This window comes from Pseudophryne corroboree, chromosome 7 (genome assembly GCF_028390025.1).
Source record: "Pseudophryne corroboree isolate aPseCor3 chromosome 7, aPseCor3.hap2, whole genome shotgun sequence".
In the NCBI taxonomy this organism is placed as follows: Eukaryota; Metazoa; Chordata; class Amphibia; order Anura; family Myobatrachidae; genus Pseudophryne; species Pseudophryne corroboree.
This window is the reverse complement of record NC_086450.1, coordinates 385,129,996-385,202,084: the sequence shown is the minus strand read 5'-3', so window position 1 is coordinate 385,202,084 and position 72,089 is coordinate 385,129,996. Positions and strand designations below refer to the sequence as shown.

At 44.4% G+C, this 72,089-nt stretch overlaps 1 long non-coding RNA gene across 1 annotated transcript; it reads right to left on the bottom strand.

Annotated features, from left to right (window-relative positions):
* Window positions 1-29,498: 29,498 nt before the first annotated feature.
* LOC134943758 (uncharacterized) lies at window positions 29,499-51,656 on the bottom strand. The gene is made up of 3 exons (XR_010181728.1): window positions 51,519-51,656; window positions 29,991-30,076; window positions 29,499-29,791 (listed from the first exon to the last, which is right to left on the bottom strand). It is a non-coding gene; the product is annotated as an uncharacterized LOC134943758 (long non-coding RNA).
* Between the last annotated feature and the right edge of the window lie 20,433 nt (window positions 51,657-72,089).

Sequence of the window (72,089 nt, the reverse complement as noted above, 5' to 3'; positions counted from 1 at the left end):
TCTCAGCTCTATAAACCGAATCCTGCGTGTTTTGGATTGCATGTACAGTAAGTCCTTCCCTTTCAGATGCCATTTCACATTGCAAATGATTGGAAATTCATGTTACTAATGTTATTAATACTGAAGGGATAACAGCAGGTCTAAATTACACAATTTTAGCTGTTTTTAGCAAGTGTTAAGAAATCCAGAACCAAAACCAAAATACTTGAGGGTGGTTTTGCACAAAATCAAAACAAGCGATTATTTAGAACTAAAACCATAACAAGGAGGTCTGCGCACATCTCTAATTATCATAAAACAAAACCTGTTTTTTAAAAAAAGATTAGAAAACACAGAGCTCTATGTACTAAGCCTTGGAGAGAGCTAAAGTGAACAGAGATAAAGGGGTCTACTTACTAAACCTTGGAGATTAATAAAGTGGATAAAGTACCAACCAACCAGCTTCTAATTACGCTATGGCTACACTCCTCTAGCCAACTTCATTCTAGATAGGGCGATATCCAATTAGCCACGGTAAATTACCCTAGCTGATTGATCCCCTGGGGACTATCAAATTAGTCTGTAAACCAGCAGTTATCTCCCCGATAAATGATCCATTTTCGCAATCGCAGACGCAAAAACACATGGGTACAAGAACTTATCCCACATCGTATGTGTTTTTGCCCAAAAACTGGAAATTTTTCGGAAGAAAAAAAAAGGGATACAATTGGATTGCCCATTAATGACCATTGGGCAATAATCGCGGTAATTGTCCATTTTTTTCTTCCAGAATTTTTTTGTGGGTAATTGGATACCCCCATTAGTCTACAGACCAGATGTGCACAACTTGTACGGGCCCAACCCTGGTTATGATATGCAAGACATTATATAGGGAGCCACCATTTTATCAGGGTATTATTTGAGGATCCCGACCACTGGCACAATGGAACACTGAAACATGATGGGCTGATTCAGATCAGACGTTTTGTTAAAGGGGAAATCATTTACAAGGCATAACCATACCTTGTAAATGATTTCCCCTTAAAAAAAAGTCTGAGTTCTGCCAGCATCCTGCACGTTGGGCGATCTCTAACTCCATTACATCCCACCCGATCACTGTCACACTGACATCTGGGGTCTCATCTAAATAATGGTTGAGTAAATGCTGTCTTATCTGCAAATGCAAAACCATACAAAACACTTGCTGGCCAAAGTGGTTTTGTAAAAATAATTTTGTCACCAGTTCTTGAAAGAAGTCACCAAACCGACGCTGGGATCCTGGCTGTTAGATGGCTGGTGGGGGGGAGGGGGGCAGGTGAGCACAACAAAGCCCCTTGCAGGCTTATATTCCCACTCTATGGGTGCCGTGGACACTCACGAGTGGGAATAGTCCCTGTTGGCAGGCTATTCAGGCATCGGGATCCTGTCGTCGGTATTGTGACCGACGGTCTCCTGATCGCTGATCACATAACTCTATCCCCTTTGGAAATGTCAGAAACTGGTGTTGTTAGGGTTGCACTGAACATTACGGCAAGAATGCAGTTGTCATTAGCCTACACTTTTAACTTTAATGTCCAAATCGCTTTGCGTTGAGGGAACATTGACTCAACTAAATGTTCAGCTGTTATTTTGTATACTTTGGTGTGTTAATAACCTAATATGAATGTATAGATTGAGGAGTTGTGCCCATGGTAACATTGCAAGTTAGCTGTTAACAGACCTTTAAGCATCAATCACAGCCATAAGTATGGACATGCTCTAAGAGTCAACTGTACCCCTATCCATGATAAGTAACACTGAACACAGCACCAGCATTAGTCAAAGTAATAATCTATGTCTCACTATGACTGGTGCTGCCCATAGAAGAATGTACTAACATTGGACATGTCACAACCCCTTGTTAGATCAATGACCCACCATGCATCTAAAGACATCACTCATCTTGTGAGCACAGCACAGCATAATATACTGGGAGTATACATATACAAAACGGAGATGAGCTGGTAGCCCCTGATCATTGAGTACTGAAGTCCATGACTGGCTGATCATGCAGTAAGATATCCCATCTGTGTCATTTTATCGACCTTGTGCACTACTTTGAAGAGCGACATGAGTAAAACTTGAACGTTGATGGTGTTCAAAGCTGTGCATACTTAGTATTGTACTAGGAGGTCATTGCTATTATCTAAGCCATTACCCAAGCAGATACTGGGGCCCAGGTAAGACAAAATGTCTTCAATAAGATGCTACTCACATCTTACTCCAGAAATGTTGAACCTTGGGACACATTCACCAAATAAGTTATGCATTACCCAATGTGTTGCATTCCTGGAAAACCATCTGGGGGTAGAAAAGTTCTATCTCTGGTGGGGTTGGGGAAGGGGGGGGGGTTTGGTTTTAGCACAAGAGGCAACTTCTTCATTAGAGATAATAATTAGAACTGCAAATATAGAAGGCGATGATATTGTAATATTCCACCTACTTGGTTTTTGGTCCAGTATACAACATGGCAAAGACTAGGATAGTGTTTCTCAATTTTATTGCAGAGACACAAGCATTATTTTGCCATAATTAAGTCTATGGAGATCTTAGAGACGACAGGCTACTTTGTGGGGTTGGTGACCCACTGAGGTCCAAAGTGCCAGCAAGTTGGTGGGTATACAGGATTTCATCTTGATCTAGCTCCTGACCGCCGGTCACATAACTACACCCCCCCCCCCCCCCCCCCCTGTATAACACATTATATTTACTATAGGACAATTTACCAATTTACCAGCATGAGGACTACCTGAAAGTGGTACAGGATTTTCAGGAGGAACAGCATCTTGCCTTTAAAATACCCGGGAACTCTGACTCCATAAGCTCTGTTACCTATATTAGGCTTAGTTAGTAATTCTAATTAAACTCTGAGCATTTTTCCATCTTTAATTATTTTATTGCTTTTTTTACATTCATACTGGTAATTATATTAAAACACATCTGAAAAAAATATAATAAAAAAACCCAAAAAACAGTACAGTGAAGAACTGTTAGCAAAGGATACGTTATGAAACATCCATAAAGCTCCAGTCTAGAGTATATGTTGAAGTGGGCACCTATTTAGAAAATAATTCGGTTGTAGTTATTTGACGTGGCCCTAAACTGTGTGGCCCCTGATACATATCAAACAACGCCATATAAGGGCTCTGATCAATCCATATACATCAAAGACCTAACATTTTCCATTGTCTTTTCGAGAGGCGATGCTTGCACTACACTGATAATACAACAGAAACAAGAAAATCTAAAATCAAAAGATTTTCATCATCATCATGCTGTGGATTATAAATGTTGCAGAACACAAGTCCGACAGATTTGCCATTAACACCCATAAAACACTTCCCAGCTGCTATCAGATGAATGTCACACACCTCGATGGAGAAACAGGGATTTCTTCTATTCTTCACCAAGTCCAAACGCTTGAACAACACCATAATAATCAATGAACACATCATCACTTCAACCGAAGTATCAAAATAATGCCCAGATATAAAACAACATAATAGACTAAAAACCTCAGCAGTCTCCCAGCTTCTGCGGAGTTATAAGCAACTATTAATGTTTCACAGCTTGCAGAACTTTGTTAAGGGAGTGGAAAAAATGTACTCTTACACATTACGTGGACTTTAATTTAATTTTTGCTTTTGCACAGTGGGGGCAAAAGAGATGACAGCAAGCACAGAAAGTCAGCAATTTGTCGAGAGGTCGCAAATGTTTTTTTTTTTTTTTTTGCATTCTGACAGAAGTAGGCTTTAATTATTCAACAGCAATCAGTATTAGTCGTAATGAGTGCATGTAGAAATTGTGCTTTGTAATGGAGTGCATTCATAAACAAGTAATGCAGTTAACATGTAGACAAGCATCAATCCACTGTGTGCCTCCATTAGACATTCAGGCTGGAGTATAAACTTCTAAATCTCTTTTCCCAACGCAATACTAGATCACCATAGCAACTGCCAATGAGGATTCCTAATAGGGACGGCCATCTTCAAACTTTAAAATCACTTCAACTCTAAAGTGCAATTCTACAAAAGGTGCAAATGGTCAAAGTAAAAAAACATAAAAATGAAAACAAACTAGCAACTGCTATGAAGCAAAAGGAAAAGGGGTAATAAACAGCAATAAAGCTGGTGCTATTAAATGATTATTTTGTTTTATAGTCCAGGGGCCACTGGATGATGCAGTGTTAATGGGGCAGGTCAGCTTGAATTTCTGGTCATATTTTAGCTCACCGGTAAGAAAGGATTTTGTTTGGAAAGAAAGGAAATACGTCTGGCTCAATGTGCACCAATGACCCCGGGGCATTTGGTAGTACCGGTTAGACTCTGGCACTTTAAAGCTTTCTATGCTTCTGTGTTGACTTGCTGTATGCTGACCCATTTGTGCTGCAGTATTAGAATTGTAGAGTAATAAATGAACAGTGGAGGGTTTTTGTAATGATGATTAGGGACTGAAATTGGCTCAGATTTACAGTGTCACTCAGGAATGGAAGGAGAGGGGGGAAAAGCATTCTGAGCGGCCTAATGGATCCATCAACTCGTTTCGGCTGTTCAGTCGGCCGAGCAGGGTCACCAGGCTTTCCGCTGGCAGCACAAAGCACTTCAATTTTGTTAGGAAATGTATCAATTTAACTGACTTGAGCAGCACACTGAAAAACCTAATGAATCTGGACTCAATTTTCCGCCACAGTGCCTCTGCGAACTGTCGGAAACAATGTCTATGGTCGGGGGTGAAGGCTGCCTGTGATAGGCCACCGAGCCTCTCCTTGCCTCTGTCGGGGTTAGTGGAGAGAGACAAGCTTGCCTTCTGCAAACCAATGACAGCCAACAACCAGCCGCTGCCACTCTCCTAACAATGATGTCATTAAAGGTAAATTGGCCTCTATTTCAGCAGGATGATAGTGCTAATTGAGTGGCAAAATATAATATAGGGAGCTGTTGTCTGCAGTTAAAGGGAGGAGGGGGACAGATTAAAAGGCCTACAATAGTGGGTGTCAGGAATGGCAGATGTTGCTTTCTGCTGATAACTGCACTGACATATCTCTAGCTTGTCAAGGCTGAGGTTTTTTCGAAGAGACTTACAGCAAAGGGAAGCAGATGGCCCTTGCTGAATGGGAATGAAGTGCTTAAACAGGCTGGCTGCTGAAGGCAGCTAGTTTGTAAATAGAGGCAGTTGGAGGTGTCTTATTGATTTCGTTCACTGACCACAAGTACGCCTAAATGGCAGGCCATGAATAGGTCCCAAAGAAGCTGCGGTAGAGTTTCTCTCAGTGTCCAATGCTGCTGCCGTGGCCAATCTTCTGCCCAGGGTTAGAAGATATAAAATAACAGCACAAGACATTAAGTCGTACTTCCCCCTTTGCTGTTCTGTTTGATTTAATAAACTTACCAACAGTAAATGCATGCAAGGAGCTTTCACCTTTTATTATGGGACGGTTTCTAAATTGTGAAAGTGTGGTTACACTGCAGCCTGACATGGAAATACACAGAATCCTTACTGGTGTTCTGATTTAGCGTTGACTTGTGCTGAAAGCAGTTGTTTGCTGTCCCGAGTGACAGCATTATGAATCTGAGCTCAGCTGGCTTATGTGCATACTGGATTTTGGCTATTTGCAATAATGAACGAGTTAAAGCACATGACGACTCTCCTTTACTGGCCTATTTATCAAACGGAGAAAAGCCCTATCTAGTGTTTTCACTCAATATAGAATTGTTCCCTATTGATCAAATGGTCACTGCTCTATCGCTGGTGATAAAAGATTTGCTGATTTGCAAAGCACGGGAAAAACTATTTAACAAGATATTCGACAGTGTTTATAAAATGGTGACACCAGGAGAAAAATAATAAAAAAATAAAAATAATAATTAAGAAATAGCTCTATTATATCAATGAATCATTTATTTTAAATAGTTGGTTGAATCACAGTATTTTTTTTTAAATTGCATATATTTTTAAAATGTATTTTTTTTTTTTAAATAACAGTAGTAGCACATGAGCGGACTAGCTAGCCAAGACTTGCTCAGTGAAGCTGTACGTTAAGCCTCACAGCTCCTTGCCAGTATCACGGACAGTTGTCCCAGTTACATTTTATTAATACATTGTGGTGAAAATTGATTTTCAGTTGCAGCGATGAATAGCTATAAAAAATTAGCCTTATTGCTGCAGATTGCTAGACAAAGCTATGAGACCCAGTGCTCAGCTCACCTGTGTCACACCCTGGGCTGGGCCAGGGCGCATGGTGCCATCTGCCTCCCGCACCTGTACAGTTTTAGCATTCCAGGGCCGCTTGGTTGTGGTAGGCAAGCCGTAGATGCTCTTGCTCCCTGGTCATTGCTCTGAGCATCAGGGACTAACAGAAAATGGCTGCTCCCATAGCAGGCTACAAAACGATGGCTGCTGATACACAATATGAAGCCAGGCTTCCTTTCCCAGGAACCCAAATAGCTGGAGAGTGAAAAAAGAGTGTGGGGTTTATTGGTCGGGCAGTATGTCAGTGTGGCACCCTGGAACCCTGTGGTGTCCCTTTAAGAATGTTTGCTGCAGCTCCGCAGCAGTAGGCGAAATGCTGGGGCAAGAGGAGTTAACTGCAACCCTGAGTTCGGTCACGTGGCCTCAGGAGAGGGAGTTGATTGGACAGAGGCTGCTAGGAGAAGGAGAGCCTGCTAGGAAGAAGAAGGTGGGAGAGCATGGTGATTGCTTGCATAAAGAGGAACGCGGTTCACAGCAGGAGCTGTAAGTTGGAGACAGCCACAGGACGCTGGGCGGAAGTGTTGCCAGAGAGCAGGTGTTGAGATGCTGCAACCGGAGGACTGGACACCGGAAGACCTGGTGAGAGGCGTTGATGCCTCACTCATCTTGAGAGATAGTGAAGAGCCATTACAGCATGAGCAGCCAGCTTGAAACTCCATTCCTTGGGTCTGAGTGCGTACTGTTTGAAATTGACAGCAAGCCACAGGCAAGTGTGCCTTCAGCCTCCGCCATCTGTGTTACAGACCAACAGTGTTTAAAAAGGGGTGCAGCCAGCAGCACCATATTGTGCCAGTTAAAACCCATAGAAAGAGAGCTAAACAAAGACTGAGTTTATTACAAGTTCAAGGGAAATATATGTGCTCAAGGGCTGAGTTTAATACAAGGATAAGATACATATTTGTGCTAAACGACTGAGTTTTGTGCAAAAGCAGACAGATAGTTATTGCTGGCAGGACTGAGCTAATTATGCAAATGTTGATGAAGCCCTGCAATTGAAAGAGACTGAGTTTGTTTTACACAAAAGCCCCTTATTGTGACATAAGTGCCATTGTCAGGAGACCCTGTTATTCCTTTGCTAGTTACATCCTTTTTGAACTAAAGAACTGAGTAACGTGGACATTTTTCTTCCCAGGAGCACCAGTAACTGTGTGTCTATTCCCCCATTGATACACTGTGGCACAGCAGACATTAACCAGAGCTCCAATGATATTTGCTGGTGAAGATATTGTTACCTTGGGTAGGGAGAGCTAGAAAGTTGCTATTAAGGATTACTGAATATATTGCTATTATTCCTCCTATCATCACATCGTAGAATGGAATTCACAGAGTCTGATATTATTTCATGATTCCAATGATTTTATGTTAATTTGTGATTCCAATTGTTTTTCATCCTGATTCTAATTCATCTTCTTCTGTGATTTAAATTGCTTGTCTTTTGTATATTAGATGATCTTTTGTGGTGTGAACTGTAGTGAATTGTATATTACTGCTTTTCTTGTATGTCAAAATATTTTTTGTGATTTATAACCAAAGCAACGTCCCCTAATCAACCAATTACCCCAAATCCAGAGTTCATTGTAGATAAATAAAAAGACTTCCTGTTGGAATTGCTGACTCACTTCTGATTCGTATTGCTCTATCCTTCCTCTATGAGCACGGAACTATGGGGTAAGGTACGGGGAACAACATTTCAGGGGAAAAGTCTGTCATATAGCCACCCAACACCTGTGATACCTCTCTCAACCACTTAGACATACCCTGCCAACCCCAGGGGTGTTACAGCATGGGATAGAGGAGCTGAAAGAAAGATTTTATGGCTCTAAGGAAGGAGAGAGAGATAGAAAGGACAGAGGCGATGAGTGTTCCAGATAGTGGAGGAGAGCATTTGCAGCTCCACCAGTGTTGTTGCAGGTAAAGTGTGTCAGTAAGTAAGCCTGTGCGGAAGGGAGAGAGAGTAAGAAGCTTCTGCTTGTAGAACAACAGGTCCCAGGTAGCCCTAAGAGTGTATTCTGCTGATCTGCCTGTGTTGTACTAACAGTGCCAGCCAGCTAGTCACATACTGACTGCCCTGAGAGAAGCTGTCCTCCAGATCCCAGTGTGTCCCATGGGAGAGATTGATGATCCTGTAGAAGGACTTCAGGCAAGAAAGGGACATCTGGGTGCACCTGGCTGACTGTCTAAAGCTACCTGCGCTGACCAGATATGTTACCATGTGTCTGTTATACACATCATTCTCAAAACTGTTATTTACTCTCCTTAGTTTATATTATTTTTATTATTCAACTTTACTTATGTGGTCCACAGCACCGTAGGTACGTTATACAATAAGACAGTGGACATGATGTACTAAAGGGAAAATGCAGTAAAAACCGCATCGGAATCATCTTATCGGATGACAGCACTAAGTGTCTCAAAACTTGTTGCTATTGTTTGAAAATTTGGAGATGTGCTGTTCCTCTAGCTTAGGCCCAAGGTGCAGTCATTAGTTGGAGCACATGTTGTGGATTATAATCCATTGACCAAACCATTTCTACTGATCACTGGCACAGTACAATTCCCACTAGTCTGTGCCACTTTCAGTATCTCCTTATTTTATAGGCACAGTAACAACAGATCAGAGTTAACCAGAGGTTGGCATACGAATAAGATTTGTGACAAAACAGAGACCTTCCAGTCAGGAGGGCACGAAGTCAGACAGAATAGGATAGAGAAATGAGAAGGATAAACAAAGGTACCGCAGCACCAGTGCCAGTGATTGTCAGGCCACTTAAGAGGACAACTTCAGGAATCAGCTCATCATCCACATGAAAGGGAAGACTAAGGTCAACTCTACACTGATCAGACTCCAAGCCAGCCGGCGCATGCCACCAATACAGTTTGAACTGAAACAGATAAGTGGTACTGCAGTCAACAATTACAAATAGAACACACCTCTTGTATTCGACATTACAAGTAAGTTGTGGTCAGGTAACCATTTAATCAGACAGAGGAGTGAAAATACAGATACATTCTGGAGTATAAAGAACCTATGGTATGTATTGATGAGAATATATGACTGTATAGTGGTGTAAAAAAATGTGAAGAAATGTAGTATAAGATTAGCATGATTAAAAGTTATCTAATCAGTCGCACAGGAAGTAGCATATCTTGTGGAAAAGAATATAGATCGTTCTCCTAAATTGTAAATTGAGGGTTTACAGTGGTAATCCATGTCACATTTGTTATAATACCCCCACCCCCACACCACCTTTAGTTTATCCCTATAATCAAGTCTACTTGTTACTTTAAAAGTAGCTAGTTTCTTGTGGGTCTTTTTGGCATTACAGACATTGTGCATATTGCTGAGATAAAGACTATGAAATTAGATGGCCTAGAACATAGATGACATCTCCATTAAGTAATTATGAAATCCAGTAGATTCTTCTGTTTCTTCTAGGAATTATATGTATCACAGATGTAAACACTGAAGAAGAAGCTAGAAAATTATCCAAAGAAATTACACATGGAAAAGGTACTGGAAACTAATTGAAAAGAACCAAGAAGTAACCCCAGAAGGCTGATGCCCAAAATGGTGAAACTGTTGAGAGGGGATGCATTCAGCCTCCCGGCTGTTCGGCTGTTGGAACGCCAGAATCCCGACACCACTCAGGAGACTAGCGCCGCATCACCGACAACCAACATCCTAAGGTGAGTTTAGGGTTAGGGCCCAGGGGGAGGGTTAGGCATTAGGGGGGCGAGTAGTGTTAGGCAATAGGGGAGGTTAGCCCTAGCAGCCACCTTGAGGGTTAGCCCTAGCCACCACCTCTCAAGGGTTAGGTTAGGGGACAGGAGATGGTAGAAATACTTACCCCCTCCGATGTTGGCGTCTACAGTGTCAGGATGCCATGGTAGGTCATGTGACCGCTGGCATCTTGACCGTCAGCAAATTGTATGAATTCCGTTTAGTCAGTGGGACAAAATAATCTTTGAAAAACAGTTAGGCTGGGTGCAGATTAGATGATGTGTACCCTAGTCAATGACATGGCTGATATAATGATATATCGGTGGTGCCATACACTGAATTATATATTGCACGACTGCATGATATATCGTTCACAGCCACATTCACATGCCGATACCGTCTTTGCCAGGATCGTCCCATTTGGCTTGCATTACCCAGCAAACCATCCGTGGGAGCCCGGTTGCGGGTAAACACTAGATGATATGGCCGATATATCATTTCGATCTGCGTCGGAACGATTTATAATCTAATGTGTACCCAGCCTTAATGTTCCAAAAGAGTGTGCAACTAGATAAACACAAAGAGAAAAAAAGGATTACTGTTCCAATGGAATAAGGAACGTAAATCCCTAAGGCATACTATTGCCTATCAAGACATCTTGGTATCAGGGAAATAGATGACCATCCAAGCCAGGTTTTATTGGACAGCAATAAAAGGAGATTTATGGTAGACGTACCATAGTTAAATCTCTTTCTGCGAGGTACACTGGATTCCACAGGGAATACGTTGGGTTGTAGAGTTGGATCTCGATCCGAGGCACCAACAGGCTTAAGATTTGACTGTTCCCAGGATGCACTGCACCGCCTCCAGGCACTGGAGCTCAGTTTTGTTAACTAGTCCAATGCAGTAGCAGGTAAAAGAGACAGCAGATGTTAGGCACATAGAACCACATTCTCACGACAGGAGAAGGGACCCGCGGCTAATGTCATACAAACCCAAAGAAGCTAAGTGCGTCAGGGTGGGCGCCCTGTGGAATCCAGTGTACCTCGCAGAAAGAGATTTAACTATGGTAAGTCTACCATAAATCTCCTTTTCTGCAGTGGGGTACACTGAGATTCCACAGGGAATACATCGGGGATGTCCTAAAGCAGTTCCTCATGGGAGGGAATGCACCGTAGCGGGCACAAGAACCCGGCGTCCAAAGGAAGCATCCTGGGAGGCGGAAGTACCAAAGGCATAGAACCTAATGAACGTGTTCACTGAGGACTACGTAGCCGCCTTGCACAACTGTTCAGCGGACACGCCTCGATGGTCTGCCCAAGAAGGTTCAACAGACCGAGTAGAATGGTCCTTGATAGCAGCAGGAGCTGGGAGGCCAGCCACGTTTGTGAAAACCAAAAAGTACAAACATGGTATCTGATCTCCTTATAGAGGCAGTCCTCTCCACGTAGATACGGTGAGCCCGTACCACATCCAAAGACCGTTCTTTGGAAAACAAACCAGAAGAGATAAAAGCCGGAACCACAATCTCTTGGTTAAGATGGAAAGAAGATACCACTTTAGGTAGATAACCAGGGCAGAACTGCCCGGTCACGGTAAAAAATCAAAAAGGGTGGACGACAGGACAAAGCGCCTAAGTCCGACACCCTCCTAGCAGGGCCAATAGCCAGCAGGAATACGACCTTAAGTGTAAGGCATTTAAGGTCCACAGACTCAACAGGTTCAAATGGAGCGTGAAAGTATTAACATCAGGAATAGGTGAGATTTTTCTCTGAAACCACTCCAACAAGACAGATATATGAACCTTGAGGGAGGCCAGACGAAGGCCTAATTCTAGGCCTTGTTGCAGAAAATCCAAAAGCCTGGAAGTTCTGAACAAATAGGCATCATAATTCTTAGCAGCACACCAGGTGAAGTAAGAGTTCCAGACCCTGTAATATATTCGTGCAGAAGCCGGTTTGCGGGCCTTCAACATAGTTTGAATAACCGCCTCAGAGAATCCCTTGGCCCTCAGGAGTGAAGCTTCAAGAGCCACGCCGTCAAAGCTAGTCTGGCCAGGTCCGGATAGACACAAGGGCCCTGAACGAGGAGGTCTGGGTGTTGAGGAAGTAGAAGAGGATGCTCTATCGATAGACCCTGCAGGTCTGAGAACCAATGCCGTCTGGGCTATGCTGGAGCGACTAGACGTAGTATTCCTCTTTCTTTGCTGAACTTCCGTAATACCCTGGGCAGGAGTGACACTGGAGGGAACACGTATGACAGCTGAAAGTTCCATGGAATTGCCAGTGCGTCCATGAATGCTGCCTGAGTATCTCTTGTCCTTGATCCGAAGACCGGAACCTTGTGATTGTGATGAGATGCTATCAGATCTACATCTGGTAGGCCACACTTGTCCACTAGGAGTTGATAGACTTCCGGATGAAGACTCCACTCCCCGATGTGTACTTCCTGACAACTGAGGAAATCTGCTTCCCAGTTGAGGACTCCGGGAATGAACACTGCCGATATTGCTGGCAGATGGCGTTCCGCCCAATGGAGGATTTTTGATACTTCCAGCATTGCCATGTGGCTTCGAGTGCCACCTTGATGATTTATGTACGCCACAGTGGTGTCGTTGTCTGATTGTACTTGAACAGGCATGTTCTGTACCAGAGGCAGGGCAAGCTCCAACGCATTGAACACTGCCCGCAATTCCAGAATGTTTATTGGGAGGAGAGATTCCTCCCTGGTCCACCGACCCTGGAGAGAGTGTTGCTCCAACACCGCACCCCAACGTCGCAGACTGGCGTCCGTTGTCAGGAGGACCCAGTGGGAGATCCAGAAGGGACAGCCCCTGCTCAACTGTTGGTCCTGTAGCCACCAGTTCAGTGACAGATGAACCTCCAGAGTCAAGGAGATCATTTGAGACCTGATACGATGAGGCAGGCCATCCCACTTGGAAAGGATTAACCTCTGCAGAGGGCGGGAATGAAATTGAGCGTATACTCTACCATGTCGAAAGCCGACACCATGAGGCCTAGTACTTGCATCGCCAAGTGTATCGACACTCTTGGGCGAGAGAGGAAGTATCTGATCTTGTCCTGAAGTTTCAGGACTTTCTCTGGAGACAGAAACATTCTCTGGTTGTGTGTGTCCAGCAGTGCCCCCAGGTGCACCATGCTCCGAGCAGGGACCAGTTAGAACTTCTTTCAGTTGATGAGCCACCCGTGGGCTTGTAGGAATTGGACCATCAGTTCCAGATGACTGAGGAGAACATTTTCGGAGTTCGCCAGGATCAGCAAGTCGTCCAGATACGGCAGGATCCTGATTCCCTGATGGCGTAGAAGGGCCGTCATCACGGCCATGACCTCGGTGAAGATCCGAGGGGCCATGGCCAGTCCAAATGGCAGAACCTGGAATTTATAATGTAGGTTGCCATTAGCAAACCGCAGATATTGCTGATGCGATAAAGAAATAGGTATATGCAGGTAAGTATCCTGTATGTCCAGGGATACCATATAGTCTTCGGGTTCCATGGCCAGTACAATAGAGCGCAGAGTTTTCATACGGAATTTGGACACTCTCACAAATTTGTTCAATGATTTAAGGTTGAGTATAGGCCAGAAGGACCCATTTGGCTTCGGAACTAGAAACAGGGTTGAATAGTATCTCCTGTCTCTCTGGGACAGAGGTACCGGCACTACCACTCCTGTGTCCAGGAGGGATTGCATAACCAACTGTAGAGCTTGCGCTTTCAATGGATCTGAAGGGATAACCATGGAGCAGAACTGGCGAGGGGGATGTTTCTTGAAAGAGATTGCCTACCCATGAGAGACACCTTCCCACAACCAGGCATCCGAAGTGGTCTGTAACCAGGCCTGGGCGAACTGCAGAAGTCAGCCTCCCACCCTGGGGTTTCCCAGGGGGAGGCCCGCCCTGTCCTGCAGCAGGCTTGTCTTGTCTGGAAGCAGGCCGACGGGTGGCCCAGGATTGTTTAGGTTTGGGCTTAGTGATTTTGGAAGCACGAGATTGTCTCGGGTACGCCTGTCCTTTTGCTTTCCCTGGAGGTCGAAAGGAATGAAAAGTGGTACTCTTAGCCTTCGGAGCAGAAGGATTAGTACTTGGGAGAAACGCAGTCTTAGCAGTCTCCAAGTCAGTCACAATCTTGTTCAGATCCTCCCCAAAAAGGATGTCTCCATTAAAAGGGAGCACCTCCAAGGTCTTTTTGGAGTCCAGGTCCACCTTCCAGGACCTTAACCACAGAATTTGGCGAGCCAGGATAGACGGTGTAGACGACTTGGCTGCCATAACACCTGCCTCAGAGGCCGCCTCCTGAAGATAGTGGGAGGCTGTGGTAATATAAGACAGATATTGTCTGGCAGTGTCAGACAACTCCTGAGGCAGCTCATTCTCAATTGCCTGAACCCATGCTTCAATTCCTTTCGCAGCCCAGGAGGTTGCCATAGTAGGTCTATGTACAGCACCTGCAGGGGAGTAAATAGACTTCAGGCAACCCTCCACATGCTTATCTGTTGGTTCCTTCAGTGAGGTGACAGTGGTGACAGGCAGAGTAGATGACACAACAAGAGGGGTGACATGAGAGTCCACCGGCGGTGGAGTTTCCCACTCCGCAGGGATAGGATAACGAGCTAGCATCTTTTTAGACAGGGAAAATTTCTTTCCTGGAGACGCCCAGGATTCCTGACGTATGTCAATTAAATGGTCAGAATGTGGTAAGACTACTTTAGTAACCTTCTTAGACACAGAAGTCATCATCTATTTGGAGAATCAGCTTAATAGCCTCCACTAGGCCAGGAATATCAACCTGGGTTGTAGATTCCTCATCAGAAGCAACTGTATTAGTGTCTGATGGATCAGTATATCCTCATCAGAAGAATTATCCCAAAAACTAGTGGATTGAAAGGAAAAAATAGCCCGCTTGGATGACTCCTTGGCCCCAGAGGGGCATGGGGTAGACTTTTGTCTAACCAAAGATTGATTTAGTTATTATAACTGGGTAGACAGAGTGTACGCCCAAGGCGGATTAACTACAGGGACAATATGTGGCTGTAATGGCACAGTAGGTCCCACAGGGGGCATAAGACGTGTCACAAGAGTATTCAGCATACTTGAGAATGCTGCCCAAGGTGGGTCCTGATTGGCCACCGGTGCTGTGGGTGACTGGGAGGTGTATGGCATCCAGTGCCTGAACCATCAGTTAAAACTTTCCCATCAGGTAAATCCATGGTGACAGCACTGCATGATGCAGAAGCGGCCGCGGATTTCCCGCCCTGTGTGGCAGATATTATAGGAATGTAGCCTTAGAGCATAACAGCACAATATTGCCAGACAAACACAATACCTGCAAATAACCCCCTGTGTTATGTGACAGTAAATACAGGACACAAACAGAGGATTTAAGCGGTATGAGATGACTGAAATACACAGTAATAAATACCAAACAGTATATACTGTGTAGCACTATATATATAAATGAGACCTTGATGCACCTAGCCCACCAGGGTACAGAGTATAGTGATAGCAAGTAGTGTGATACACAAGAATGAAATCCACACAGCAGCTACAGGCACACTCATTCACAGGTACAATGAAGAAATTATTATAAATAAACAATAAAACTGCACTGGACTAGTAAAACTACATATAGATATGTATGGATATAGATATAACAATGCACAGTAAATACTGGATGTATATCACAGAATACTTGTACTAAATATTCAGGTAGCAGTACACTTCTTCTTAACTAACACTGTCTAAAATGACATGTAGAATACTTAAGTGTCTGTAAATGCACAGCGCTGTGAGACAGGCGGCTTTACAGAGGAGACAGAGGAGACAGTGCCCTGCAGTCCCGGAGATCAGCTCAGCTATGTGAAGATGGCGCCAAAATCTCTGTCAGGGAGTGAGGGAGAGTGAAATGCAGCTCGAGGGCGGGAACACCAGCAGTAGATGGCGCCCAGAGCTGGGGGAGGGGCTACAGGTCAGCGCCTTATCCCCTATGCTGGTCCTCACCACCGGGTACTGTGGAGCCTATGTAATACTGATTTTTAGTAAATCTGACCTGTGCTCCCTGCCCTGGTGTATATAGTGGGGTCCCTGTGCAGTACACTGTCCACGCCAGCGGAGCGGCCCATCTCCTGGGACCGCGATTTACCGGCGGGTCCCACCTGGGGGACCCTCTTACCTCCTCCCCGACATGCAGCTACGCGATCCTGGAGAGCGCTAGCGGTGGTGTGCCTGATGACCGGTGCGCCTCCACTGCAAGTACCCTACCCGGGAACCCAGCCGCCGGAGTATGCAGCGTTGCTGGGGAGGTGATGGAGCCGCAGCATAGTATGTCACAATGACATATAAAGTGCTGCAACCATTGAAGTCTTCTTAAAAAGCTCTTTTCAGGGCTGCCTAGCGCAGCCCCACCTGTTAGTGACCTGCTCTGCCGGCACCAACTTACAAACTGAGCTCCAGTGCCTGGAGGCAGGGTTATAGAGGAGGTGGTGCAGTGCATCCTGGGAACAGTCAAAGCTTTAGCCTGTTGGTGCCTCTGATCAAGATCCAACTCTACACCCGGATATATTCCCTGTGGAACCCCAGTGTACCCCGCTGCAGAAATAAAGATACAGCCCGATGGTGTGAGAAGTGTATACTTTGTGAAGCACAAGTAAGAAGGAGAATGTGCTACTGTGCACAATCAGGGCCATCTTAATGTATAGGCAAACTGGGCAGCTGCCTGGGACCCCACAATTATAGGGGCCTTCGAGCAGGGATGGGTGGTGGACATACAATCAGAGCAGTGAGGCAGCATTCTCTACTTGCCTCCCAGCCAGCAGCCAGACGTAAATGGCTGTCAGCATGCTGATTGGTGGATGGTTGGAGCTATCCACCAATCAGAGTTCTGACAGCCATTTACTGTATGGCAGCATTTGGAGAGATGGCGCAGGACCACAGGAGGGGCATGTTATAATTTATTTTTTATTGGTTCCCATGAATGGGTGTGTAGTGACCCCAGCGCACTGCTTTATCCACATCCTACTATGCTGTTAAGTAAGCTCTGTGTACAGTCCATACCCGTTTAACTCTAAAACTAGCCACTAGTGACCATCTCAAATTGGATTAAGGATTTGGCAATTATTCCTATGTCCTAATGATCGTTGTTCACTACATTTATTTCCCCCACTCCAATTACACGAACGTTCTAAAATGAATGCTATTAAATGTTTTTGCTTTTTTTTTTTAAACACCAATTATTAAATTAAGCGGAGGTTTCTGAAACTGGAAAACAGGGAAAGGTGCAGGATATTGAGAACCAGATAAAATTTGTTATGCTGGAAGGCATGATGTTAGTGCATTAAGAAGATGGGTAAATATAATAACAGGTAGAAGTGTTGACATGTAACTATTACCCAGAAGCCCACGCTCTCTTCCTGATGCCTAATGACTGACTTTAGGTCTCTGTGCTATTGCCACATTTTGCTGTGTAATGCACTGCCATAAAGAGGAAGCTTTTCATTTCATCTTCAGATTGTCTGTAGGGTGAAGAGGGCAGTCTATTCTCTTGACCTTTCATGTGAATCTGCCAGCCAGGGAGGAATGGATCTATAACAAAATCACTTAGTAATGCACAAATCTCTTATATGTCCACAGCCCAGCTCGCTTATTGCAGCCTCTCCGCTGCAAAGTCAGTTTCCTAATCATCAGCAAATACAATTATTTTGACTTTTCAGCAGATTGTGGCAAAGGAGGATCTTCAGCAGCCATTTTTTTTTAATAATGTTATTATGATTCAATCTGTCACTTTCTTCCCGTTAAACAATAACCTCATAATGACTCCTGGAAAGTCCATTTTAATAAGCAAATGATGCCTCCTTATTAAGATACTCTACAACAATGACATTTAAAGTAGTAAACAAAGTGTCTGAAGCTCAGAATAACAGCTTTTATATGTTATTTCCAACCAGGGGAAATGTTTGTATATTATTGATTAGAGATGAAAAATATAACTGTTTCTATTATATCAAACCTTCAAGAGCGATAAATTGGAGAAGTTGCCAATAGCAACCAAATCAGCTTCTTTCTGTGATGTCATAGACTGTGCTATGACAGATATTGATTAGGTGCTGTGTGCAACCCCTCCACTTTATCTCTCTCTTTTAACGGTTTTATACATCTGCCCTTAATCAACGTAAAAGAATACATACATAGCCACATTTCATTTCCTTGTGTGAATTGCACTAGATCAGTGGTTCTCAAACTCGGTCCTCAGGACCCCACACAGTGCATGTTTTGCAGTTCACTCAGCAGGTGCACACTGCACAGGTGTATTAATTACTCACAAACACATTTTAAAAGGTTCACAGGTGGAGCTAATTATGTCACTCGTTATTCTGTGAGGAGACCTGCAAAACATGCACTGTGTGGGGTCCTGAGGGCCGAGTTTGAGAACCTGTGCACTAGATCAATCAGAGATGATCACTGAGGAGATTATGTTGAGCTGGATGCAACTGTAAATGTATTGCCCCAAACTGCGCATTTCACTAGTGCACATGCGAACTAAACATTGTTATGCTTCCATCCGTATGTACGTTCTGTCAAAGTATGACTCCTTACGCTCTCAGTGGTGGAACGGGGAAGAGAGAGAGGACGTGGAAGTGTCGGTTGAATACAGAAAGGCGGCTCATGCTGACCACCAGTAGCAGATCCTGCTACGGGCACGCAGGATTTTTGCCCAGGGTGCCGCCTTCCAGAGGGCGCCATTGCCCTCCCGAGGGCGACGCCGCCGTGGCAAGAACCGCTACTGGTGGTGCCCCCCGGTGCTGTGCGGTGCTGACTGTGCGGTGCGCGATTAAGTCATTGTGCCCCCTCACTGCATTGTGGGAGCGGCACATAGACACTAGAGGTCATGATTGACCTCTAGTGTCTATGCGGTGCTATGGGAGAGACGCCATGACATCTCTCCCATACATCAGAGGAGCGGCGTCGGCGGCTGGACACGGAGGGCAGCAGCGGTCGGGAATCAGCAGCGGGGATGGTATTAATTTTTTTTTTGTAAGCGGCACAAACTAGGGTGCACAACTCTACTGGGGGCGATACTACTGGGGGCACAAACTAGGGGGCACAACTCTACTGGGGGCAATACTACTGGTGGCATAACTGACCATGCCCCTTCATGAAGCCACGCCCCTATTTTTTCCGCCCGGGGCGCCACAAGGGCTAGATCCGGCCCTGCTGACCACACAAAGACACAAAAGTGCCTGTAAGGAGGCGTATCACTAGTGGATGTTTGACCCCCGTTGCTCCTGATGATGGTGATAATTAGGGAAAGACGGCGGCTGTTTCACAGCCCTGGCACGTCAGTACGTGTGTGCACTGCAGGCACATGCATGACAAGGGGGCGTGGCTGCGGCTCATGGGAGAGTCAGGGGGGCCTGGTCTTGCAGGATGTCCCTATCTATCAGTATGCTGACCACGGACGAGAGGGAGGGTGAACAGAGAACCGGGAGGCTGCGCTACTCAGCCGTGTGGACAAACTGGCCCAACAGGCCATTGACCCTTCTGGCATTTGCCAGATGTGTCAGATGGCCAGTCTGATGAAGTAGCAGCCGATACTGATTGGAAGACTTTGTCTTGACTCTTCACACTAATACTAATGCTGTAATTAAAGTGGCTGCTGCAGTATAGTCACGTGATGTGCACCGGACATTTTTCGGGTTTTGTGTTTTGATTTTGGATTCGGTTCCGCGGCCGTGTTTTGGATTCGGACGCGTTTTGGCAAAACCTCACCGAAAAATTTTTGTCGGATTCGGGTGTGTTTTGGATTCGGGTGTTTTTTACAAAAAACCCTAAAATACAGCTTAAATCATAGAATTTGGGGGTAATTTTGATCCCATAGTATTAACCTCAATAACCATAATTTCCACTCATTTCCAGTCTATTCTGAACACCTCACAATATTATTTTTAGTCCCAAAATTTACACCGAGGTCGCTGGATGGCTAAGCTAAGCGACACAAGTGGCCGACACAAACACCTGGCCCATCTAGTAGTGGCACTGCAGTGTCAGGCAGGATGGCACTTCAAAAAAATAGTCCCCAAACAGCACATGATGCAAAGAAAAAAGAGGCGCACCAAGGTCGCTGTGTGACTAAGCTAAGCGACACAAGTGGCCGACACAAACACCTGGCCCATCTAGGAGTGGCACTGCAGTGTCAGGCAGGATGGCACTTCAAAAAAATTGTCCCCAAACAGCACATGATGCAAAGAAAAAAAGAGGCGCACCAAGGTCGCTGTGTGACTAAGCTAAGCGACACAAGTGGCCGACACAAACACCTGGCCCATCTAGGAGTGGCACTGCAGTGTCAGACAGGATGGCACTTCAAAAAAATAGTCCCCAAACAGCACATGATGCAAAGAAAAATTAAAGAAAAAAGAGGTGCAAGATGGAATTGTCCTTGGGCCCTCCCACCCACCCTTATGTTGTATAAACAGGACATGCACACTTTAACGAACCCATCATTTCAGCGACAGGGTCTGCCACACGACTGTGACTGAAATGACTGGTTGGTTTGGGCCCCCACCCAAAAAAGAAGCAATCAATCTCTCCTTGCAAAAACTGGCTCTACAGAGGCAAGATGTCCACCTCATCATCATCCTCCGATTCCTCACCCCTTTCACTGTGTACATCCCCCTCCTCACAGATTATTAATTCGTCCCCACTGGAATCCACCATCTCAGGTCCCTGTGTACTTTGTGGAGGCAATTGCTGCTGGTGAATGTCTCCACGGAGGAATTGATTATAATTCATTTTGATGAACATCATCTTCTCCACATTTTCTGGAAGTAACCTCGTACGCCGATTGCTGACAAGGTGAGCCGCTGCACTAAACACTCTTTCGGAGTACACACTGGAGGGAGGGCAACTTAGGTAGAATAAAGCCAGTTTGTGCAAGGGCCTCCAAATTGCCTCTTTTTCCTGCCAGTATACGTACGGACTGTCTGACGTGCCTACTTGGATGCGGTCACTCATATAATCCTCCACCATTTTTTCAATGGTGAGAGAATCATATGAAGTGACAGTAGACGACATGTCAGTAATCGTTGGCAGGTCCTTCAGTCCGGACCAGATGTCAGCACTCGCTCCAGACTGCCCTGCATCACCGCCAGCGGGTGGGCTCGGAATTCTTAGCCTTTTCCTCGCACCCCCAGTTGCGGGAGAATGTGAAGGAGGAGATGTTGACGGGTCACGTTCCGCTTGACTTGACAATTTTCTCACCAGCAGGTCTTTGAACTTCTGCAGACTTGTGTCTGCCGGAAAGAGAGATACAACGTAGGTTTTAAATCTAGGATCGAGCACGGTGGCCAAAATGTAGTGCTCTGATTTCAACAGATTGACCACCCGTGAATCCTGGTTAAGCGAATTAAGGGCTCCATCCACAAGTCCCACATGCCTAGCGGAATCGCTCTGTTTTAGCTCCTCCTTCAATGTCTCCAGCTTCTTCTGCAAAAGCCTGATGAGGGGAATGACCTGACTCAGGCTGGCAGTGTCTGAACTGACTTCACGTGTGGCAAGTTCAAAGGGTTGCAGAACCTTGCACAACGTTGAAATCATTCTCCACTGCGCTTGAGTCAGGTGCATTCCCCCTCCTTTGCCTATATCATGGGCAAATGTATAGGCTTGAATGGCCTTTTGCTGCTCCTCCATCCTCTGAAGCATATAGAGTGTTGTATTCCACCTCGTTACCACCTCTTGCTTCAGATGATGGCAGGGCAGGTTCAGGACTGTTTGGTGGTGCTCCAGTCTTCTGTACGCGGTGGCTGAATGCCGAAAGTGGCCCGCAATTCTTCGGGCCACCGACAGCATCTCTTGCACGCCCCTGTCATTTTTTAAATAATTCTGCACCACCAAATTCAATGTATGTGCAAAACATGGGACGTGCTGGAATTTGCCCAGATGTAATGCACGCACAATATTGCTGGCGTTGTCCGATGTCACAAATCCCCAGGAGAGTCCAATTGGGGTAAGCCATTCTGCGATGATCTTCCTCAGTTTCCGTAAGAGGTTGTCAGCTGTGTGCCTCTTCTGGAAAGCGGTGATACAAAGCGTAGCCTGCCTAGGAACGAGTTGGCGTTTGCGAGATGCTGCTACTGGTGCCGCCGCTGCTGTTCTTGCTGCGGGAGGCAATACATCTACCCAGTGGGCTATCACAGTCATATATTCCTGAGTCTGCCCTGCTCCACTTGTCCACATGTCCGTGGTTAAGTGGACATTGGGTACAACTGCATTTTTTAGGACACTGGTGAGTCTTTTTCTGAGGTCTGTGTACATTTTCGGTATCACCTGCCTAGAGAAATGGAACCTAGATGGTATTTGGTATCGGGGACACAGTACCTCAATCAAGTCTCTAGTTGCCTCTGAATTAACGGTGGATACCGGAACCACGTTTCTCACCGCCCAGGCTGCCAAGGCCTGAGTTATCTGCTTTGCAGCAGGATGACTGCTGTGATATTTCATCTTCCTCGCAAAGGACTGTTGGACAGTCAATTGCTTACTGGAAGTAGTACAAGTGGTCTTCCGACTTCCCCTCTGGGATGACGATTGACTCCCAGCAGCTACAACAGCAGAGCCAGCAGCAGTAGGCGTTACACTCAAGGATGCATCAGAGGAATCCCAGGCAGGAGAGGACTCGTCAGACTTGCCAGTGACATGGCCTGCAGGACTATTGGCTTTCCTGGGTAAGGAGGAAATTGACACTGAGGGAGTTGGTGGTGTGGTTTGTAGGAGCTTGGTTACAAGAGGAAGGGATTTAGTGGTCAGTGGACTGCTTCCGCTGTCACCCAAAGTTTTTGAACTTGTCACTGACTTATGATGAATGCGCTGCAGGTGACGTATAAGGGAGGATGTTCCGAGGTGGTTAACGTCCTTACCCCTACTTATTACAGCTTGACACCTGTTGTCCGCATTTGTGTTGAAATAATTCCACACCGAAGAGCTGATTTTTTTTGTATTTTGACCAGGCATGTCAATGGCCATATTCGTCCCACGGACAACAGGTGTCTCCCCGGGTGCCTGACTTAAACAAACCACCTCACCATCAGAATCCTCCTTGTCAATTTCCTCCCCAGCGCCAGCAACACCCATATCCTCATCCTGGTGTACTTCAACAGTGACATCTTCAATTTGACTATCAGGAACTGGACTGCGGGTGCTCCTTCCAGCACTTGCAGGGGGCGTGCAAATGGTGGAAGGCGTAAGCTCTTCCCGTCCAGTGTAGGGAAGGTCAGGCATCGCAACCGACACAATTGGACTCTCCTTGGGTATTTGTGATTTAGAAGAACGCACAGTTCTTTGCTGTGCTTTTGCCAGCTTAAGTCTTTTCATTTTTCTAGCGAGAGGATGAGTGCTTCCATCCTCATGTGAAGCTGAACCACTAGCCATGAACATAGGCCAGGGCCTCAGCCGTTCCTTGCCACTCCGTGTCGTAAATGGCATATTGGCAAGTTTACGCTTCTCCTCAGACGCTTTTAATTTTGATTTTTGGGTCATTTTACTGAACTTTTGTTTTTTGGATTTTACATGCTCTCTACTATGACTTTGGGCATCGGCCTTGGCAGACGACGTTGATTGCATTTCATCGTCTCAGCCATGACTAGTGGCAGCAGCTTCAGCACGAGGTGGAAGTGGATCTTGATCTTTCCCTATTTTAACCTCCACATTTTTGTTCTCCATTTTTTAATGTGTGGAATTATATGCCAGTAACTATCAATAGCAATGGCCTACAACTATATATACTGCGCACAACTGAAATGCACCACAGGTATGGATGGATAGTATACTTGACGACACAGAGGTAGGTAGAGCAGTGGCCTTCCGTACCGTACTGCTATATATACTGGTGGTCACTGTCAGCAAACTGCAAAACTAAAATGCACCACAGGTATAGAATGTAGATGGATAGTATACTTAATGACGACACAGAGGTAGGTACAGCAGTGGCCTTCCGTACCGTACTGCTATATATAGTATACTGGTGGTCACTGTGTCAGCAAACTGCAAAACTAAAATGCACCACAGGTATAGAATGTAGATGGATAGTATACTTAATGACGACACAGAGGTAGGTACAGCAGTGGCCTTCCGTACCGTACTGCTATATATAGTATACTGGTGGTCACTGTGTCAGCAAACTGCAAAACTAAAATGCACCACAGGTATAGAATGTAGATGGATAGTATACTTAATGACGACACAGAGGTAGGTACAGCAGTGGCCTTCCGTACCGTACTGCTATATATAGTATACTGGTGGTCACTGTGTCAGCAAACTGCAAAACTAAAATGCACCACAGGTATAGAATGTAGATGGATAGTATACTTAATGACGACACAGAGGTAGGTACAGCAGTGGCCTTCCATACCGTACTGCTATATATAGTATACTGGTGGTCACTGTGTCAGCAAACTGCAAAACTAAAATGCACCACAGGTATAGAATGTAGATGGATAGTATACTTAATGACGACACAGAGGTAGGTACAGCAGTGGCCTTCCGTACCGTACTGCTATATATAGTATACTGGTGGTCACTGTGTCAGCAAACTGCAAAACTAAAATGCACCACAGGTATAGAATGTAGATGGATAGTATACTTAATGACGACACAGAGGTAGTTACAGCAGTGGCCTTCCGTACCGTACTGCTATATATAGTATACTGGTGGTCACTGTGTCAGCAAACTGCAAAACTAAAATGCACCACAGGTATAGAATGTAGATGGATAGTATACTTAATGACGACACAGAGGTAGGTACAGCAGTGGCCTTCCACGTACTGCTATATATAGTATACTGGTGGTCACTGTGTCAGCAAACTGCAAAACTAAAATGCACCACAGGTATAGAATGTAGATGGATAGTATACTTAATGACGACACAGCGGTAGGTACAGCAGTGGCCTTCCATACCATACTGCTATATATAGTATACTGGTGGTCACTGTGTCAGCAAACTGCAAAACTAAAATGCACCACAGGTATAGAATGTAGATGGATAGTATACTTAATGACGACACAGAGGTAGGTACAGCAGTGGCCTTCCGTACCGTACTGCTATATATAGTATACTGGTGGTCACTGTGTCAGCAAACTGCACAACTGAAATGTACCACAGGTATAGAATCTAGATGGATAGTATACTTAATGACGACACAGAGGTAGGTACAGCAGTGGCCTACTGTACCGTAATGCTATATATTATATACTGGTGGTCACTGGTCAGCAAAACTCTGCACTGTACTCCTGCTATATAATACAGCTGCTCCCCAGTCCCCACAATTAAGCAGTGTGAGCACAGATATATGCAGCACACTGAGCACAGATATGGAGCGTTTTTTTCAGGCAGAGAACGGATAACTGGTGGTCACTGATCAGCAAAACTCTGCACTGTACTCCTCCTATATTATACAGCTGCTCCCCAGCCCTCCCCACAATTAAGCAATAGTGCACAATCAAGTTCAACAATAACGGAGAGGACGCCAGCCACGTCCTCTCCCTAACATTTCCAATGCACGAGTGAAAATGGCGGTGACGCGCGGCTGCTTATATAGAATCCGAATCTCGCGAGAATCCGACAGCGGGATGATGACGTCCGGGTGCGCTCGGGTTACCCGAGCCATACGGGAGAATCCGAGTATGGCTCGGACCCGTGTAAAAAGGGTGAAGTTCGGGGGGGTTCGGTTTCCGAGAAACCGAACCCGCTCATCACTAATTTTTATATTTGATATTGCATACATACCAATATTTGGGAGGAGAAAGGAGAGACATTGGTGGTCATTCCGAGTTGTTCGCTCGGTAATTTTCTTCGCATCGCAGCGATTTTCCGCTAATTGCGCATGCGCAATGTTCGCACTGCGACTGCGCCAAGTAAATTTGCTATGCAGTTAGGTATTTTACTCACGGCATTATGAGGTTTTTTCTTCGTTCTGGTGATCGTAATGTGATTGACAGGAAGTGGGTGTTTCTGGGCGGAAACTGGCCGTTTTATGGGTGTGTGTGAAAAAACGCTACCGTTTCTGGGAAAAACGCGGGAGTTTTCCGGAGAAACGGAGGAGTGTCTGGGCGAACGCTGCGTGTGTTTGTGACGTCAAACCAGGAACGACAAGCACTGAACTGATCGCACTGGCAGAGTAAGTCTCGAGCTACTCAGAAACTGCACAGATAAGTCTTTTCGTAATATTGCGAATCTTTTGTTTGCAATTTTGATAAGCTAAGATTCACTCCCAGTAGGCGGCGGCTTAGCGTGTGCAATGCTGCTAAAAGCAGCTTGCGAGCGAACAACTCGGAATGAGGGCCCTTGTGCGTGTAGTGAATGTCTGTGCACAAGAAGCGAGCATGGCAGCGTGTCAAGCCATCGGTTCTAGTCATGCTGGGGTCATGCCCAGCACATCCCTACCTTTCTTCCCACGAGACACAAAAGTGGGATAGTGCATGAAAAGCAGCAGTGCTATTTTTGTAGGAAAATAGGTTCAGGAACTGTGGACGGGGCAAAGGTGGGTGGTAATGTGGGTGGAGCTACCAAATGGGTGTGGCATCAATTGGTCTATCTATTTTTTTAACACATAATGCCCAGAGTAGTGCCATATATATACACATAATGCCCTCAGTAGTGCCAGATACACATAATACCTCCATTAGTGCCTGTTACACAATGCCCCAGTAGTGCCAGTTACTCAATGCCCGCAGTAGTGCCAGTTACACAATGCCCTCAGCAGTGCCATTTACACAATTCTCCCAGCAGTGCCAGTTACACAATGTCCTCAGCAGTACCAGCTACACAATTCCCCCAGTAGTGCCAGATACACAATGCCTCCAGTAGTGCCAGTTACACAATGCCCCCAGGAGTGCCAGATACACAATGCCCCTAGTAGTTTCAGATACACAATGCCCCCAGCAGTGCCAGTTACACAATCCCCCTAGCAGTGCCAGTTACACAATGCCCTCAGTAGTGCCAGTTACACAATGCCCCCAGTAGTGCCAGATACACAATATCTTCTTCAGTGCCATTTACACAATGCCCCCAGCAGTGCCAGATACACAGTTCTCCTGGCAGTGCCAGTTTCACAATGCCCCCAGCAGTGCCAGTTACACAATGCCCCCAGCAGTGCCAGTTACACAATGCCCTCAGCAGCGCCAGTTTCACAATGCCCCCAGTTGTGCCAGATACACAATGCCCCCAGTAGTGCCAGATACACAGTGCTCCAAGTATAGTGCTCTCCTTCACTGCTGCTTCCGCCGACTCTCATGTCTGAGGAGGAGGGGAAGGAAGGAGACCACAGTCAGAGCCGGCCGTAGGCATAGGCAAACTAGGCAAATGCCTAGGGCATTTGGTATGCTTAGGGCACCAGCCGCTTCTGCTGATTAAAATGATATGCGGCATGCCTATATTCTGTGTGTGACTGCGGCTGTAGCTGCATATGAAATGCTACATTGCAGTGTATTCCTGGAAATCACTGTAATGTAGCATTTCGTATGCAGATTCAAACGCAGTCGCACACAGAATATAGGCATACTGCATATCATTTTAATCAGAAGAAGCTGCTTGTGCATTCTAGCCACATAGTAATGCAAATAAGATGCATTTTCATAAACAAAAGGCGCCCGACGTTAGCAGAGCTGCCAGCTGACTCATGCCAGGCATCTCCTGCAGAACTAGCGGCGGTGCTAGGGGGCACCAGCCAAAATTTTGCCTAGAGCATCATATTGGTTAGGGCCGGCTCTGACCACAGTGTATGTCTCTCCTGCCCCTCACTGTGTACCTTCTCCGGCGGCCTTTAAAATATGGCCCCGGCATGTGAGCCAATCAATGCTCGCCAATCCACCGGTCCATGAGCTCTGACGGCAAAGCTAAATTTTAAATGGCCAGAGAGACGATAACAAGAATATCACTCATTGATAAAACTGCCCCTAAGTGATTTATTAATAACACTGTCCAACTGTCTTATATATATATAATACGTCATTAAAGTGCTAAATTGTGTTCATATTGTATACTATAACTTTAGCATTCACTGATCACACTTTTTTATTATTATTATTATTATTATTATTATTATTATTATTATCCTTTATTTATATGGCGCCACAAGGGATCCGCAGCTCCCATTACATAGTACATCATCAAATGAGCAAACAAGAAAACAGCAACTTACAGTTCCAGACAATATAGGACAGGTATAGAAAACCCCGGGGTTAGGTGCCATTAAAGGGAGTATGGAGTATAAGATAGTGTAAGTAAGAAGAGGAAAGGCACATGAGGAAAGAAGTCCCTGCTCTTGCGAGCTTACAGGCCACATCTCATATACTACTGTTTTATCCTGGTCTAACGCTGGCGCATATGCTAAGCTGGATGCATGCTCAAAATGTGACTTATTTATTCCAGCCAGGCATATTTTACTCCTACATTTTTGGTACACGATGCATCCAAGTTCCTTCTCAACATCAGCCCGAGTAGTTCTGTGGATACATTGGCCTTGTATGAGTTTTTATTAAAAATTCTGATCGTTTTGTACCATCGCCCTTTGTACTAGCCTCCCATCTATTCAATCATCCACAAGATAAATGGTGTCATATGCACATTTTGACATGAGTACATCCATGTGATATGCATAAACTGACATCATTGCTTTATACGTGGATATGGGCCCACGGAAACACCTTTAAGTCTAAAGCTAGGTACACATCTATACAAGTGTCGGCCCGTCCTCCCGATATCAGTTGAACGGCTGTTAACTGTCTAGGTGTGTATGCAGTGCCGATACAGGAGCTTTAGCCGAAAAATGGCTTATTATGCCCCCACAATGATCGGGACCAGGAGGTCGAATCTCATGTGCTGCACAGCCGACCTCCCGATCCCCACTGAGGAGCCGCTTACTCCGCCCTACCGCTGCCACCACCTCACAGCGGTCCCAATGGGTCAAAGCTTGATACACAACACTCGGCTGATCAGCCGGGGATCGAACAGGTGTGTACCCAGCTTAATTATTGGGTTGTATTATCCAAATCCTTACAATATTTTCTGCGCCGTTCGTACGCCTTACTATCTATCAGCATGAGCCTAAACGAAATAATTCTTGTCTGGAAAAGCCCTTTAAAAATGTCTTTGCCTCAATATGCAAGCAACATAGAATACTCTGCTGCATTTCATATTATAAGTTCTGCCTACCAATATAAACATTTCAGGTACAGCTTATTTCCAAACATACTATACTAGCACACAGAATACAAATGATAGATTCCGCCCTGTTCACTTCCTAAAGTTACCTAGGTAAGTAAACGGTATTACAGTATGTTCAAGATCAGTTTAACAAGTATCTGTAACGCATCCACAAACTGCTCTCTTATTCAAACATCTACTCTCCCACATAATGAAATGCTTAAACACATATACAACAAGCAGAAAGCAAACATGTTTAATAATGAACAGAGGCACTAGTGAATAAGAATGAACTTAAACACAGTTGTCACGCAAAGGTTCATTTACTAAGTGCAGTGCGAAGGCATTAGTAGGGATTGCAGTCATTGTGAATGAATGAGGTCACTGATGCTGTTTGCACATTAACAGAGCGCAACGCTGCAATGACATCATTTGTTTGCCATTAGCATCATAATTATATGCCCTAAATAAGGCTGGAAAACACTTCTAGATCACAAAGAGCAGCCAATCTTCCACAGTCCCGTTCCTTTAATTATTCCTAATACTTAACGGTCTCGACCAATATTTTCCAGCAAATTGATTTTCAGATCTTTTATTCCTGTCTTTTAAAAAAAAAGTAAATTAGAGAGTTGTTTCAAAAGTAAAAATATAATTTGAAATGTACTCAACTTGCTTTTGCTTTTTTATACAATCTGTTATATATTTTTATTAAGTTAGTCTGAAATATTCAATATTAATATTCTCGAGGAGACACTTCCTCAACTGTCCATGACTTGTTTCACTCTTTAGTTCTATAGTTACCTCCATGCAAAGCTCTCATATAATGAGATCACACTCCCATCCAGGGCCGCCATCAGGGGGGGACTGCCGGAACTGGAGTCCTGGGCCTAGATAGAGAGGGACAAATAAAGTGCAATAAAGTTTTTGTTTTTTAAATCTGGCGCGTGTGATGTAATGACGTCACACCACACCGCTGAGAGAGGATGAGAAGGTAAGTGTCCTGCGGGGGCTGGCTGGGGTTGAAAAGACAAAGCGGGGCCCTTGGTTGGATGGGCCAGAAGGGGGTTGGCTGAGGCTAGAAAGACACATTACAGGCCTGATGAGACAGAAAGGGGCTGGCTGGGGCTAAAGAGGGTGTCTGGTGCTAGATAGACATGCCACAAGGCTGGAGAGACAGAATGGGGCTGGCTGGGGCTAGAGAAACATGCCAGAGGGCTAGAGAGACAGAAGGGGCTGGCTGGGGCTAGAGAAACACACCCCAGGGCTGGAGAGACAGAAGGGGGCTGGCAGGGGCTAGAGATACATACCCCAGGGCTGGAGAGGCAGTGGGGGCTGGCTGGGGATAGAGAGACGTGCAGGGATAAAGTACTGTGTGTGTGTGGAGGGGTGAGGCCTATTTTGCCAGTCCCGGTCCCCACAATTTCTGGTGGCAGCTTGGCTCACATCCAATCCTTGGATACCATTATCATCTTAGTATAAATCACTGCAGCTTCAATTTTGTATGTGGTTTCCATCCCGTTTTATATGCATTGATCTAGGATCAGAACGCCATTTTGTTATCCGCTTATCCATGTGTCAGAGACAGCATAAGCTACCCTTGCTAAAACAAAACAAAAAAAAACTATCATAGAAATCCTTACAAAAATAGCACAAGATTACCATGGTAAAAACTAAAATAAATTAATAATTTGTTCTGTGATAAAAAATAAAAAAAAGTCTGATTTCTATTGCAAATACTGATCAACCACTAGGTGACTAGCATGACTAAGGGAGTAGTTCCACAACAGCTAGAAAGCCACAGGTTGCCCACCTCTGTTCTATGTGCTACATGCTATCCATACATGACTATACAACGGCTGTCTTCTCACATCTCACAATCTGAAATAAATGCACATCAGGAGGATGAAACCCGATGCTAATCTTGGATAACATTAGGTGACAGAGCAAACAATGAGTGTGGTTCTTAGGTGTAACCGTCACTTGGAAAATGGATCCATCCACTGAGACAATGAAGATTGCAAAAGAACAGGTGGTGCTTTACAACGTTAATTACCGGTTGCAAAGAGACAACTCAGCGGCCACTTAAACTGGTCTACACTGAAATCGGTCCAGGCTTTACTGACATTCACATGGCTTTTGTTTGGAAACTTTTACAAATGTCAATTTAAAGAAAGCAGAGATGTAATGATTTTTTTTCTGACATATTAGATATATTAAATATTTCTAGTCTACATAACAGCCAGCACTCCTATCCCATTTCTCCTGAAGTCCATTTCTTCCTCCCAGTTTGGCCCCTGATTGTAAAATAATTATAACCTTGACTGAATTCAAGACGCTGCTTATAAACCATACATTTGACATAGTGTTCATAGCGCCATAAAGGGAAATTACAATAAATTAGAGATGTGCACCATTTTTGCTGGTTTTGGATTTGGCTCTGACTCGTCGTCCGTCTTTGGATTTGCCAATCCGCTGTGACTTGTTTAGATTTGTTGTTTTTTTCCAAAAATTGGCAAAAAAGCTAAAATCACATAATATGGGCCTTTTTTTTGTTCCTAGAGTAAAATTAACCTCAATAACATTAATTTCCAGTCATTTCCAGTAAATTCTGACCACCTCACAGCTCATAATATTGTTTTCACCAATATTGGCCAAAGGCTGTAGTGAGCTGGATGGTTATTAAGCGATAGAGCAGCGGCACAAGCACACAACAGTTTGCAGTGCAGTGCACAGAGCAGTGCAAACCATAGATCTATATATATTTTTTTTTTAAAGGAAAAAAGTTTGGTTCAAAACTGCGTGGAGTCACAAGGCTTTGAAAAAAGTGCACTAGGGTAAAGCGCACCAAACAGTACAAATAATAGATCTATCTATATATATTTATATTTTTTTTTCTGTTTTTGAACTTGCAGCTCGGTTCAAACTGCGTGGTCACAGGATTTATAGATGCATGTGAACAAAGTGCACTAGGGCAAAGAGCACCAAACAGTACAAACAATAGATAGATTTTTTATTATTATTATTATTATTATTCTATTTTTTTAACTTGCAGCTCGGTCCAAACTGCATAGATCACAGGGTTTATAGATGCATGTGAACAAAGCGCACTAAGGTAAAGCACACCAAACAGTACAATTTACAGCAGAGTACAGCACAGTTTACAGCAGTGTGCTCCTAGGGCCTATACACAGTCACTATACAGAGCACATCCACTTGTGAGTCTGGGCACATCACAGCCAGTACAGTTCAGCATATATCAGCGTGCAGTGTGCCCCCTATACACAGTCACTTATACAGCACAGCCACTTGTGAATCTGGGCACAGTACAGCAGAGTACAGTACAGCACACACCAGCGTGCAGTGTACCCCAACACAGTCACTAATACAGCACAGCCACTCGTGAGTATTGAGTCTCAGCACAGCCAATAAAGCAGAGTACAGCACAGCGGCAGTGTGCTTTAGAGTGAAATGGAGTCCCAGCTGTGGCACCTTGTATAGAATTCAAGCCCCACGATAATCCAACACCGGGTGGATGACGTTAGTTTGCAGCAGACTGTTCATCTGTACAATAAATAAGCCAATAAGTTCAAACAGATAGTACATTCAGGGGTAATCACACAGTGAGCTATCTATACAATGGAGTGACAGATAATAACGATAGCAGACAGTGTCTCACTGACCTGGGAGGACAGACAGACAGGATCGGCGCTGCTGAGTGAATGGAGGCGCGCTGTAGACATGGATAGTGCAGGATGACAATCAAGTGGGTGGACCACCCTACTTGTGAGTGCTTACAGTCTAGGGATTTATTTTAGTTTGCAAGTGGAAGACTGTGTATGTGGAAAGTGTAAATGTCATCCTCATACCTCTTTAAGTAAAATAAAGTTTTTAGTTCATTCCTAAAGAATGATCCTCATTTATGTGTTATATCAGTCATGAGAGTAAGTGCATGAGGGCTGTCTTAATTACATGTGCCACATTTGTGCAACTGTAAATGTGAAAGGTACACCCCTAAAAATGTATTCTCCCCTTTATTTATTTCAATAATCTTACTCTGCATAGGTCCACAAACTTAGTTTCACAAGGTAAGAGTTCTCCATACTCTGCAAGAAACATCCATGCTCTGCCCAACTGCTTAAATTAGCCTGTCCAGACATTAGCTCCTTCAGAAATGTCACCACCATACTCACAATCCCATGCAGGGCCATCTAGACATATAGGAACACTAGGCAGCTGCCCAGAGGCCCATGATTTGTAAGAGGGGCAAGCTATTTTTTTGTTCTGTTTATTCCTGTGAATGGGTGGGTAGGGGCTCCAGTGCATTGCTTTGTCCATGGCCTACGATGCTGTTAAGATTCCGAGCTCCTACATCCAATGCACACTGGGATGTAGGAGCACTTGCACAAATAGAGGTACACATCGGGTCAAAACAAATGGTTGTGTACTGTCCTGCATATTGTAATAGCCTCCACTAAAAGGTAAACATAAGTCATGCACAGATGAAACAATTCCACTATCCCGAAGCAATGAATTGCCATTCTGAGCAAAATGGGTTTACATTTGCAGCAAGGACAGCTAATGTGCATCATCCAGCTCTGTCCAACCCAGTCTATGAGCTCTGTTTCACCTTCCAGATCAGGTCTGCTTTGTCCATATCAGATAGATTAGGTTATGTACACGCACACATGGCACTAGCCCCACCCACACAGCACTGGACACACCCACATGACTGTGACCCCACCCACACAGCACGGTCACAGCCCATCCGCATCTCACAATAGGCTCCTGATCATTTATCTAGTGCCAGGTCCATGTGTCCCTGTAATCCAGCCCTGATAGCAGGTGCTTCCATGCCGTGGCATGTGTCCATGTCTCGTTCATGAGTACTGCTGCTTTGCTACAAATGAGGTATGCTAATGCCATACCATACAAAAAGACATACAGTCCGCAAATACATTTTTGTGATGCCCATATGGTTTATTTAACAGTATGAATGTATTTGAGGGACATTTAACCTCCACAGTGGTCACTGAAAATCCCACAGTGGATATATTTCAATAATGACTACTCATTAATGCTTATACACTCCATCATTTATTAATAGAGGATGTCACAGAAGTTGCTGCCAGACGGATTAAATAGCTAATCAGACAGTTGGGATCATTTATTTTACATTATTGCACTGACCAACAACAGCCAATAAGCATTTACCTTTAATCTATGTGGTGCAAGTGGATAAGAAAGCAAGTATCTGGTGCTATGGTGTAAAATGTGCACCTAAATGCACGACCGTAAGGACATATATGTCTGGTAGTGAGAACGTATTATAAATATTGCTTATTCCTGTGATTGTTTTATAGAAAAATATGTATATCTGACTCTTTATTCTAATCTGCATTGGAAATGTATCCTGCGGTGTCTTGTTCAGCAGAGGTGCAAGTACCACTGTGTCCCGCACTAAGAACCGCTGGCTAAATCCTCTAGCATGATGCACAGCAACTACCCATGGATGTCATTAAGTTGCTGCATCAGTGCATTACACTGCCTAAAGCCTTTGACAGAGCTGGGCTACGGATTAACGATGTCTATAGCACAAAGCAGCTTTCTGTACTGTGCAGGCGCAAGCCCTGTACAAGTCTGTTTTATTAAAATCCTGAATTCCAAGTACATTTACATACACATTAAACGTGCCTGTGTTCTGTAGGTCACAGCACAGCAGTGTGTGTGTGTCCTCAGTGCATATTAGTGACATGTAGGAAAGGAATTACCGAAAAGGGAAATCGCAGAATTTTACACACAAAATGAACCACAAACAAAATCGCAGTGGAAATCACGATTGATTGCCCTTTACACTGGTTAAACATATAGAATCATGAATTGCTAAGTATGAAGAAAGTATTGTGTGGTCAAATAAAGTCCATGGTAGAATTTCTGTGGTTGCAATACTTATGCTGGCCATACACTTTTGCGACTTCTCGGAGGGGAGAAGTGGCATATGATCACCCTTTAACCACCCGGCAGCTTCCCGGTGGCAGCATCGCATATGATACATCGTATGCAGTCCTTTTGCATACGATGAATCGTATGCAACTCCAGCCAAGCCTGCCGGTACGATATATCTATAGTGCAGTACTTCCAATCTAGGGGCTCTGATCCGATGCTCACGGGACCGCACATTAGATCGGATCGGAGGTACGCCACATGCGATTTGGCAGTTTTCATCCGATTTATTGGCCCAAAACATCGGAATCGGATGAAATCGGGCAAAATCGCACTAGGGTATGGTCACCTTAAGATTCACAATGGAAGCACAGAGGGTTATGTAATGAGAATAGAAAGGAAAAGACAAAAACCTGATTCATAGATATTTTCCCCGCCTCTGCGCCTTTGTACACAGTGGCTATGCAAAAAAATATGCTAAAGCCACAGGAGGCGTCCCACTGCCAGCTTCTCTGATCCAATGCTGCGACCAAAGATACAGAAACGGATCGACTGCGTGAACATCGGACATCTGCGTAACTCAGGATGTCCGGCAAAACATGCTGCCGGGGCTAGATGAAGCTGCGTCCACTGGCTTCTGCCCATCCAGAAAACGGTGAAGACATGCCCTCATTTTCTTGAATGCTTCCTGTTGCCCTCCCCAAACGGCAGCAGCATTTGAGGGTGTGAATCTCTGAATCAGGCCCATAGTGCAAAGTGTTGTCTTTCTTTGTGATGTCATACAGTTATTTTTGCCTGTTTTTTTTTTCAATGGAAGTTAGTTCACTAATGCAGCCTGAATTGAGAGGGAGCAGAGTTTTGTTCCTGTTTTATAGGAGATCGCCAGCCATTGGCAAATCAGGGTGTTCCACTGAGAATGCCTGTTAGCCACAGTATTCCTTTCATCTTAAGGGGTGCATAGTGAGCATTGGTTTTGAAATGTCCTGATTTCCTGGGGATTAAAGGGGGAACTCACGGAGCAATCCCATCTTAAAATCTAAGTGATCTGACTAGATTGCTTAGATTTTAAGCATGATCTCTCCGTGTGTACCCCCCACGGCGATAGCGATGCGCTATCGCTGGTGCTAGATTGGCCTGGCAGGTCACTCATTTTACCTGCTGGGTGAAATGAGCGCCCCCTCCCCTAACCCCACCACCACATGCTCAGCACACATTTCTCCCCACATCTGCCTGTGAATACGGGCCTTAACAGTTGTGGCCAAATTTATCATCAGGCCTGCTCTGGAGTCACTTATTACAGGGATAACAAATTTCGCTGAAGTTCATCCCTACAATCTATTTTGAATGCTGCGTCTATTCTAATTTTCCCTTACTAAAATACTTCTACTAATGTAAAAGGCCATAAACAAAAGTTGACGAAGTCTCTAGCTGTGGTTCGGGTTACGCTGGCGTTAGGGTAAGGCTCTGGTTAGGCTTATACTGTGTTTAGAGTCAGGCTGTGGTTAGTATCATGCTGCGGTTAGGGTTATGCAGCAGCTATGGTTATACTGTGGTTCGGATTAGGCTGCAGTTAGGGTTATGCCGGCGTTATGGTTAGGCTGTGGTTGGGGTTAGGGTAAGGCTTAAAGTTATGGCTAAAATTCACTGAAAACTCAATGTCATCATGCCGACGTGCACCATGTCGATATTCCGGCAATATCAGCATGTTAGTTTTTTAATTTGGCAAATGTCAACATTTTAAATGTTTCATGTCGACGTTCTGGTGTCAACATTCGGAATGTCAGCATTTTGTGCCAAACCCAGATTACCTGTTCCCATTCGAGGTTACAGGATTTTTTCAGGCTGCATTCTGCTATGCGGAATGACTTACTTTGCCCCAAACCTTCACTGAAAACACACCTCTTCAGGCAAGTCAATCAAATCCTGCACCAACCTATTAAACTCTATGCTATTCTACCCGAATATCAGTTCTCCAGCACAGGTCACTCAAACTTGCATTCATTCTCTTATACTCAAACAGCCCTATTACCCAAAACCAATATAGTGTGACTGGATCACAGAGCTCGACTAATACTTTTTTTTTCCCATTGCAATCTGTCTGGACTAAAACATTATGTGGCTCTTGACCCCATGTATCAAACTCCTATTTTCCTATAGACTGTAATCGTGTTATACTTCCACTTTATAAATTAACCCAGTAGCTAATTCATGGCTATATAACAACAATTTTGCATCTAAAAATAAATCTATATCTCAAACATATTTTATGTTTTCATTTTATCCAGTCTCTGAGGAAAATATAACACAAAGCAGCCATTTTAGCTCCGTTATTGCTAAATGAATGACCTAGGTAAAATTCCTAAAGAACTTCCTTAAAACAACTATTATCTGAGGTCAAATAATCCATTTCTAATCTCCTTTCCAGACACGTGTTTTTGAAAAATGAAAACGAGTCACTTTCCCCATGTATTTGGCTGTTGATTTTCCATTGTGGCTTTAATTGAATAAAAGACAACATGAGAAAGTATTTCCTGGGCAGAAACACATCCACTATTTACCCGGCTTCAGTGTAATCATAACAGGATTTATGAAGGTGTTCCCTTCCTAACTGGTAGAACATAATTGATATTTCTGCCCCTAGCTTTCCCACCCTCCTCCATCCATCTAGGAGGACTGCTGCAGAACCTATATGGCTGCTGTGTAACTAGGCTCACTGCCTGGCTGGGGTTATTGATTAGCAAAGAAAAAAAAACCTTTTCACTTTTCATCTAAATTCTGGTACAATATCTAATAGTAACGTACCCTAAGGCAACTTGTTCTGCGGATTTATTGTCCTTTACACCAAGTACCCTGTCCTAAGTACATACTTAAATATATTCCACCGTCACCATTTTAACCTGCCTTGGCTGATGTATCAAAGCTGGTAGCACGTCGCCGCCATACGTAATAAGTCCATTTACAATACCTGTGTACTGTTTATTTTCCACTACTGTCATCTCTTCTGGTTTAGAAAACACTTCTTTACCTGATATTTTTAGGAAATATTTTATGTATATCATGTTCCAAATGTAATTTTAATTCTTTGAGAGTTTTGCACTAAAAGTATGAGGTGCAAACGCTCAAGTACAGAATATGTAGGGGATATTAAACTTTCAAAAATGTACTTCCAATTTAGTACAATTTTATTAAGCTTTACTTTTTCCAAAAGTGATAAATTAGCTTTCAAATGCAATTTTCTGAATACTGGGTCGTTCTCATTCAACCTCATATAATATGTATGTGAAATGTATATTTTATTTGATAGGAAGCTCCTTGGGTACCTAACTTAAACAAGGAATTCAATAGATTTGTTCACGCTTTGCTTCTATATGAAAGCGTTTTCTAAAGACGTGTTTTCTACGACAAGTTTAAGGCTACATCCTGACAGAGTTGTTTTTGGTGGGTGCTTCAGAAATGCTCCCAATATGTTCCTAATATGTCACGCCATACACTTTAATCATTGATGACTATCGGACAAATGCACAGTGGAATGCAAGGCGGACGTAAATGGGCGTCATTGCACAGAACCCAATACATATATTCAAGTTTATACTGACTTGTAAAAATGTATGCGGTCAGAACGTCACTCTCCAAACTTTTGCTGTCATAGACATCATAATTTTCAGTACATCAGCCCTATCCCTGGCGTAAATTATCTATCTGAAAACAGGCGCAATTACACTTATGCGCAACTCTGTAAAGCTCATTATTCAGTCAGCAAATACATTTTGTACTATTTTATTTTATGCCTTTCGGTTCCATTGTGTTTGCAAAAAACAGCTAGATGGATATCACCTAAAACAGGTAATGATATTGCCACCCTAATCGGTGATAGAAAATTTGCCTTATTGCTGCATGTTGATATTGGGAACGTACAAACACTACACAGATAACACTTGGTTGGGTATGGCCTACCGGCAGCCGGGATCCCGGCGGTCATCAACCTGGCGCCGAGATCCAGGCCGCAGAATGCCGGTTTGGAGGGGGGCAAGTGCAACGAAGCCCATTGCGGGCTCAGTGGAAAGCTGTGCTCGCCACAGGTTCTATTCCCACTCTATGGGTGTCGTGGAATAGTCCCTGCTAGTCGGCATGCCGCCGTTGGCGGTCTCCTGACCGCCAGTCACATAACTACATCCCGACTGCACAACACTGGACATGCAAATTGTGGACCAATAAAAATTACTTTAGGGCTTTCAAATATAGTCATTCCCAGCTCAAATTTTTTTAAAAAGTGCTGTCTGCCACTACACTTTTATGGTAAGGTAAAATAAATTATTAGGCAAACAGTTTTAAACTCATGGGAGTATATACAGTATAAAGAGTGCAGGGTCCAGTGTGGCCAAACCGTGCAACCATAAATTATAATTACTTCTTCAAAGTTTGGAGCCACCACTGTAGAAATCACCGGGAAAATGGACCCAGAGATTTATTCATGCGCAGTAGTGAAATCAACGGGAAAATGGTGCCCTCAGTACCAGAGTACACTCTGCAATTAGGCTAGGTAGGGGAGGGGGGTGTTTGAACTGAGATTACAAAGTAGCTCCCTCCTCTTATGAACCTGCCGGTTCGTTCAGTCACAACCATGGAAAAGCAGAATGAAACTTGTACTATTACAGACTAAGGGGGACATTGGAGAACCAGTGGAGAAGTGGCCCCATCAACCAATCAGCAACTCTGTATCATTTTATAGTATGCAAATTATAGATGTTACTTCAGTGCTGATTGGTTGCCATGGGCAACTTCTCCACTGGCTCACTTCTCCGCTCTTATCACTGCTTAGTAAATGCCCCCCTAAATAAGGTTGGAACAAACAGCCTTAAAGTGGCCAGTCTAAATGCAGTCTTCATAATGTTGCCTCTGCTGTGGCTGCTGAATTCTCCTCACGCGATGTGTTTATTTGTTGAAAAATTAATATATGATCTTCAATTTGATTATATAGACTTTCTCCCTTGTTAATGACCCATGATCAAACGTGGACTCCGGTAGTCTGCCAAAGAGATGTATTACAGAAACTATGTTTTCCTTCTATATCCAGGAGGTGTGTAAACCTGATTGAGCTGCTGCAAAGTGTTTAGAGGTTTCGCCAGCCTCAGAGATTGTCTCTCGCTGACTCGAGCACTTGCAACTCTTCCATCCCTTAATTTAATACAAGGCAACCATTTAAAACGCTTCATCTGCAAGCCCTTGTGAAACATTTTACTGTATGTACTCGAGCTCTGTGCTTCAGCTGGTCTTATCTTGATTTCGGAGATTCAGAAATGATTCAATTGACAGGTCTGTGCAGTGTTTGCTAATTTACTAGAGCTTCTAAACATTCGAGGGAACAGCTGGTTGTATCCCAGCAGGACTGTGGGTCTCACAGGCCCACCTGCTGTCTCACAGATGGAATCTGGCTATGACTGTAGTTAAAGTTTAGCTGGCAGTTATATCTGTCCTAAGGAGATCTGAAACTTCTCGAAGTAGGTAGGTGGCATCAAACAATTTGCAGAGGATGAAATACTACTGCTGTCTTCAGATACAATTTGTAAAGAATATTTCCAGAAATCTCTGAAGCACTCGACAAATGCACACAACACAATATCATGGAGAGAGCGAAATGTTACAAACAGAATAATAGTATTTCATAAAAAATAAACTCTTTTTTTTCCCTCTGTAAGTGGAAATGTGGACAAACTGTTATTTCACCTATTCTGAGCAGACGCTGTGTTATAAAAAGAGATGATTCATTGTAACTCCTTACCAGTGTGTGGGATAGTTTGGTAGATCCTGTATTAGCCAGAACTCCCTGAATGAGGTTAAGTACATTTATTTTTGAAATATTATTTGTAAACATTTATTTGTAGGGCGCCACAATAATCCTCATCGTTGGACAGCAGAGAAAACAGTGTGTACAGTTCATAAAACATGACACAAGGGCACACAAAGTCGCGGGTAGGACTGGAGAGAAGGTAGGGATGGGATGCAGTCAATTTACGACAATCAAAATCCTGACGGTCGAAATCCCGTCAGCAATTGACCGACTGTCAAAATCCCGACAAGGTCAAAACCCTGACATGGTCAAAATACCAACATTTAAAATACAGACAAGGTCAAAATACCGACATGTAAAATGTCGACAGGTCAAAATACCGACATGAGTTTTTCATGATTTTTTCATTGAAACCGACTTGTTCATACTTTACCATCCCAGTGGACCTGGAGGGGGAATATAATAGTGGGCCGAGCTTAGCGAGCCATGCAAGGGGACGCGGTACACCTATATGGTGTCCATGTCGACCTATGCCGACAAACACACAAAACACAATGAAAAAACTCATGTCGGCATTTTGACCTGTTGACATTTTACATATCGTTATTTTGACCTTGTCGGTATTTTAAATGTCGGTATTTTAACCATGTCGGGATTTTGATCTTGTCAGGATTTTGACCGTCGGTCAATTGCTGTCGGGATTTCAACCTTCGGGATTTTGATTGTAGGTATTTCATACCGATCCCGTAGGGGGGGGGGGCCTGCGCACCAGAACTTACAATCTAGAGGTATAATAGTATAGTTTTATTTATTCTGTGGTATTGTTAACCTAGGGTCAGTAGTACGAGTCAATGTGTCCTTTTTTACAGTTATTTTCTTTTACAATTTTAAGTATTGTTTTATAGTTTTATAGAAAGTTATCTGGCAAACTGAGTCTTTTTGTGTGACACCGGGTAACATACGATTTCCTCTGCTATTAGTGCTACATGTACATGTACTCATATGACTAGAAAGTCAAACACCTATTAATGTTGTTCTAGTCAGTGGCGGTGGTCGGGGAGGAGACGTGAGTGATGGGGGGCCAGTATGTTAGTAGAGAAAGTGACTGCTTTCCCTGATGAAAAACTCATCGAAATAGGGCCTAATAGGGTTATATCACCCATCTGTAAGGTAGCCATCAAATAAGGTACACGATCGCTGGGGATCCCGGCTGCAAACAGCTTCTCATTCTCTGTAACTCTGAAGCAGATTGTACACACATATTGTAGCTGACCACACTGGGCGTGTCCCCGCACAGCTTTCTCTGCCTAGGGGCAGAGAAAGCTGTGCAGAGGTAGAGAATCCGCAGTGAGCCCTGTGATTATGCCAGCAGAAGCTGCCGTTATTATCGCAAGGCTCACTGCGGTATTTTTGTACATTTTTTAAATATGTTTGGTTAGATCATATTTCCCTCTATAAGTATGAGAAATGTGATCTGATTACTAAAAAGAAGCGTATTAAAAGGTTTGGAGCAGTTTTTCACAAAAACTGCTCCAAAAGTCCTTAAATACATTCAGGTGATACTAAAATGTTGTGAAAAGGGTTTGAAAACATCCCTTTTCACATTATTTTAGTAAAACAAAAATCATAAATCTGCCCCTTTGTATTTTCAGAAAATATAATAAATGTTTTCACTCATTTTAACTAGAGATGAGCGGGTTCAGATTTACTCGGTTCTTTATGCCAGAATTATCGCCATTTCTTATTTTCTGGATTTTTCTTATTGGCTAACCAAAACACGTGACGTCCGATAGCCAATAAGGAGATTTGGGTAAATCCGAGTAAAACCGAACCCGCTCATCTCTAATTTTAACTCATTAAACAATTTCTAAACTCAAATCGCCAAAAAAGTGTTTGTTTGTTTGTTTGTTTTTAATTTCAAGAGAGGAAACCAAAAGCAAATGTTTTTTTTCCTGTCTTATAAACACCACAAATAAATACTTTGTGGTTCTTATTTTATCAGTAATCCAGTGCAGGCGTGACCAGCAGGGGGGATCATTGGGAGAAATCTGATTGGATCCCTCCCTGGGATTGTTGCAGTGAGAAACCCATAGGCTTCTATTAGATAGTGTTGCCTATCGTGTCCAAGCCCTGGAAAGTTTTGCTTTCTGGAGCTTGGTGCAAACGAGGTTTGCAAGCAAACCTTGGCTGCATTACTGCTGTTAATGCATTCCACTTTTTAAAATGTTTTATTTGATACAAGATGGGGGGAAATAGATCCTCCTTATCTCCACCCATCTGCAGAAAATTAGATATTTTGTCCACCAGATAATGACTACTAAGAGGGCACTTGAAGAAAGTCCTGGAGTCTGCTGCTGGAGTGTCGCCCATCTGGAAGACTGATGAAGGTAAGTTTTATTTCTACTTATTTATTGAAAGTTTGGTAAAGTAACCCACAGCTATTCTAACCTGAATTATGGGGTCCTCTTTTATATCTAGTTGCCCTAGCAATACACAAAAGAGAAAGTGAGTCTGCTGCCTAATATACTACAAAACAACAAAAGGTTAAAAATAAAAAACAATAATAAAAAATAATAATAATAATGATAGCAAATTATGTAACTACAAATGCTTTTATTTGCATGTTGACAGAGGCGGATTGGCCACAGGACTTACAGGGAAGATTCCCGGTGGGCCGACGCACCCGTGGGGCCTGTTTTGTTTGAGGACATGTGGTCCTTTTGAATAAGATGCAAAATAATTTGCATATATGAAAATTACTTAGCCTGTGATTGCAGATGATCTAGCGTATGCTCTGTCTGCCTGCTTGGCTGACATTTAAGATTGAGGGGGTCATTCCCAGTTGTTCACTCGTTGCCGATTTTCGCAACGGAGTGATTAAGGCGAAAATGCGCCTTATTTTAAAAAAGTATTTTAGCTCAAAACTTAGTAGATTTACTCATGTCCCAACGAAGAATTTCCATCGTTGAAGTGATCGGAGTGTGATTGACAGGAAGTGGGTGTTTCTGGGCGGAAACTGGACGTTTTCTGGGAGTGTGCGGAAAAACGCAGGCGTGCCAGGATAAAACGCGGCAGTGTCTGGAGAAACGGGGGAGTGGCTGGCCGAACGCAGGGCGTGTTTGTGACGTCAAACCAGGAACGAAACGGCCTGAGCTGATCGCAATCTGTGAGTAGGTCTGGAGCTACTCAGAAACTGCTAAGAATTTTCTATTCGCAATTCTGCTAATCTTTTGTTCGCTATTCTGCTATGCTAAGATACACTCCCAGAGGGCGGCGGCCTAGCGTGTGCAATGCTGCTAAACTCTGCTAGCGAGCTAACAACTCGGAATGACCCCCTGAGTGAATAGTAATTGGGATAAAATATATCTTTCTAAAGAATGATATTGTTTCCTAAATTCTGAAGGTGTATCATATAATGTGCTCATAATATTTAATTTTATTTCTTTTTAACTTCCCCCTTGATACTGGACATGCCCACTATCTGGAAAGTCTTGGGGGGAGGGTGCTGCTGCCATGGCCCATGGCTAGACCTTACACCTCTGGTGCTGCTCATGTGGGGCCACTAGTATAAATTTTTCCAGGGCCGCTTTTTGTTCCCAATCCGCCCCTGCATGTTGATAATTAATTTTTTAAATTCCTGGGTCTGAGGCACCTATTATTCCATCTTAGCTCCCCTAAGACCGTCAAGACCCAGCTACACCACTGGTTCTAGTGTGTGATGCCAGGTAGAGTTACGGATAACTGACCATTAACCAATGAGGCCATTATAGATCTATTTAGCCAAAGATTTCAGCTTAGGGGGATGATTCAGAGGTGGATGCAAACAGGGGCGTCGGAATGGGGGGGCGGCAGAGGCACAGGTGTGGGGGATCACTTACCTCCGGATCCACAAGGGCGGCATCTCCTTTAAAACCAGTCTGCTACCGCAGGGTGCTGTGTCCTCCTCCTATCTTCAGTTCTCTGCCCTAGCTGGCTGTCTCTCCTTCACAGATGCATGGCAGGAGGCATGGCTATGACGTGGCTGACTGTATGGAAATATGCGAAGGCCATAGGAGGTGTCTTGTGTTAATAGCTGCCCACTGGTGGCTTCTCAAATCTGCTGGCTGCGACCAGAGATGCAACATCGGGTCCACAGTGTGAACATAAGCCGGCCTACTGGGCATCCGAATAGCAGGTTACTCAGGATGTCCGACACAACTAGCCCCCCCCCACCCCTTGCCACCCCTCCTCCGTTTTCTGGAATGTTGTCATCCCCAAATGCCAGCAGCATGTCAATCATGCTGCTGTCTATGGGGTGCTGTAACCAATGCCACTGTTATATGGTGGTATACGTGCCCTGTATTTCCGATGAATGCGCAGTCCTCCAACCATCGGCAACCTGAAACAACACTGAGACATCTGGGAGCTGTGGTCGCGAGGCTACATGTTGCGGGGGGTGGCGTGGCAGCATGGTGCCGGGTTGGTGCAGCTGCATGGTGCTGGGGGGGGCATGGCTGCATGGGGCTTGGGTGGCGCAGCTGCATGGTGCTGGTGCGGCATGAATGCATGGTGCTGGGGTGGCATGGCTGCATAGTGCTGGAACGGCAAGTCTGCTTGGTGCTGGGGAGACGCAGCTGCTTGGTGCAGGGGTGGCCCGGATGCATGGTGCTGTGGTGGTGTGGCTGCATAGTGCTGGAGTGGCACGGCTGCATGGTGCTGGAGTGGCATGGCTGCATGGTGCTGGGGCGGCGCAGATGCATGGTGTTGGGGTGGCGAGGCTGCATGGATCTGGGGCAGTATGGCTGCATGGTGCTGGGGTGGCATGGCTGCACGGTGCTGGGGTTAGCATGGCTGATTGGTGCTGGGGAGGCATGGATGCATGATGCAGGGGTGGTGCAGCTGCATGATTCTGGGGCAGCGCGGGTGCATGGTGCTCGGGCGGCAAGGCTGCATGATGTTGGGGCGGCGCGGATGCGGGATGCATGGTGCTAAAGCAAAGCTGCATGGATCTGGGGCAGTGTGGCTGCATGGTGCTGGGGCGGCGTGGCTGCATGGTGCTGGAGTGGCGTAGCTGCATGGTGCTGGGGTGGCAAGGCTGCAAGATGCCGGCACAGATGCATGGTGTTGGGGCGGCACGGCTGCATGGTTCTGGAGTGGCGTGGCTGCATGGTGCTGGGGCGGCAACGCTGCAAGATGCTGGGGTGGCGCAGATGCATGGTGTTGGGGCGGCGTGGCTGCATGATACTGGAGTGGCTGCATGGTGCTGGGGCGGCAAGGCTGCAAGATGCAGGGGCGGCACAGATGCATGGTGCTGGAGCGGCGCGGCTGCATGGTGCTGGAGTGGCATGGCTGCATGGTGCTGGGGCGGCAAGGCTGCAAGATGCTGGGGTGGAGCAGATGCTTGGTGTTGGGGAGGCGAGGCTGCATAGATCTGGGGTAGTGTGGCTGCTTGGTGCTGGGGCAGCATGGCTGCTTGGTGCTGGGGAGGCATGGCTGCACGGTGCTGGGGTGGCATGGATGCATGATGCAGGGGGTGGCGCAGCTGCATGATTCTGGGGCAGCGCAGATGCATGGTGTTAAAGCGAGGCTGCATGGATCTGGGGCAGTGTGGCTGCATGGTGCTGGAGTGGCAAGGCTGCATGATGCTGGGGTGGCACGGATGTATGGTACTAAAGTGGCAAGGCTGTATTGTGCTGGTGCGGCTAGGCTGTTTGGTGCTGGGGTGGCATGGCTGCTTTGTGCTGGGGAGATGCGGATGCATGGTGCTGGGGCGGCGCAGCTGCATGATGCTAAAGCGGCGAGGCTATATGGTGCTGGGGCGGCGAGGCTGTATGGTGCTGGGGTGGCATGGCTGCATGGAGCCGGGGCGGTGCGGCAGCATGCATACATTTAAGATTTAAATCCTTACTCATTTTGGAACAACATATCTCTCACATCTCTCAGTGTGTACATAGGATTTCTTGCGACAGACTTTATGTGCTGCACATCAAACCTAGCAATATCACTAGCATCCTTGCATATGTGAACGAAGCATGAAACGTGATCGTTTCGATCTTCATTGACATTAACACTATTATGATTATTTTCTCTCTGGCATTAACCACAGCCTAGTTTTTATATCTAGTTATGTCTGCGCTACGTGTGTAATCCAGGCCCATATTTGACAGTGATGGCCGACCAGTTTAATCTGTGAGTACACCTGTGCAGAGCATCTGTAGCCCTGTCGTACAGTGAAACCTGTCACCAGGAATTAGCATTGTCTGATTCAATAGAATAAAAAAATTACCTATGTAACGTGCTTGACATTTAATTATATAAATGCTTACACAACCTCTGTACTTCTATTTGATTAATATATGCTTTTTCCTACTGCCGTTTCCTGCCATTTATGATCTTAAAAAGTAATTACCATATTATATATTACAGTAATGCCCACATTATATCTCACAGTAATACCTAGATTTTATCATACAGTAATGTCCATAGTATCTTAAATTAATGCTCCTATTATATCATACAGTAATGCCCATATTATACCAGGTTCAGTATGAAGTGCCAACGTCTGGGACACTGGTCGACAGTATATAGACAACAACTTCCCGTCCGTCAGTATGCCGGCAGTGGGACGAGCGCAAAGAGTTCCGTTGCGGGCTCGCTGTGCTCGCCACAGATTCTATTCCCACTATGGTTGTCGTGGACACCCACGAGTGGGAATAGCCTCTGTAAACCGGGATTCCAGCTGTCGCTATTGTTAGCAGTCGGCATTCTGGCGTCAGTACCCTGACCGCCGGGATCCCAATTGCCAGCAAATTAACTGCATCCCATTATGCCATACAGTAATGGCCATATTATACAGTATCTTACATTAATGTTCTTATTATATCATACAGCAATGCCCATATTATATCTTACATTAATGTTCTTATTATATTATACAGTAAAGCCCATATTATATCTTGCATAATCATTAAAGCTCCTCTTATATATCATACAGTAATGCCCATATTATATCATACAGTAATACCAATATTATATCTTACATTAATGTTCTTATATCATACAGTAATGCCCACATTATATGATTTTATATCATACAGTAATGCCCATATTATATCATACAATTAAGCCCATATTTTATCATATAGTAAAGCCCAGATTATATCATATATCAATGCACATTAAAATTCACCTATGACCTCAGATCAATATTTCATGATTCAATTATAAAAACCACTGATATACAGTACAATGCTTGCCTTCAAATGTTTTAACTTTTTTAATGTGGCACCCCCCTTTGTAATTGGGATGTCATTGTTAATGTTGATGACTACGGTAGGCACAAAAAAGAGAGGAACCAAATCCAGCATGGCATTAAAATATGTTGTCAGTCAGCAATAGTTAGTAAATTTTGTATTTGAGTCATATGGACAAATCACTAAGAAGAACGAAAGGGGGGTAGAGGAACTTGTTGGGCGCTGGAAAGGAAGTGGGCTGCCTTGGATGCACCTAGGGGTTTTCCTAATTACCCCAAAATGATATATATGGTACAAGAAAAATGGTGTAGCCTGCGCGCTCTCTTTCCGTGGCTTATACCAACTCAATGGAATTGAAGAACAATTATTTAAAATCAGGTGAAATGCAAATCACCTTTCAAATAACAGTGTCAAAATAGCAAATGTTTAAAATCAAAATAAAGATTTAATATATAATAACATATGCACAAAAGACAATAAAATCGTAACAAAACAAGAGCGTACCAAATAGGTAGCCCAGGAGCCGCAGGTGGTATAACGTGGCAGGGTGGTCCGGACTTCACCCTGCTCTGGCTCCCAAGCTTACCAACGATAGTCCTGGTCCCAATACGCCAGTGTCCAGTTGCCAATGCGTTTCGAGATGTATAATCTCTTCCTCAGGGCTTGGTGATCTTGCTGGTTGTTTGAACTGGCTTATAAAGATGGTGGAGAACTACTTCCGGTTCAGAGGTCACAGAAACCGGAACCTTTCCACGTCCTAGTACTTAAACACAGGCCCTGTAATTTTCAATCACCATCTTTAATATTTTATAGTCTACCTTTTGAATATGTCAAATCAATTTTTGTTTAATGAATGAGCTTAAAAAGACATTTATCAACTACGGACTTGCACTTCCGGTCTCTGTGACCTCTGAACCGGAAGTAGTTCTCCACCATCTTTATAAGCCAGTCCAAACAACCAGCAAGATCACCAAGCCCTGAGGAAGAGATTATACATCTCGAAACGCGTTGGCAACTGGACACTGGCGTATTGGGACCAGGACTATCGTTGGTAAGCTTGGGAGCCAGAGCAGGGTGAAGTCCGGACCACCCTGCCACGTTATACCACCTGCGGCTCCTGGGCTACCTATTTGGTACGCTCTTGTTTTGTTACGATTTTATTGTCTTTTGTGCATATGTTATTATATTAAATCTTTAGTTTGATTTTAAACATTTGCTATTTTGACACTGTTATTTGAAAGGTGATTTGCATTTCACCTGATTTTAAATAATTGTTCTTCAATTCCATTGAGTTGGTATAAGCCACGGAAAGAGGGCGCCCAGGCTACACCATTTTTCTTGTACCATATATGGACAAATCAGCCCTTTCATAAAACACTTTCAATGATGCGCCTCCAATACAATGTTTGATTTGATAAGAGATGATATTGCATGATGCAGAGGAACAATTTGCCCACATCCAAGCCTGAGTAACTTGTGATTTGATAAATGGAGTCAGTGTAACAGAGTGCTTAAAATTCCAAATCGATAACGTCAGACACACTGTAAGTGATACACAGTAAGTGGTCAATTCCAAGTGGTTAGGATAAATCCCTAGCACTTACCATCAATATAAATAAAATGGTACATGATATACAGTACAACATAATAAATAGGTAGATGATACACAAATTATCCCTATTTATAAGCAGACCTAGCTAGGGAGCTCTGTAAAGTGTCTCTGGCCTGCTCATTGTGTGTTTGTAAGGTGTACACATTACTTGTGCACAGTGGAGACAGCACTTCTACGTTCTGAATGCATATTATTTGCCTGACGGTGTAAATCACTAAAGTGACATTACCCTTTAAGTTGTTGTTAATGGAATAAACGTATTGGAGATTACTCCATAACAGCAGCACCATCAGCCAGGAAACACAGTAACCTCATTTACCGGAGCAGAACGACAGTGACATGGTGCAAAATTACGTTTTGTCATGTCCCTTGTCACTAGATTTTCACCAAATATGTTTTCAAAGCCGGCAAAGGCGTGAACTTTAAGGCTGCCCCTTGATTTGCGGAAAGGTACACAGCCATTTCCACCAGGCAGAAGGACAGAAATTATGCACTTGCTCTGGGCTTGATGAGATCAGTCTCATCCTAAGGGGGAGATTCAATTTGCCACGGGTTGTACCACGTGGCCTCTGCTCCCAGGTAAAGGCTGAGGCCATGGGCATATCCATAGCAGGTGCAGGGGGTACTGTTGCTATGGGGCCCAACAGCAAGGGGGCCCAGACATAGGTCGTATAGTTGTCTACCAAGTTCCCAGAATTCCTTGCTAAGCATTAGTCTGACCTTTTGCCAGGCATTCCATTTTCCATGGCTGTAAGGTGGCATAAGCTGAACTGGGCACTGTGATGTGGTATAATCTGAACTGGGGCACTGTAATTTAGTGTAATATGAACAGGAGGGTAGAGTAATGTGGCATAATATGGACTGGGAGCCCTGTGATGTGGCATACAGTAGTATAAATTGGGGACACTGAAATGTTGCAATGTATGAACTGTGGGCACTACACTAAGGCATAATATGAAAGAGGGGCACTACAATGTAGCATAAAATGAACTATGGCCACTACAATGTGCCATAATAGGAAATGTAAGAACTTAACTGTGGCATTATGAATTGAGCACATTTCAGTGTTACATAATATGTACTTGGGACACTGTGTGGCATAATGTGACTTGATGGCACTTTGTGACATAATGTGTACTGGCAGCACTACAGTGTGGCATATTGTGAATTAGGGCACTACTATGGGGCATGTAATGAGCTAGGGCGCTACTATGGGGCATAACTGGGATACTGCTATGGGGTATTTCATTTACAAAGGCATTGCTATTGGGCACAGAATGAACCAATGATGCAGAGAAAGGCGTTTCTCTAAAAGAATTAGGGCGGAGGCCCTTTCAAATAGGTGCTATAGGTGCTATAGGGCCAATAAAGTTCTGTGTTCACCCCTGGTCAGGGCTATTCAATTAGAGGCCTGCAATCAACAAGCAACTAGCCCAGAGGCAGCACTTATCGTGGCCTTCTGCTCACACCCTCTGGAAGTGCAAGCAAAAACTATGGTCTATATGGACCTAATTCATGTTTGTACGCAAGTGCGATTTTCTAGGCTACGGAATTGCTAATGTTGGAAAACATCGCAAACTCATTCGCAATTGCATACATATGACTGGACACAGCAGTAGCAACGCAGGCTCCATGGTTTTGCACATACAAGCTCGCAGCTGATGGCAGATACACACCCCGAAAACAGCCACGGCCCTCCTGCATTTTCCCAACCCCTCCCTGTTAACACTTCCAAACCATCACTTCCTGTCACTCACCTCTCCATGAAATCCTCATTGCGAGCGGGATCGCAGTAGTAGCTTGATGCATGCACATTGCGATCGCAGCACGTGCACAGTCTGCTGATAATCTCTCCGTGGCGTGAACATCGGCCATTGCGCACAAACATGAATTAGGCCCTGGGTACCTAATAATAGAACATATATTTTTTTCAGGCTTCCATTGGGAAGCTTTTACTGTAAATCATTTTAGGACAATGGGGGTCATTCAGAGTTGTTCGCTCGTTGACGATTTTCGCTATGCTGCGATTTGCTGCTAAATGCGCATGCACATGGTACGCAGCGCGCATGCGCTAAGTTATTTAACTAAAAACTTAGCAGTTTTGCTGGTGTTCGTACAACGCATTTTAGTCGCACTGCTGATCGGTAAATGATTGACAGGAAAGGGGCGTTTCTGGGAGGTAACTGAGCGTTTTCCGGGAGTGTGCTAAAAAACGCAGGCGTGTCAGGGAAAAACGCGGGAGTGTCTGGAGAAACGGGGGAGTGGCTGGCCGAACGCAGGGCGTGTTTGTGACGTCAAACCAGGAACTAAACGGACTGAGCTGATCGCAATCTGTGAGTAGGTCTGGAGCTACTCAAAAACTGCAAAGAATTATTTAGTAGCAGTTCTGCTAATCTTTCGTTCGCTACTCTGCTAAACTAAGATACACTCCCAGAGGGTGGCGGCCTAGCGTGTGCAATGCTGCTAAAAGCAGCTAGCGAGCGAACAACTCGGAATGACCCTCAATATTGGTAAAAAAAAAAAGAACATTTGGAGCCTCAGATATAGTAACACAAATTAGCCGTTTCTGATACATGGTTTGGTAATGACTAGCACTTGTTGTTCTCAGCTGCTTCCGCGGCTCACACAAGTCCTTTCGTGCAGCTTTCTTATCAATGTGCAGTGGGCTAATTGAATTGGCATGTACATCTATTTGAGGAAATGGGTCTGCAAGGTCTTGTCTGGTGTCAAGACTCATTGTAAACAGTGGCATTTCCGATTTTCCTTGGAAAAGAGATATCGCAGAAGAAAAACACTGCACAACTGAAAAACCAAGGACATTTTTATAGTATGAGTTTTTAATAAAAGTGACAATAATAGAAATAGCTGTGAAAATACACAAAAGCATTTTTTCATTTTTTTTTGTGATGTCTCCTGGTGTTTCTTGTGCATCATCTCATTTGTTCCTGCTACATGTGAATTAACATATCAAGATTATTTATTTATATATTTAGTAACAGTTTCTTATATAGCGCAGCTTACAATTTATAGGGAAATAGGCATTGATACACAAGGATAGGAGTAATCTACAGTGGCTCCGAGGAGGGGTGGGGGGTGGTACTCTTTACCCAGGCCCTGGCCTGTTGGAGAGGCCTGGGGGGGCTCCGGGACCTGCTGCCTCCCCCTTCCCCAATGTAGACAGCCGGGAGTCGTGAGAGAGAGGACACTGCTGCAGCGGCAGCCTCTCTCCCCAGCACAATACACATGCTGCTCCCAGCGTGACTTGCCGGAGGGGGGATGAGCAATTCCCCCCTCCCCCACATCCCACCTGCTTACTACCCCAGCGCATGCACCTGCTTCGCAGCCTTTTATTTAACATCTTTTACTTAAATAATTCTATAGGAGGGGGACTGTCCATCCCCTCTCTGCATTGGCCACGCCCCCTCCGATTACATGGGCCCCTGGTTATCTATTGCATAATGATCCACCAGATTGCAAGGGTTCTTGGTGGCTGTATGATGTGGTCACCAGTAGCGGATCTTGCCACGGGCAAGCAGGACTTTTGCCCAGGGTGCCGCCTTCAGGATGGCGCCAGCGCCATCCGGAGGGCGCCACACCATGGCACGATCCGCTACTGCTGTGCCCCCCGCTGCCCGCTGTGTCCCGCTGCCACTGCCCACTGTGTCCCGCTGTGTCGGGAACTAGACGCGTAGCGTCTAGTTTCCCTTCGTGGAGAGGACCTTTACTGTGCAGTGCACGATGACGTCATCGCGCACCGCACAGCATTTCAGCGGCGCTACTCTACTGTACAGGGGGTGTAACTGACCACGCCCCCTGTATGAAGCCACGCCCCTATTTCCCACCAGGGGCGCAAAAAGGGCTAGAACCGGCCCTGGTGTCACATAGCAATGTAGGCCAGGGGTCAGGAGGATGTGAAAGTGAAGAGAGAGAAAATATGTGACAATTTGTGTGGACTGTACAATGGGGATGTAATTGGATAGGAAAGTTTATAAAGGTGAGTTTTCAGGGAATGCTTGAAGGTTTGGAGACTAGAGGAGAGTCTTATTGTGTGTGGGAGGGCATTCCACATAGTGGGTGCAGCCCGAAGAAAGTCCTGTAATCATGAATGGGAGTGAATGAGTGTAGATGACAGGTGTAGATATTATGAAGGGCAAAGAGGTCGCGTTGGGAGATATATTGAGATAAGACGATGATCATGTGATATCATTACATATTTGCTGATGGGAGGAGCTGGCTGCATCTGGGGGCTCCACTCTGAATGCAGGCTATGTGCACTATTATCATCTGCATTGTGCTCAGATCACATTTGCCAACATATCAATGGTCCTATCAGGAGATCCTGAAAGAGGAGGTGCAGGTGGGGTGGGTTGCTGTGAATCACGTTATAGTGGTGTAGGTTTCGATTAAAAGCTTTCAAAACACAACTGTTAGAAAGAGCAGGCAGGCTGTGTTTTCCTCATCTGTTCCAGTGCAGATGTAACATGGTGCAGCTTAAGTCCTGGGGACTGCCAAGTGCAGGGGAACACAGAATCTATTTCAATGTCCTATGCAGCCACGCCTGTGTCTGCCTCTTTTGTCGCAGATGCGACTTTATGAAGGGTGTTGTCTGGCATACGGGCATAAGCATAAAATGCTTAGGAGGAGACAGGGCCGGCAACAGAAATGTTTGGGCCCAGTACAGTGATCTCTCTCTCTCTCTCTCTCTATATATATATATATATATATTTATATATATATATATATATATATATGTATATATATATATATATAGTAAAGTGAAATGAAATTTGTTGCACTATATAAGAGTCAGTCTGTCTCTCCCCAATTACTCCATTCTGCATTCCCAGCTCCCCCACCGGCGTATCCTTGGGGCACTTCTGATCCTTTGGGCCCGGTACAGGTGTCCCCTTTGTCCCCCCCTGTTGCAAGCCATGGGAGGAGAGGGAAAACATGCACAAGGCATGACAAGCGAACTGCAGAAAACAAAACGACGATACATACAATGAAAACTCCAGGGTGTAACTAAAAACGTGTTGACCAATTAGCACATTTTGTAAAGGCCACCACATATAAAAAAACATATACAGGATTCTCGTCCCTAGGAGGGGGCAGATATTTTACAACAAAGGGTGGAGATTAGTTGAAAAGTGACATTTTGGGCCAGATCGGAGCAGGGGTTCGGGTGGATTGGCGACAGAGCTAATTTTGATCCATTTCAGCATGTATCAATTTTTTTGATCTAGAATATAATTAGGGGGGTTTGTCATTCATGGTTGGCCCACACAGATCTGGGCACCATAACAGCCGCATTTCCAGCTACTATGATAGGTATAATAGATTTCCACCATGATACTGAAAGAGCAGTATTGTGGTATTAATCAGTAGTCACTCCAGAGAGCCTAAAAGGATAATCGGTATAGGACAAGGACAGGGAATGAACAAACAAGGTTATCAGGAGCTACCCATTACTAAGAGGTCCGTACACATACAATAGACATACAATACCAGAACTTCCTTCAGGGAATTGTTGTTATGACATGGAAAAGGAAATGGTCCCCGCCGACAGCAGAGGCTTGTTAATGACTGAGAGAGACTTCTCATGCAGCGGATTGATAGACTTTTCAGCAAAGGTCAGGAGACTTCAGTTAAAGGTTGATAAAATTTTGAGCTATTAATAATCTGCCCTGCAACTCATGATAGGATTTTCCAATGTAATTTATTTTATGCTGTACCTTTTAGCGGAGTACAACATTTAATATACATAGAATTTCTGGATTTTTTACCTCTTTTATGGCATAAATTGTCAAGAACAGTTTTCTATTTTGCCACATTTATTGATTGTTTCCAAACACTTGGATATATAACCGCAGCCGCCCTCTCTTCCCAGTCTGCAATACAGTCATCTATGGATTTTCCAAATCCTGATAAAATGCAATCACCCATCTAGAAGCAGACTGCCACAATCTGGTCAGCTACAACTCATATTCATCGTGTGCGAGCGTGCACGTGCAAAAGATACACCTCTTGGGGGACCATCTAATATAGTATATTTGCAGCTATATCCCCTGAAAACACCAATTTTCAGGGGTTAGCCGGAAATATTAAGTAACACCTGAATATAAGAAGGAAGGACCTCAGCAGGTATACCCGATACCTGCTGCGATCCCTGCATTGCCGCCGGCAGTCACATCCCCACAGGTTTCTCTGGCGGATGCAATGCTGCCAGATTTACCAGTATCCAGAATCCAATGCATTCCCGATATTTGTCCCGCAGCTACCGCCATCTAAAGATGGAGGTAGCCCATTATAACATATGGGCTACAGATCGCACTTGTACCCCACAGAGGGTTGAACATCTGTGTTTTCTCCCTCTTGGACTGCCAGTCCAGATTTCAGTAGCGGAGAGAGCACTTTCCTTGGTATTCCACTCCCCTGCTATACTGTCAGCCCTATTTGGCTTCTATGGGATGCAACTGATGCAGTCCATGGAAGCCATCTTGTTCAGCAGCGCTGGAGTTAAGCCCTGACCAACCCTAAGCTCTGCCCCCCCCCCCCTGCTGTCTGACCTAAGTCTTGCCTCCTGGTGACATCAGCAATCAATCACCAGGAGGTCAGAGACTGCAGTCGGGAGGAGATCAACCAGCTCCCCCGGCCAGACAGGTCTGACTGGACCATTATGCAATAGGTAGCACCTATCCTAATTTTTCAATACCTATTTCCCGATTGTAAGCTTGCATGCAGGGCCTTCTTACCTCTATGTCTGTCTGTTATTATTAACTAGTTTTGTTTTGTTCTATTACTGTTGATTCCAGTTGTAAACATACAGCACTGAAGCTACATAAGTATCTATTAATAAATAAAAATAAGTTATTATAAAGATAATGCGGTACTTACCGCATCTACCAGTGTACTTTGTGGTTAAAATGATTTTATGCTACATTCCAGGGCAGTAGAAGAGAGATAATGTGCCCTGGGATCCGGGCTGCCATCGAAATTGTGGGGCCCGGGACTGCCAGAATAGGCAGGGACCCAACTACTCTTCACCTTCCGCTACCCCTGTAGCCCCCACAGCTTAATCCTCTTGGTGCCAGTTGCCAGTCCCGGAAGAAGACCGTAGGAGATCAGTTGGCACCTAGGCATTACCGCAGGCTGGGACCACAGCAGCAGCACAGAGAAGGAGTTCTGGAGCAGGCAGCTATAGAGGAACAGAACCAGCAGAATTTCAAATTTGGAGCAAGCCGTGAGCCAATCGGAGCACATGGACTGGCTGCCAATCAGGAGCTGCCGCTGCAGCTGCTCCTGATTAGCTGCCGAACCACAACTCCAATTGGCTCACGGCCGACACCAAATTCAAAATGATGCTGTTGTTGTCCCTCTATGGCTGCCTGCAGTGCGTTCCAATCCACACAGCTTCCATGCGGACCCCCTCATGGTCTGGGCCAGGTACTGGAGTCCCGGCAGTCCCCCTCCTGATGGTGGCCCTGCCTTGGATGCCTTTCCCCCCTTCCCTCATACATGTGCTGCTATGACCTCATGCAGAGGGGGGGCCAGGGCCGCTGTCTGTCCAGGTTACAGGGTGTAGTTCCAAGAACCCTCCAACCCAAATACATGTGCCACTTGAGCAGCGATGGTGCTGCCCCTGGCCCAGAGCCCTGGGTGGCAGGACCATTCACACACCACTAGTTATGGCAATGCAACAGTTTGTTCTCCTCTTACCGTCCAGCCTATTTGGAATGATCAGAGCAGGTGTTAACTCCTCACTCTAGATCCTTCCATTCATGTGCAACAGCAGAGTTTGTAGCATTGAGCAATTAGAGCCAATGAGACCCCAGCGGATCTGACAAGGACATTAAGGGCAAGAACTATTTAGTTTCCTACATTAACTTCATCCAATTCTTGTCTTCCTCTTTAAGTGGTTAACAGATGTAAGAAGTTATGCAAAAAAGAAGCAAACATAATTAAAAAAAATATGCTAATTGAACTATAGTGGTCGAAAATAACCTGAAATAGATAGTTTCAAGCCAATTCTGAAATATGACCTTACTAAAAAAAATATGCATTTGCATAAACTTCCTCTATTTGCTGATTAATAATAAATTAGTTTGTGATAGGATTCAATGGGTGGTATTCAGTATACCGGTTGTTGGGATCCTGGCGCACAGTATACCGGCGCCGGAATCCCAACAACCGGCAAACCGACGCCTTTTCTCCCTCTTGGGGGTCCACAACTCCCCTGGAGGGAGAATAGATAGCGTGGCGAGCATAGCGCGCCACCGTGCCCACAGCGTGGCGAGTGCAGCGAGCCCACAAGGGGTTCATTTGCGCTCGCCACGCTGTCGGCAAGCCGGCGGTCGGGATCCCGGCACTGGTATGCTGGCTGCCAGGGACCCGGCCGCCGGCAACTCATACCACACCCGATTCAATCACGTTTGCTCGTTTAACTCAATTAAGGAGTTGCATGCTATAATTAATATAGCAGCCGCATAAGGCCTGGCTACATACACACTTGCTGCCCGTAAATATGTTCCATGGTCTGGATTGGTGAGGACATCTAGTTTCATCCGTGTTACACGAACAGCCAGAAATGATTAGACTTTGTATTTCCCACCATTATTGTTTTTTACTCTTTATACATAACCAGCAACACTTTCCAAAGAATGTTTAATCATTCACATCAGTCCCTACAGCTTACTGATAAGTATCTGCCACACAAACACACTAGAGTTAATTTCATCAGAAGCCAATTAATCTTACAGTCTGGATTGTGGGCAGAAACCACAGCACGTGGAGGAAATCCATGCAAGATAGTGCCCTGGTCAGATTAGGACACATGGTACCAGCAGGTGAAGGGGGTGTGGTGGGGGGGTGAGCGGGGTGAGGCATCAATGTAAAACGCTGTGCCACACATAAGAACTAATATTACAGAAATTGCAAGCAATAGTAAAACATCCGGCTGTGACAGTGACGATTTTGGGCTGGTGCGGGATAAGTTATTTTCTGTCAATAAACAATTACATATATTTCGCAGACATACAGAAAATAACATAAAAAATGCCCATTTTAAGATTTATTTTGGTCAGAGTGAGAATAAAGCCATTTATCAGGAAGTAACAGAGCATGTCTCAGACTTTCTACGGAACCACCAAGACGCTACACGTTGTCTGTGTACTAACAGTATACATCCTGTGCTGTTAGTCAAGTTGTGAAAATCTGTACTAGACTGTTAGTACTAGACTGTATTTTCCCTCCCCTCCTTTTTATCTGCTTTTCCCTACAGCTTTGTTATTTAAAGTCAGGTTAAAAAATATATATATATATATATATGGAGAGAGAGAGAGAGAGACAGGTTTGGGTTTGAAGCCGGAGGACAGGAAAAGTTAGAGATATTTATTTGACAGGGTCAAGGTTGATGCTTTTCTTTGCTTCTCTCCCCAGGTCCCATAGGTGTTAGACTGAGAGACATTTAATCGAGGGAGTAGCGGTTTCATATCTATAACAAAAATCAAATAATGCAAGATGATTTACTCCCCCTAGCAACCAGGGAGCTTACCCTTAGCAACCAGCCTAGCCTCCGGCTGCAGTGTAATCAGCTTGAAAATATTTCAATTATTCTGTTGATTTTAGTGGATTTGAGAAGCACTGTGCAGAGAGCTCCAGCACATTCGGCTCGCGACCTGGAGAGGAAGATATTGATTTAAACAGGTGTCAGGAAGGAAAAGTAGAGTAAATTTAAATGCAATAGGAGACGGGAGCGTGGAATGAGATGCGTTGCGGGGGCTGATATTAGGCATGTCTCCTTGAATGAAAGTGACTCAGGCGCACTGGAAATTTCACCTTGAGGATGAGTTTCCATTTCTGCAATCATGGGAAAATGTTGACACTTCTGATTTTTGAATTGGGAGAAAAATATTGTGGGGGGTTAGAGGTCACCCAACCCCTTTAGAAGTCGTTATCGGTAATAGGAAGTATTATTGCTAGACTGGAAGAGCAATAGTCATCATTTACAAATTAATGTCCCAAGCTGAAGGATGCATTGGGCCCTGGTGGCAGTCAAGGCCATTGTAATATTTCCATGGTAGGAAAAGACAGTAGGCAGGTAGGTGGTGACTGCTTGGTTGTGCTATGTGCAGAGCTTGGAGCATTCACAGTAGCGCAAACGTTTGAAAAGCAGGTAGCACAGTGGTCAGTTCAGCTGCATGAAAACATAGCTGCTCTGTGCTAGCACGGGTCTTCACATGGTGCTACATTCAATCCAAGGCTGCAAGTTGGGAGCCAAATCAGATTGTACAATCTTCAGCTATTTCGATAACCAGAAATGTCAATAGCATCAGTTTTAAAACCAAAGGGAACAGAAAAATGTAACTGATAACCCCATGGTCTTCAACTCTGCCAGCAAAAATGTCAATATTAGCAATAGCACCACCACCTCCATCACCATTGTCTTCACCTCACAAGCTAGATGCTTTAGAGGCACCCTATGCTCTACACTAATTTCTATATCCTGCTGCAGCTGCTTATCTCTAGAATACAACATCTTCACCATGACCTTTCTTCACACCAGTGGCCATCAAGCTCCTGATCCATACCCTTATCACGTCACACCTTAATTTCTGTAGTTCTTTCTCTCTTTGCCTTCTGGCCACAAAATTGTCACCTTTACTGTCCTTTACCGTACATCAGTTGCTTGCCTCATTTACGCAACTGCCATTACCTCTCAGCTAAACCTTACACTAGATTACCATAATTTCAGGGCAAATATGTACAATCTGCGTCTGTCCTACCTCTACAACCAGTGCCAGACCAGGGCGATTTTCCACCAGTACCAGGAAGAAGAGCACTGCCTGGACCCTCCTTAGAAGGATGCTTTGGGCGGCTCTACAGGCTGCAGGTTTGCAACCGAATCTTTCGTTTCAGGCACTCTGCAAGCAAAATTCAGGTGCCTTGAAGCAGCGATGATGCTGCTTCAAGGTTCCTGCGCCCTGAGTGGTGGCGCCCTTGCAAACCTCTAGTTACAGTCCTATGCACAACATTTAGTCTGCCTATACATACACTCCCAGTTGCCTTCTCCGATTCTCCAACCCTTTATATGTCTTTCTCTGTTATATCTACATCCCAGGCAAGACTTGCAAACTCTACTATCACTTCAGGCTACAGCTGCCATTTTTACTCCTCTACTCCCCTATGTAAACTGGAGGATAATGACTTTCCCAGCAAGGCTTTAACTGCCATTAATGCAAAGAGACCTTTCCCATCTGTCATAGGGGACATAGCTCACATTGTGTTTGTCATCACAGATGCTACTTTTTTTATGATTTGCATTACCAGACAACTGTTCTGTATATGGTGTCCCATGATACAACTAATCAACTGTATACGATGTCATATAGAAATGGGAAGTGCCATGTTTAAACTCAGATGCGAAAAAAGAGACTGAGAAAGTTGTTCAAAGGAGTCTAGCACAACCATCCGTGACACACTGCTGATACTGAAAATAGCAGGGCTATACGGAGACGTGTGATTGGATAGGTGTGGTATGTGGTCGCCTCCTACTGTGTTCTAACAAGATATGATGATTGGCTGTGCAGTGCAAGGGGGTCGTACAATGTCTTTAACCATCAGACTTGCCCTTGCCACTCTAATACCATATGCAAATCACATCAGCTATTTCAGGGACACACACACACACATATATATATATATATATATATATATATATATATTTATTTGCTCTGCAATGGTATCCATTCACATGGTCGACCATGTTATGGTCGACAGTCATTAGGTTGACCACTATTGGTCGACATTGACATGGTCGACATGGACACATGGTCGACACATGAAAATGGTCGACACATGAAAGGTCGCCACATGAAAAGGTCGACATGAGTTTTTTTACTTTTTTTTCTTTTGGGGAACTTTTCCAGACTTTACGATCCACGTGGACTACGATTGGAACGGTAATATGTGCCGAGCGAAGCGGTAGCGGAGCGAAGGCACCATGCCCGAAGCATGGCGAGCGAAGCGAGCCATGCGAGGGGACGCGGTGCACTAATTGGGGTTCCCAGTCACTTTACGCAAAAAACGACACCAAAAAAAGTTAAAAAAACTCATGTCGACCTTTTCACGTGTCGACCTTTCATGTGTCGACCATTTTCATGTGTCGACCATGTGTCCATGTCGACCATGTCAATGTCGACCAATAGTGGTCGACCTAATGACTGTCGACCATAACATGGTCGACCATTCATACCGGAACCCTCTGCAATATCACCAAGCCAAACTAGCCAGGCCCAGGATATAACTTAAACGCCATATCTTATTACCTGCCTTATTGAATGTGTTTTAATTTATTTCCCTGATTATACCATGATCTGCTAAATATACTGTATGACCAGCTACTCCTGTTGTCTTGATGAAATTACTAAATAACTAAATGTTACAAGTTATATCAATGGCGGTCTTATTACACAGAACCCACGGCTTTATAAGTATATGAGCAAGTGATTTCACTTTATTGCCTTTTATCAATCACTCTTTTTGTTTGAACTGTTTATTAATATTAAATCATGCACAGGACTGGGCCACAGGAACGAGCCCGATGTTTGCACTGTCAGCCAGTCAGGATGGACAGAGGTGACCATTGGATGATTCTGCCGCCTTTGTCACATCACAAGCAGAGGAGCCAAGGAAAACAAAGGAAAGTTACCTGGGAAACAACGAGCAAATGTTTGCTCCAATTATTCGAGCCCCGCTGCTGGCCCAGCCGCAGCCAGGGTTTCAGTTGATCCCCATATGGCACAGCCGGGTTTCACAAAGTGACAGACAATGGCGTCAAAAAAGGAGGGGAGGAGGTTCTCACTTTCCAACTCTTGTTGTGTTATGTAATGAGAATTAGAACGACTCCAAATGCCTATAAAAGTAGCTGGTGGTTTGGCTAATATGACCCTTCTGAGCTCCTGTGTCAATAGGACAGACAGACAGCCCTAGGTTGAAGATTATAGCTTTTGTGTGCTGCATAATAGGCAGTAATGCAGCGTCAAAGATTTACTCAATATTTTTTTTTACAAGATTGCAATTATGGAAGAGAAAAAGCTATAGTTCCTCTCACTTGACATGTTTTAAGGGGTTATTTACAGCTTAGCAATCAGTGATTTTGAAAGCTGAACCTGTAGTTGGCTAATCACGTTACTAGGAGCTAGTGATAGCACTGAGGCACGAGGCACGAGGCACAGAGTGGTCAAGGCAACAAACATTTCAAACCAACGCTGCTGTAATTTTTGAAAAACATTCTCTTTTAGAATGTTGTTTTATTAATAACAGAATATTTTGTAAAAAAAAAAAAATATTGATGTATTATTGCATTATGTATAGATGTATACTTGTATTGCAGGCACTCCAATAACAATATTTCAAACAACAAAATTAAAATATGAAACATTTCTTTACGTTGTGACAACATATTCTCAGCAGTTTATTTTGCAATTCATAAAAAATTTTTTTTAGCTCCATGAAGGTAATTGTTACTTTCTTTTACATATATATATATCTCGCCCTTCGTACACTTAAAATTTATTTTTGCTTTTATTTTTATTTTAATCAGTAATAAAATAGAGCAAATTATTTAGTAAAACTGGCAGTGGGAGATTTATTTAATCTCTAGTGGAATGGCTCATCAACCGTCCCTACCAATTTACACCCATTTATCTTCCATCATAGGCTGTAGTTATTTCTTCATATACAGAACATGCTCTATAATAATTACATACTTTACTTAAAACACAAATCTCAATGTTGCTGTATAAATGCATATTTGATCCTTCTTAACAATATATGTTTTGATATTGACATTCTGAGTAATTGAAAAAGATTAAAATTGGAACTCGGGTCGCTAGACTTAAGCTGCAGGCAGTGCGACCAGTAAGGATTTTTTTTTTGGGATTTCAATCTCTAATTATGAGATGTGTTAGATAAGCGACTGTATTATTATCATACTCTGTATTGATTTTGTCTGCTGCCTGCTTCAGTTTCCAGGGAAGAGGGTTTTCCCAAGCATTAAATGCCTCTCTTAACCTCATTTGATAATGTGCCAGATGTTTTAAAGAAGGTTGAAGAATCTCCGATAGCACAGTGGAAATTTAATCCGAGTGTATGTAAAACAATGTTGGTTATCTGGCAAAGTACATTCCAATCTCTGTTTAGGTTATCAGCACATATGCCATACCACATGTCTAGTTTGTATAATTGGTTGCATTTATCTTATTGCAGTTAAAGTGCAAACAGCATAAAAACAATGGCTTTGACTGTTTCAATTTGTGTGGGAGTCGTTGCATATGTTTGCGGGCGAAGATGGCAAACTTTCAGTAAAAATGCCTTTTGCAGAAATACTTTTCATCAAGAAACCTATCTCTTCAATGCTATTGCCCCGATTGTGCTGCACAATGGAAGAATCGCTATTTACATAACAAAATGTCTGGCAGATAAGGCGCAGACGCGGTCACAGCGCAGGGAGGATTCAACAATTATCCATTGCTGAGTGATTCCTATGGAATTTCACAGCACACATGCATTAAAAGTAAAATAAGGTTCGGAAGAATTACTGTTTTGACAATGAAATGCTAAAAGAATTTATAATGATTGCTACTTATTGTACAGTGTTACCGCTCTCAAGTGGAGTCAAAAGAAAATCTCGGGTCGTGAATTATCATACTGGCAGGCTTTCTTGGGTTTTGTTAAAATAGATTTCACAAAGCCTACTATCCTGTATTGTAATTTATTCATCAATATTCCAGGCCCAGAAAGTAAAAGTTAACCAGTTCTGCACCTCGCCGAAAAGTTGAAAAGGGAGATTTGAATACCTAACTCACTCTGCCTCTGAACTTTTCTGCCGGCTTGTAAGATATACGTGGCAGATCACTGTGCCAATACTGTTCACACAGTGACATCTCTAGTATAATAAGAGAGTATACATATATTAAGAGGACACATCCCTTACTGAGTTATTTTTGTTGTCAGACTCATTTCATAGCATTTTTACTTGTTAACGATCCAAATTTGAAATCTATCATCTATCTATCTATCTATCTATCTATCTATCTATCTCTATATCATCTATCTATCTATCTATCTATCTCTATTCAATATATATCTATCTATCTTATGCCTATTTCATAACTATTTGTCATATATCATTTTATTTTCTATCTATCTATCTATCTATCTATCTATCTATCTATCTATCTATCTATCTATCTATCTATCTGTCTGTCTGTCTGCCTGCCTGCCTGTCTGTCTGTCTATCTATATATATCATCTATCTATCTATCTATCTATCTATCTATCTATCTATCTATCTATCTATCTATCTATCTCTATTCAATATCTATCTATCTTATGCCTATCTCATAACTATCATATATCATTTTATTCAATATCTATCTATCTATCTATCTATCTATCTATCTATCTATCTATCTACCTACCCCATATCTAATATTTTTTGTCAAAAGCCATTTTTGCCATAGAGCCTTTTATTATGAACGACTACATATAATACATTTTACATTATAATGATTGCCATGTTGTTGCTTTTAAAGTTATAGTGATTCATTTAAAAGACTTCTTCACAAGAGGTTCTGCAGCAGCTCATGCCCCATGTTTAGCCTCAGTAGGGGTATTTCTGCTAATATACCTTGCCATACAGTCAGATTACCAGAGTGCACCAACTGTATGCTTCCGACAGCCAGCGTAGACCTCTAACCACCTTACAGCACCCCTCCTCCTTGCAGGCAATTTACACAGCATTATTAAATTCCAAAATCCATTCAGCACCCTGAAAAAAACTGTGCTTTGTTATTAAGGCTGATTTCTTCTGCATAACCGCCCAAGGATTTTGTGGTGTCTTGACAAATAGATGCCCAACAGCAGAGTAATTTATTACCATCATTAGTTATAGCCTTCGTTAGTTGAGTTTTTTTATTTCTTAGTATGTTGGTATTTATTTTTTTTTTTTTTAGTGTAATTCCGATATATGCTGAGAGCACTGTACCTCTGGTCTCTAGGCTGAGAGGTGTAAATAAGCAAAATCAGAGTTGTGTGGTAATAAGCACCAGCAAATTTACTCAACGCCATACAGGGTATACATACAAAACACTTCACATGGACAGAGTATTAGAACTTTAATAAATGACACAGTGAAATGCCATAGCATAAATACCATTAATATCACACTCTGAGCTGGGTAGGACAGATAACTGGGGTGTGGATGGACGATCCCACTGAAGCTAGCGAAACAGGTAGGAATCAATTCAGTATTCAGTGTTCCTGTACCCAATGTACCAATGTATGGGTGAGAATACAGAATCACAATCACTGAAAGGGGAAAGGTAGAGGAGCACTGGTGACATGTGCTACTGAAGAACAAGAGGTAGGAGGGCCCTGCCTGTAAGAGAGGACATAATGGAAGTGAAGAACAGTTGTTAACTGGGAAAGATAAATAGTGCAGGGTTGGAAAATATCGATTTAAGAGGAGGCCTGGTATGCTTTAATTAAAAGACACGTTTCAACGGCACGTTTAAAGTGTGGAGACTACTGTGTGAGTGAGTCAGTTCCAGAGGATGGAAGCACCTCTAGTGAAATTTAATGATGGGTACACACTACAGTGAATCAGACCGACATATCGGGCACATTGTCTAGTGTGTACCTGCTATGTTGCTAACGATGCACTTGCCAATGTGCCGGTAGCCCCGACGCGTCCGGTCACTAATGATATCGCTGGGTGAACACATATGTAGAGTGTACCCAGCCATGAGAGGAAGTGATCACGGTGAAGGAGATGAGTTGGTCTAAGGAGAAGCTTAGAGTATGAAAGGGAAAGTGGACAGAGATGAGGTCAGCGATGTAGAGAGTGTCTGGGTGGTTTAAGGCTTTGTAGACTGGATTCTGAGGGTGATAGGAACATAGGGAAGCATGATGTAGAGTGGGGAGGCAGAAGCCATATGTCAGGAAAATAAAATGAAATGAGCAGCAGTGTTAAAAATAGATGGCAGTAGGAAGAGGTAAGAGAGAGAGAGGTCAGAGAGGAGAAGGTAACACTAGTTTAAGTGAGAAAGGATAAGAGCAGGAATGACAACTTTGGTGGCATCAGGAGTAAGGAAGGATTGAGAGATGGCCTGAATGTGGAGTAAAGGAGACATGAGGTTGACACAGAAGCAGAGTACTGAGGGAAAGGGAGAACATGGAATGGGAAAAGACAGTAAGTTTGGTTTAGGCCATGTTGTTGTAGGAAGCGTTGGGACATCCAGGTAGGAGTTGGCTAGAGGGATAGAGAACAAGGGAGGAGAGGTAGATTTGAGTGTCATCAGCATATATTGAAGGCCAAAAGGAGCTGATGAAATTTCCAAGGGAGGAGGTTTAGAAAGACAAGAGTAGGAGGCAGAGAACAGACTCATGAGAGACACCTATGGGAAGAGGAAGTAAGGAGAGGTATAGGTAAGGTTGGTTTTTGTCAGATGCCAATTAACCTATCAGTATGTTTTTGATTTGGGAGGAAACCAGAGTGCCCAGCAGAAATCCACGCAAACATGGAAGAATATACAAACTCCACACTGATAGGGCAGTGTTTGGAGCAAAGTGTGAAGAAACCTAATTAAAAGGAGCTCGGCAATACAAACATTGCCAGTATTAGTGGATTACTATTAGAAAAAAAAGGTTTATTGTTGAAACAAAGCATTTGTTTAGATTGAAATATATTATCATTACTTTATTTTCATTGCTTACTTATTTTTTCTATGTTATATTGAAAGTGTAGCTGGACTTGTGAGTCGCACAAAGTCCTGCACAGTCCGCAACTCGCAGGCTATTCAGTTTCACTCCTGATGTATACCTGATGTCTTACTCCTGATGTACTGTATACCTGATGTCTCACTCCTGATGTATACCTGATGTCTCACTCCTGATGTACTGCATACCTGATGTCTCACTCCTGATGTATACCTGATGTCTCACTCCTGATGTATACCTGATGTCTCACTCCTGATGTATACCTGATGTCTCACTCCTGATCAGCGATGCAAGTATGGCGGTACAGGGCGGTACGGCGTACCGGTAAGAAATTCCCAGGTGGTATGCCATACTGCCGGGCCGTCCACCATACTGCATCCCGCTGGCTTCGTTCTGTGTGAGGGGCGGACAGTGCAGCGCAGCGCCTCTCCTGCCCCTCCAATTCTCTGTGATGTACGGTCTCACCGTCTCACTCTCCAGCGGCCTCGGCAGGGTCAATCTGAATAAGGCACCGGTTTGCTAGACAATCAGAGCTCGCGGACCGGCAGCCGCGGCTCCTGATTGGTTGCTGGTCCGCGAGCTCTGATTGGCTAACGAACCGGCGCCTCATTTGAGATTCCGGCCGCCGGAGACCTCACCGGATTTCTGGAGCATTGAGGGGCAGTGTATATCTGGCACTGTGGGGGCATTGGATATCTGGCACAGTGGGGCAATGTATATCTGGCACTGTGGGGGCATTGTATATCTGGCACAGTGGGGCATTGGATATCTGGCACAGTGGGGCAATGTATATCTGGCACTGTGGGGGCATTGTATATCTGGCACAGGGGGGCAATGTATATCTGGCACTGTGGGCGCATTGTATATCTGGCACAGGGGGGCAATGTATATCTGGCACTGTGGGGGCAAGGTATATCTGGCACTGTGGGGGCAATGTATATCTGGCACTGTAGGGGCAATGTATATCTGGCACTGTGGGGGCAAGGTATATCTGGCACTGTGGGGGCAATGTATATCTGGCACTGTAGGGGCATTGTATATCTGGCACCTGATGTATACCCGATGTCTCACTCCTGATGTATACCTGATGTACAATGGCACAAATGCTACTGGTTTTGCTGGATGCTGTGATGCATCTTGAGATTTGTCTGTTAGCTCTCTTAGCTTTTACTTGCACGCTTACTATCCTAGGTAAGTTCCTTTCATATTTGTGTCCAACACTAAATGAGCTCCATAGTCATAACTGCTGAATCCCATTAAATATAATCACATCATGCAAATAAAATTGGCTGCTTGAGTACATCATTTGTGTGTGAAATCCTTTTTGTATTGTACAACATAAAATATTTTTATTTATACAAATCTTTTACCTGTTACCATTCTCATGCTAGACAGGGTTGCAGTGAATGTTTGCACATATTTCTGATGTGGACATCCCTAATTGAGCAGTGCATAAAGCAGCGATTGGGTTTGTGATTCATCATTTAATCTGCAGCTTGGAGATATTCCCAACTTTCAATTATTTGGAAATCAGTACAATTAGGGAAACAGACCAGCGAATAGGAAACCTGTTGAATCCTCCAACCTTAATTAGCGGCATTAGAAAGTGTATTGCACATTGATAGGGCGATAATCTATGACTTCTGAAGGGACTTGCATTTACACAATGTATAAATATTTTATGTGTGCATAGTAATGTATCATAGCAGGGGCGTATATACAGGAGACAGTGGAAGTAGGGTGGCCAATCCCAGGAAGGGATCATGCAACCCTTTGTGTCTTTAAAGCGGGGCAGCGTTGAGCATCCTCAGGACGCTCAGTCGCTGCCCGGCTCCCTCTGTGCAGTCACAGGTCACGCTGCGCAGTCAGCCATCCGCCGTCACCCGCCGACGAGCCCACAGGATGTGTCCCACCCTCTCGTCCCCATTGTATGGTAAGTTATGTGTGCAGGGCGGTGCGAGAGGGGCAGACACATAGGGAAAAGCCAATACTGAGTATCCCAGGAATCCTGGGATTGATCATATTTCAATCCTGATACCCGGGATTTAAAAAATGGCCTGGGATTGGCCACCCTAAATGGAAGGCAGTTGCCTCTGGGCACCAGCCCTGAAGTGGGCACGCTGACCTCCTCTGTTGCTCCAGGTCCTGCTTTAATTGCTCCAGACCACGAATAAGCAGGGTGCACCCCCTGTGACGCAGCCCTCTCTCTCCCAGAGCCCTCACCCAGCACTCCGGTGTAGGGCCTGATTCTCCAGCAAGAAAACAGCAACAATGTACATAAATGGGCAGAGGCAGGAGTGCATGGCCCCTCCCTCCTTTGTTGGCTCCTCCCTCACACATGCGGAACCTGTTGTCTCAGCTGTTGCTGTGGGATCAGCAAATAGCAAGAATGAAAGACTCTGATCAGCAACAGGTAGTGTTTGTGTGCTGGGGTGTTGCTGGGAGAGTGTGTCTGGTTGCTGCTGGGGTGTTGGAAGTGTGACACTCTGAACTGGACCCCCTTAATTTGTACTACAAAGGGTATGCATTGCAGGCAACTGTCAGACTGGATAAGACATGAGTAAGGTCCCCTAATTTCCCCCTTGTTGAGCTTCGATTACTACCCATCCTGTTAATGCTGAAGGGGTTAACATTCCCTTCTACTGTTGCCTGGGAGACGCCAGCAGGACCAGTGAGCAGACAGGCACTAGGACCCTTGGACTTACTTATAATGAAGGAGGGAGTGAGAAGGCTGATGGAGTTTTGATTGGCTGTGGCAGAGCGGGAAAAAGAGGAGGCGGGGTTCGCACCAGTGTGTGTGAGAGGAGACACGCTGTGGAGAGTGGAGCTTCCGCTGAGGTGATCGCGGAGAGGAGTGCTCTGAGGGGATCGTGCCCTAGCAGGAAGGAGACAGCGGGATCCGCTACCTGAGGAGATCTGTCCAAGAGCCCTGAGCTGCCGCCCGCTGCAGAGACCAGAGACGGAGGTCCAGCACTGTTGCCCGTTGCTGGGACGTGCAGAGGGGAGTCACCGCCGAGGAGAGGAACGCTGCTGCTGAGGGCTGAGGTGCCGGGGAAGCGCGCAGAGAGTCCCGCTGAGGAGAACCGTGCAGCATACAGGGAGGAGCCAGCCGCAGCTGTGACTCTAGCCGGGACCCGATTGCCGGTACCAGAAAGAGGTGAGAGAGGGGGCGGAGTTATGCTGAGCCATCCTAACAGACTAGAGAGAACATAAAAGACAGCCATAGGAGAAATCACTTGTTGCCAGGTACATGCCACAAACCTCCTCACCCTATCTATCACACAGGCAGGGAACTGTCAGCCTCTAGGCTGCATCTACCTTCCACTGCAAACCCTGTACCTCACATACTAGAGAGACGGGGGAGAGACATTGAAGCTCTGTTCACAAAATATCAGAAAGGGGTAGAGAAAGGCGTTGCTGTCCCTGTACAGTGGGCCTGTTAAAAGAGAGTCACCAGAACAGTCTCAGGGACTCCGGACAGTGTTAGGCATCACCTTAAGAAAATGGAGAGCCTTTAGTTTGGAATACACTTCCAATTCACTTGTTATTCACCTCAGGAGAGAGTTGCATCAGTGACCAGAGGGGTTAAGTGCTATTTTAGGGGGGATCACAGGAGTTAGTGTTCCAGTTAATACAGCACCATTTGTACAAGAAAGACATTGCACCGCTTATACTTGCTGGCTTGGCTTAAATCTTTCTGTTGCTTGGAACTACCTTCTACTTGTTGCTTCCTTACTGAACCCTGCTGCCTGCATGACTCCCAGCTTGATATAAATGCGATTTCAGTTGCTAGTGTCAAACTAAGGAAACCCATTTCAGTGCTTGAATTACTCCGCTACTCTACTTTTAAGAAAACTGTGCTAAATTCTGCTAGTGACTTTCGCTTGTCACCCATACCGACTACTTTTGGACTGCGGACTATAACGGGTTAATTACCCTTATAGTTAAATGAATTCCTTGGCCGCCCAGGTTTAGTTACTTTGCTAGGTACAAGACTCAGTGGTCAACAGCCTAGAGTGACACTGGAAGTTTTACCGCCACCAGGTGGGCATATTATAATATTGCAAGCTACGAATATGTTAATGCCTTTCTAAATGATACATTGATTTGAGTGATTATACACGGTCACATCTTGTTATTCTCCGTAACCGTATCGTATCTGTTGATGTGCATCATTTTTTCTTCTTTTATGTGAAATTGAATTTGCTATTTAAACAAATAATCTTGCAGCGGTGACCAATTTGTTCCCGAAAAATAAATCTTTATGTCACCGTCCTACCGTGTGGTGACTAGTGTATTGGGTCCTCTGGGGTTGGGGTTCTTTGTCCCTCTGTCTAGGGTTCGAGAAGTAAGACCCGGTCCAAGAGGTGATCCCGGGTGAAGAATCCAGGTGCGTCCACCGACATCTGCACTCACAACAACACTCCACCATTCTTACCTGTTACAGAAGTACACACAGGGAATAGTTGCCTACCCTCCTGCATTCTGCAAGAGACTTCCTGAATTGGTAGCGATGTCCCTGACTCCATGAATAGTCCAGCAATCTCCGT